The sequence below is a fragment of the Pleurodeles waltl genome, chromosome 9, assembly GCF_031143425.1.
Source record: "Pleurodeles waltl isolate 20211129_DDA chromosome 9, aPleWal1.hap1.20221129, whole genome shotgun sequence".
Taxonomy (NCBI): Eukaryota; Metazoa; Chordata; class Amphibia; order Caudata; family Salamandridae; genus Pleurodeles; species Pleurodeles waltl.
Window position 1 is genome coordinate 8,978,545 of NC_090448.1, and position 71,273 is coordinate 9,049,817.

The window sequence follows — 71,273 nt, forward strand, 5'->3', positions numbered from 1 at the left end:
TAATAAATCCTGGTGAAATCAGACAGAAACCTCAACATAACCAACTGAAGCACCTGTACCCATCTTTTTATCACAAAATACATTTACTAGGTGGGTGCAGCGCCCGAAACACCCCCTGAAGCTAGGCCTCGGGTGGCAGCTCTCTCACTGGCTCCTGAGGCCCTACTCAATGGGTTCCAAACCCTCCCAGGAACCTAGCAGCATGAAGTGGGGTGGAAGGGAAAAGAAAAACACCACAGGGTGCATGATGAGAAAACAAAAATAAAATGTGTGCATGGGTGGCGATGAGCTCATGACCAGTGCACACTCCTTTACCCCACAATATCGGTGCAGGTCACTTTTCATCCCTGTCAAACCTGGAGGATGCAAACTAGTGGTTTCTGCTTTGAGACCTTAGCTATCTCCATACCTTACCATATATCACTGCACAAAGCTGAACCCTTAAGCATTTACTTACTATCCTGTCTGGGGAAGCTGGAACAGTTTCTAATTGCAGGAAGCTTTGATTAAAGTATTTTACACACCTGTTAAGCTGTGAAACATTTGTGTAGGCCCCTTCCTATGGGGGACCAGGCGACCTCTGACCCTGGAGATTTGTGTATTTACACCTGTGTTGTGTCAGGGATGGATTGGCGAAGTATATTAAAGGGAAATTGAGAGACTACAGGTACCATAAGGCCATGCATGAAATCCACCAAAAAGAGGCCACACCCACATCGCCTCACTGGGGGGGCACACTTTTAGAATGAAAACCAGGAAGGTATAGAATTGCCCCGCTAAAAATGGCCGCTCTCAGACTGAGCTGCACAGGACGGTGCTTTAATCACCGGAGCAAGCTTCAAGCCCTTTGAATGCACTGATGGTAAAAAATGGGAGATTCATGGGTGAATACTACTGGGGCAAAACCGCTCTGAAGTCAGACTATGCCGGGATCTGTTGCTGACAAGCACCACCCCTTGCACCACCCCGCCATGAAGCACAGCAGACAAGCAGCAGGCATCGCCCTTGGTCCACCCCGCCATGAAGCACAGCAGACAAGCAGCAAGCACCGCCCCTTGGACCAACCCGCCATGAAGCACAGCAGACAAGCAGCAAGCACCGCCCCTTGGACCAACCCACCATGAAGCACCCTAGACAAGCAGCAAGCACCGCCCCTTGGACCAGCCCGCCATGAAGCACAGCAGAGAAGCAGCAAGCACAGTCCTTGGACCAGTCTGCCATGAAGCACAGCAGACAAGCAGCAAGCACCGCCCCTTGGACCACCCCGCCATGAAGCACAGCACACAAGCAGCAAGCACCGCCCCTTGGACCACCCCGCCATGAAGCACAGCAGACAAGCAGCAAGCACCGCCCCTTGGACCAACCCACCATGAAGCACCCTAGACAAGCAGCAAGCACCGCCCCTTGGACCAGCCCGCCATGAAGCACAGCAGAGAAGCAGCAAGCACAGTCCTTGGACCAGTCTGCCATGAAGCACAGCAGACAAGCAGCAAGCACCGCCCCTTGGACCACCCTGCCATGAAGCACAGCAGACAAGCGGCAAGCACCGCCCCTTGGACGACCCTGCCATTAAGCACAGCAGACAAGCGGCAAGCACCGCCCATTGGACCACCCCACCATTAAGCACAGCAGACAAGCGGCAAGCACCGCCCATTGGACCACCCCGCCATAAAGCACAGCAGACAAGCGGCAAGCACTGCCCATTGGACCACCCCGCCATGAAGCACAGCAGACAAGCAGCAAGCACCGCCCCTTGGACCAACCCACCATGAAGCACCCTAGACAAGCAGCAAGCACCGCCCCTTGGACCACCCCACCATGAAGCACAGCAGAAAAGCAGCAAGCACCGCCCCTTGGACCAGCCCGCATAGAAGCACCCTAGACAAGCAGCAAGCAGCCGCCCCTTGGACCAGCCCACCATGAAGCACAGCAGACAAGCAGCAAGCACCACCCCTTGGACCACCCCGCCATGAAGCACAGCAGACAAGCGGCAAGCACCGCCCCTTGGACCACCCCGCCATTAAGCACAGCAGACAAGCGGCAAGCACTGCCCATCGGACCACCCCGCCATAAAGCACAGCAGACAAGCGGCAAGCACCGCCCCTTGGACCAGCCCGCCAGGAAGCACATGGACCACCCCGCTATGGACCACAGCAGACAAGTAGCAAGCACCGGCCTTTGGACCACCCCTCCAGGAAGCACAGCAAACAAGCAGCAAGCACCACCCCTTGGACCACCCCACCATGAAGCACAGCAGAAAAGCAGCAAGCACCGCCCCTTGGACCAGCCCGCAATGAAGCACCCTAGACAAGCAGCAAGCAGCCACCCCTTGGACCAGCCCACCATGAAGCACAGCAGACAAGCGGCAAGCACCGCCCCTTGGACCACCCCGCCATGAAGCACAGCAGACAAGCGGCAAGCACCGCCCCTTGGACCAGCCTGCCATGAAGCACAGCAGACAAGCAGCAAGCACCACCCCTTGGACCACCCCGCCATTAAGCACTGCAGACAAGCGGCAAGCACCGCCCCTTGGACCACCCCACCATTAAGCACAGCAGACAAGTGGCAAGCACCGCCCATTGGACCACCCCGCCATAAAGCACAGCAGACAAGCGGCAAGCACCGCCCCTTGGACCACCCCGCCATGAAGCACAGCAGACAAGCAGCAAGCACCGCCCCTTGGACCAGCCTGCTATGAAGCACAGCAGACAAGCGGCAAGCACGCCCCTTGGACCACCCGCCATTAAGCACAGCAGACAAGCAGCAAGCACCACCCCTTGGACCACCCCGCCATGAAGCACAGCAGACAAGCAGCAAGCACCACCCCTTGGACCACCCCGCTATGAAGCACAGCAGAAAAGCTGCAAGCACCGCCCCTTGGACCAGCCCACCATGAAGCACAGCAGACAAGCAGCAAGCACCGCCCCTTGGACCACCCCGCCATGAAGCACAGCAGACAAGCAGCAAGCACCGCCCCTTGGACCACCCCGCTATGAAGCACAGCAGACAAGCAGCAAGCACCGCCCTGTGGACCAGCCCGCCATGAAGCACAGCAGATAAGCAGCAAGCACCGCCCGTGGACCACCCCGCTATGAAACACAGCAGACAAACAGCAAGCACCGCCCCTTGGACCACCCCGCTATGAAGCACAGCAGACAAGCAGCAAGCACCGCCCCGTGGACCAGCCCGCCATGAAGCACAGCAGACAAGCAGCAAGCAATGCAGCTGGGATGCCTGAATGCAATGGTCGGAGAAGGTGTATGACAACCAGACTGCAAGTGCAGGGGAGACCTCCAAGGGCGACATCTGCACTCTGAGGAAGAATAGGGCACAGACTGCAGGGCTCACTGCACAGTGAGAACCAGTGCGGGCTAAGCCCATGCTAATGCACAGTGGCGTAGATAGGTTTCCGTGGGTCCTAGTGCAAGCAAAGTAACTGTGCTACCTCACTAGGGTGAAATCTCAGTCTGTCAGCTGCCCCATGAAACTCCTCAACCTCCTTTGACAGAGTCTCCATCTGCCATATCAATACTCACTAATTTCTAATAAAAACAGAATTCAGCAAGCAAACTGTAAAGGATGATCTTTGACTTTATAATGCCTCATTTGTGATGTCCAAATCAAAAATATTCAGATAATCCATCATGATTTTTTTTACATTAATTTGTCTTGATGAGCTTTATCCATATAGAACTAGCCAACGCGTTTCATCCTACTGGACTTCCTCAGGACTTTGAAAATAGGCGTCTTCTAATTGCACCCATGATACGATGTTCGTAGCAACTCACTAATTTCTCATGCACACACTCCAGTGCTTCCATTCCCTGCTCTGCATTTCTGCAAGTTACAGCTATAACCCCAAAGAGCATCACCAAAGCCAATAGGTTTGGCCCTTGTAAAGTGCATGCACACAAAGACATAACATTCAGGGACCCCACACTCACACTGCTGCCCTCACATATGCACATCCCTCACTCTGCATTCACACAGGCACACCTTTCACCCTGTAGAACACTTACCCAGCACTCACAAAGACAATCTTAATCCCGCATTCACACAGGCACACCCCTCACAGTGCACTCACAAAAGACGGTGGCTGTCCTGAACTCACAGTAGGACACTGCTCATACACGGGCACACCCCTCACAATGCACTCACCACGCCCCTCACAATGCACTCACCACACCCCTCACAATGCACTCACCACGCCCCTCACAATGCACTCACAAAAGGTGATGGCTGTCCTGGATTCACACTAGGACACTGCTCATACACAGGCACACCCCTCACAATGCACTCACCACACCCCTCACAATGCACTCACCACGCCCCTCACAATGCACTCACAAAAGGTGATGGCTGTCCTGGATTCACACTAGGACACTGCTCATACACAGGCACACCCCTCACAATGCACTCACCACACCCCTCACAATGCACTCACCACGCCCCTCACAATGCACTCACAAAAGGTGATGGCTGTCCTGGATTCACACTAGGACACTGCTCATACACAGGCACGCCCCTCACAATGCACTCACCACACCCCTCACAATGCACTCACAAAAGACGGTGGCTGTCCTGGACTCACACTAGGACTGCTCATACTCAGGCACGCCCCTCACAATGCAGTCACCACAACCCTCACAATGCACTCACAAAAGACGGTGGCTGTCCTGGACTACACCCCTCACAGTGCACTCACCACGCCCCTCACAATGAAGGAGCAGAGTTGGGACAGATGGTGGCATAGAAGGCACAGGTTGAGTATCTGGTGCACCCGTCTGCTAGTACCATTCAAAGCTCTTGAAGTAAGCAGCTACACTGAAGCCTGAATGTCCACTGAGGTTATTGGATCTTCCCTCAGCCACGCTTGGACCAGCGCTGCAGGCTTTGTGAGTCTGACCTTTGTGGACTTCTGCAGGAATGAGTCTTGGCATCAAAAAGAAAATCCCACTTCTCTTCTTAAAAGAAAGGTTGTGGTTTTCTTACTAGTGCAAGCAGATACTGAAATGAATAAAGAAATAAAGAAACACAACAAAAGAAAAAATATCCCAACTAAGGCCCTGATTTAAGAAAAATGGCTGCACCCAGTGCCCCCACGGCAGCACCACTTTTCTTGTGCCCCTTAGCGCCCCCTAATGCGTCCAAGTGTGCGCCATGTCTTCGATACGGCGCACAATGGAAGTAGTTAGGGGAACTTTTGACGCTAGTTCGGAGCTTTGCAGGAATAGCGTAAAAAATTATCAAATATTTTAGATTTGTGTGTGTTATACATAACATGTTTATACTATGTATCTAGTATATGTATGGTGTAACATGATTTGCATGAACTGTAAGAATACTTTCTAGTGCTGAACGTACTTCTGTGGTAGGTACCAGGTGCGAGAGTATTGCTTGCGCTGCATACAGTGGGCTGATGGCGGTGCTGTTAAATTGTAATTATGGATACTGGGATGTTCAATGTCCCACGGCTGCTGGTAAACGGTCTCTACAAGCCTTGGGCTTGCTTTGTGCGCTGGGTGACTATCTGCAGCGCCTTTAAAATGCCACTTCCTTTAGAGCAGAATTTAAAAGTATGTTAACACAGATTTACATCCACAGATTGTAAAGTGTCGCAAAACCCACCCGTGGAATTCCATAAAATCCTGCATGAGCACATTTCCCCTTTTATTTTGAATATACCTCTGCTTCCCTAAAATGTATCTTCTGTGCATTTGCTTCTCTTAAATCTCAGGCCTGTCATTGAAGCAAACCATGTGCTTCTCACATCCCCCTCTAATGATCACTCCTAAGTCACTAATGCACCACAAAGAATCTAGCGCATGGAATGAGTTCCTTTAGCGTGCAGGACAGACTCCAGTACCCAGTGGACTGGCCAGGAACTGTGGGCTCCGAGTCATGTGTTTACTCGCCATAAAGCGCTTCAATGCCTCATCAGCGGTAATAAGCGCCAAATAGATGCAATTTCAGTTCAATTCAACAATCACCGTTTGGTTGCACTACAGTGGCCACACATTTTAGCATCTCTGTGTGCAAAGTTGAATAAAGTATCTTCGTGCTCTCGAAAAACAAACAAATGCTTCACTGTCTGTCTAGTTGGGTGGCAGGATGACAATTTTGCTGCATTTTCAACAAAGGGTTCTAGAGGTATAAGCAAATAAAAAAAAAAACTTTTAACTGTAACTTACAGTTAAACCATAACATTGGCATACAGTGGATTTCAATAAGTTCAGCTTTCAGATATTCCGCTCCGTTTCTTTTTGTTGCGCAAATACCTCTAAGTCCAACAACAGGGTCTGAGAAAAGAACCCGCGTCACGCCAAGCTTGGTGCAAATCCGTCCAGTGGCCTTTGCTGCAGCCGAGGACACACACTGCAGAGTTGTTGAGGAGTGACGGTCTGCATGTGGTGTGTGTACAGTGAGCATGTGATGACCTGGTGGTAGCAGAACACCATGGCCCTCACCATGAGCGGACTGGTGTGTTGGGTGGTATTGGTGTGCTGGGTGGTATTGGTGTGTTGGGTGGTATTGGTGTGTTGGGTGGTATTGGTGTGCTGGGTGGTATTGGTGTGCTGGGTGGTATTGGTGTGTTGGGTGGTATTGGTGTGTTGGGTGGTATTGGTGTGTTGGGTGGTATTGGTGTGCTGGGTGGTATTGGTGTGTTGGGTGGCATTGGTGTGTAGGGTGGCATTGGTGTGTTGGGTGGTATTGGTGTGTTGGGTGGTATTGGTGTGCTGGGTGGTATTGGTGTGTTGGGTGGTATTGGTGTGCTGGGTGGTATTGGTGTGTTGGGTGGTATTGGTGTGTTGGGTGGTATTGGTGTGCTTGGTGGTATTGGTGTGTTGGGTGGTATTGGTGTGCTGGGTGGTATTGGTGTGTTGGGTGGTATTGGTGTGCTGGGTGGTATTGGTGTGTAGGGTGGCATTGGTGTGTTGGGTGGTATTGGTGTGTTGGGTGGTATTGGTGTGCTGGGTGGTATTGGTGTGTTGGGTGGTATTGGTGTGCTGGGTGGTATTGGTGTGCTGGGTGGTATTGGTGTGTTGGGTGGTATTGGTGTGCTGGGTGGTATTGGTGTGTTGGGTGGTATTGGTGTGCTGGGTGGTATTGGTGTGTAGGGTGGCATTGGTGTGTTGGGTGGTATTGGTGTGTTGGGTGGTATTGGTGTGCTGGGTGGTATTGGTGTGTTGGGTGGTATTGGTGTGCTGGGTGGTATTTAACTCACTCTGTGAGTACTGCCTGCATTACATTTCTCACCCTTCATTAAATGTCAGCGGCTCACACCTACAGAAATGTATCAGAGGAAAGTGTAAAGCATTTACCGTATGAGGCATATTTTGATGGGTTAAGCACCGAAATCCAGATGCTATTGCCTCAAATCCTGGAATAGGTGCTCTGTATCCCACCCAATAAATGGACGCCCCCTGGTATCGCCATTTATCTGGTGCGATGGAAAGCCCCCAGATTTCAGGAAGCTCAGAATCAGGGCCCAGGCCTGTGTGAGCCTGAGCACCGACAGCACCGGGATCTTCTGAGCCTCCCTGGTTTGCACCGCACAAGGTGGAGGACGAGGACATCTTCCCAGGCAGGGGAGCGCTCTGATAACATCCCTCTGGCTGGAGACACTGACGTGGGGGCAGATGGAGACAGGGCGACCCTTTGAAGGACTCTGAGGCCTCATTACCAAAGGGCTGCGGATTACTTCTCCTGGGCACCCCCACTTGGTGGGAGTAAGGCTGGGTGGTGGGAGTGCAGTTTCTGCTGTTCAAGGTGAGGCTGTTTCCAGGCAGGTCCTGCCCTTCCCTGTGTCCCTGATTACTGCTTCAGGGATGTGGAGAACGGCCAGGTGAAGAGAAATCCCACCCCACGCGCCCATGTTTTGGCTACTAATGGATTCAGAATGGTGCTAACACTCACCGGTATCTCCCTCACTGAAGTCCTTGGAGAGGGGATGCTTGTCCAACTCCTGTTCACAAACCCCCTCCTCCTCCACACTTTAAATCACAGAGTCAGACAAGGTCAGCATGAGGTGCAGGACTTTTGGTTGTAGGTTTTTAACTGACACTACAGGGACATCCCTGAGAAGACACATTGAGAGAGTAATAGTTTTTTTACCTGATGCTACAGAGATATCCCTGAGAAGACACTTTGAGAGAATAATAGTTTTTTTACCTGATGCTACAGAGATATCCCCGAGACGACACATTGAGATATTAATAGTTTTTTTACCTGATGCTACAGAGATATCCCTCAAAAGACACATTGAGAGAATGATAGTTTTTTAACCTGATGCTACAGAGATATCCCTGAGAAGACACATTGAGAGAATAATCGTTTTTTTACCTGATGCTACAGAGATATCCCTGAGAAGACACATTGAGAGAATAATAGTTTTTTTTACCTGATGCTACAGAGATATCCCCGAGACGACACATTGAGATATTAATAGTTTTTTTACCTGATGCTACAGAGATATCCCTCAAAAGACACATTGAGAGAATGATAGTTTTTTTTTACCTGATGCTACAGAGATATCCCTGAGAAGACACATTGAGAGAATAATCGTTTTTTTACCTGATGCTACAGAGATATACCTGAGAAGACACATTGAGAGAATAATAGTTTTTTTTACCTGATGCTACAGAGATATCCCTGAGAAGACACATTGAGAGATTAATATTTTTTTTTAACCTGATGCTACAGAGATATCCCTGAGAAGACACATTGAGAGAATGATAGTTTTTTTACCTGATGCTACAGAGATATCCCTGAGAAGACACATTGAGAGAATAATAGTTTTTTTTACCTGATGCTACAGAGGTATCCCTGAGAAGACACATTGAGAGATTAATAGTTTTTTTACCTGATGCTACAGAGATATCCCTGAGAAGACACATTGAGAGAATAATAGCTTTTTACCTGATGCTACAGAGATATCCCTGAGAAGACACATTGAGAGAATGATATTTTTTTTTACCTGATTCTACAGAGATATCCCTGAGAAGACACATTGAGAGAATAATCGTTTTTTTACCTGATGCTACAGAGATATCCCTGAGAAGACACATTGAGAGAATAATCGTTTTTTTACCTGATGCTACAGAGATATCCCTGAGAAGACACATTGAGAGAATAATAGTTTTTTACCTGATGCTACAGAGATATCCCTGAGAAGACACATTGAGAGAATGATAGTTTTTTTTACCTGATGCTACAGAGATATCCCCGAGAAGACACATTGAGAGAATAATAGTTTTTTTACCTGATGCTACAGAGATATCCCTGAGAAGACACAATGAGAGATCAAGTGCTGAGTCTTTAACCAAGTTTGTGGATTCTTGCGCTTGGTTGGTAATGTTTCTTCTTAAGAAGACCTCCTAGGATAGGATAGGTCTCGATGTCTGGCTTCTCCTTTGGGAATACTGTGAGTATTATCTCTAGCACTGAGGATTTCTGGAATTGAATATCTTAAATGAGATCTAGGCCCATATTTATACTTTTTGACGCTAAACTGCGCTAACGCAGTTTAGCGTCAAAAAGTTTTGCGCCGTCTAACGCCATTCTGAAGCGCCATGCGGGCGCCGTATTTATGGAATGGCGTTAGACGGCGCAATCAGACCGGCGCTGCCTGGTTTGCGTGGGAAAAAACCACGTAGACCAGACAGTGCCGGCGTAGGGGGAAAATGGCGTATGGGCGTCTTAAAATGGGGCAAGTCAGGTTACGTCGAAAAAATCGTCTTAACCCGACTTGCGCCATTTTTTAACGACGCCCATCCCCCATCAACATGACTCCTATCATTGTAAAGATAGGAGTCATGCCCCCTTGCCCAATGGCCATGCCCAGGGGACTTCTGTCCCCTGGGCATGGTCATTGGGTATAGTGGCATGTAGGGGGGCACAAATCAGGCCCCCCTATGCCAAAAAAAATTATTAAAAAAAAAAAAAAAATACTTACCTGAACTTACCTGAATGTCCCTGGGGTGGGTCCCTCCAGCCTTGGGTGTCCTCCTGGGGTGGGCAAGGGTGGCAGGGGGGGTCCCTGGGGGCAGGGGAGGGCACTCTGGGCTCATTTTGAGCCCACTTGTCCCTTAACGCCATGCCTGACCCAGGCGTTAAAAAGCGGCGCAAATGCGCCGTTTTTAGCCACGCCCACTCCCGGGCGTCTCTTTTGCCCGGGAGTATAAATACCACGTAAAGGCCTGGGAGTCATTTTTTAGACGGGAACGCCTCCCTTGCATATCATTAACGCAAGGAAGGGGTTCACGCTAAAAAATGACGCACATTCCGGGAACTTTGGCGCTATTCGCCTCTAACGCCATAGTATAAATATGGCGTTAGTTGGCGTTAGTTTAGCGTCGAATTTGCGTCGAAAAAAACGACGCAAATTCGGCGCAAACGGAGTATAAATACGGCCCCTAATGTACAGCTTTCAACAGTGGATCCAAATCACAAATACATAGTTTGAAAATGTGAACACAACAATTTCTCTAGATGTGTTTCTGTGTCCATAATCACTTTGCTAAACTATGTTAACTCCAGTTGGCATGCCTACTCTTTGTTAAGCCTTTCACTAAAGGTTGACTCCTTCTAATTTTTGTTGTTTGCTTGCACAGTTACTTGTTATTTACTGTTACACATTTTGTGTTTAGTCTGTATCACCATTATTGATTTTCTTTCAATTTCCCTCAACGCTGTGCATTCAGTTTTCTCACAACTAACCCCTTTCAAATACAATTTGGTTTGAAAAAAAAAAATACTTGGCCTCTTGACTTGGGTTGTCCTTTTAAACGTGCATTGAAGATTACACACATTAAAATATCGGAAACCTCAGTGCTATGTGTTCTGTTTTTTAGGTGTCTGGTGAGCGAGCTCTCTTCTCCTTGAAAGTGGCACACTGTCTGAAGAGGAGTCGATGAAGATTGTCTGAAGAGCTCATCTGGGAGGCTCTTCGGTGAGTACACGGCTAGTGCAGTGGTTCCTAACCTGTGGTCCGGGGACGCCTGGGGGTTTGCAAAACCTGCTCCGGGGCTCCGTAGCTACTTAGAAAATTAAATAATATTAACAGATTAATAAAGTGTATGAATAAAGTGGCTAAATGCAAAATTTAAAATTTTAAAACGTACTTTGAATGTCAAGGAATGTGAAATTGAAGCCAAAAAATTAAATTTGTATCCTCAGATGATTAGAGGGAGCAGGTGCATTAAACAGAACATAGTATGGATGATGTGCAGCTTCAACTGAATTTCGAAAAGCTCCAACCTTCCTATTAAAATTAATTTCTTATTTTATATTTGTTTGCTAATATAATAAAATATGTTGTCATTTGTGTATGTGTTCAATGAATGCTCGTCTTTGTGTGTTTTGTTTCTTGTTTTGCATTTCAAATCATCAACAATGTTTAGACCGGTGTCCCCAGCTTGCAGTAATGACTCAGTTGGGGAACCCCGGATTCCAATAATGATTTAGAGGGGGTCCCCGGGTTTCATGTTTTTTTCATGTTTCAGGTTTTAAAGTGGGGGTCCACAACTGGACTATCAGGCCAGGGCAAGGCTTCCCTTTGGAAGATTTAGCAGAGGGCCAGGAGCACAATGCCGACTCTGAGGGACGTGAGTCAAAGTGCAGCAAAAATTGAAAGAACCTAGGGGCATATTTATACTCTGTTTGCGCCGGATTTGCGTCGTTTTTTTTTACGCAAATCTGACGCAAAGCTAACTCCATATTTATACTTTGGCGTTAGACGCGTCTAGCGCCAAAGTTCTTGGAGTTTGCATCATTTTTTAGCGTGGACACCTACCTTGCGTTAATTATATGCAAGGTAGGCGTTCCCGTCTAAAAAATGACTCCCAGGCCTGTGCGCCTTATTTAAACTCCCGTGCAAAAATGACGCATGGGAGTGGGCGGGTCAAAAAAAATGACGTCCAGCCGCGTTTGCGTCATTTTTTAACGCCTGCTCAGGGCAGGCGTTAAGGGACCTGTGGGCTCGAAGGAGCCCAGAGGTGCCCTACCATGCCCCCAGGGACACCCCCTGCCACCCTTGCCCACCCCAGGAGGACGCCCAAGGATGGAGGGACCCACCCCAGGGACATTAAGGTAAGTGCAGGTAAGTATATATTTTTTTATTTTTTTGTGGCATAGGGGGGCCTGATTTGTGCCCCCCTACATGCCACTATGCCCAATGACCATGCCCAGGGGACATAAGTCCCCTGGGCATGGCCATTGGGCAAGGGGGCATGACTCCTGTCTTTGCTAAGACAGGAGTCATGTCAATGGAGGGTGGGAGTAAAAAAAAATGGCGCAAATCGGGTTGAGGCAGATTTTTTGCCTCAGACCGACTTGCCCCATTTTTTGACGCCCAAGCTCCATTTTCCCCTACGCCGGCGCTGCCTGGTGTGGGTCATTTTTTTTGACGCACACCAGCCAGCTCCGCCGGCTAACGTCATTCCATAAATAAGGCGCCTGCATGGTGCTTTGGAATGGCGTTAGCCGGCGTTAAAATTTTTGACGCACAACTGCGTTGGCGCAGTTGTGCGTCAAAAAGTATAAATATGGCCCCTACTGTGTCCAACATGGCTGCGGAGATCTTGCAGTTCTTGCGAGAAATGCAGGATCACCACAGCTCGCGAGCCTTTGCAGTCTTGCTAGCACACATAGATTGCAAGGCAAAAAGGAAGCGACGCCTCAAAGATAAGAACCAGAATTGGCCATTCCTAAGCCAGGCGCAGCACGCTAACGACAGGTTGAGGGAGGATACAATGGAAGGTGAGCATAAGAGGCCTGACAGAAGATATGTATGAAAGTGGCATACCAAGTCCTGACGGAGGACGGGCATAACACAGCTCATGATGGAGGACACACGTGGACATAAGAAGGCGATACAGGTGATGGGCATGAAAAGTGCACAACAACACATGGAGTAAAGAAGTTCCTGCTGCAGCCTGGAAAAGGCATCTCAAACAGAGCCAAACCTAACTGTTCCCGGAAACTCAGATAGTGGACTCCATCCTCTGTCTGGGAAATGTGCATAAAGGTGGGATCCAGGTCACCTAACGTTATTCCAGTTCCTAGTTCTTCATGACGATAGAAGGGAGTACTCCGCCGAGTACCCGAAGGAATGCAGTGTGACCAGGGATGGTGCCTGCCTGGCAGCTAGTCTCTCACAGGTGAAGGGACATCAACTGAAGTCTGCAAGTCTGCTTGGCTGCTCTTAGAGGAAGGGCATCTGTCTGGTCCTTCTGGAGAAAACACTGTCCAGACAGGCCCAGCCCAGGATGTTCCAGGCGTGGGGAAAGTCTGAAAAAGCAGGTTTGACCCACATGTGGAAGAAGTCTCCCGGTCTCCCTAAATGGTTCTCACCATAAACTGCATAAAACCTACTACAAAAAGAAGCCACGGAGTGAGGTGTGACCTGGGATTGGATCGGAGGCCACAGATGACAAACCAGTATCCGGCGCATCTCTGACCTACGGAGGACGGAACTGCCAATGGTGAGAAGCTGCCAGAGGAAGCCGCTGCTCCAAGATCACCAAAGTCTCCTTGTTCCCAGCAACGCCGCAGCCGTGGCCCCAACAATTTCACAGTTGCCACCAGAATGGGGCTGTTTAATGCATCTGTCCCACAACCACCAGGACTCTGACTGCCTGAAGAGGTGACCACAGGGCTGCAAACAGTGTGTGGACAAGACACTGAAACGTGGGCTGAAGCATGTTGTGCGAACTTAGGGCCTGATCCAGATTTTGACAGACGGGTTATTCCGTCACAGCGGTGATGGATGTCCCGACCGCTGAAATACAAATTCCATTATTTCCCATGGGAATTACATTTCGGCAGACAAGACTAAGGGGGTCATTCTGACCCCCGTGGGCGGCGGGAGCCGCCCGCCTGGAGGGAGCCGCCATATGGCTGCTCCGCGGTCGAAAGACCGCGGAGGCCATTCTGGCTTTCCCGCTGAGCTGGCGGGCGACCGCCAGAAGGCCGCCCGCCAGCCCAGCGGGAAACCCCTCCCCACGAGGAAGCCGGCTCCGAATGGAGCCGGCGGAGTGGGTATGTGCGACGGGTGCAGTGGCACCCGTCGCGTATTTCAGTGTCTGCAAAGCAGACACTGAAATACAAAGTGGGGCCCTCTTACGGGGGCCCCTGCAGTGCCCATGCCATTGGCATGGGCACTGCAGGGGCCCCCAGGGGCCCCACGACACCCCTCACCGCCATCCTGTTCCTGGCGGTCGGAGCCGCCAGGAACAGGATGGCGGTGAGTGGGTCGGAATCCCCCATGGCGGCGCAGCAAGCTGCGCCGCCATGGGGGATTCCCAGGGCAGCGGAAAACCGGCGGGAGACCGCCGGTTTTCCTGGTCTGACCGCGGCCAAACCGCCGCGGTCAGAATGCCCTGCGGGGCACCGCCAGCCTGTTGGCGGTGCTCCCGCATCCCCGGCCCCGGCGGTCCTTGACCGCCGGGGTCGGAATGACCCCCTAAATCTCACTGATGGCAAAGACAACTGAACTTTTAGCACACATGCGTCTTCGGGGTGACTGCTTGACTGCATGTGTGCCTAGCCCGCAGGGTGCTCCCTTAGTAGAGGGTAGGGACATAAAGCATGTAGCGCCTCAACTCAAACAGGATTTTAGCCCTAGCTCCACATTTTATAGAAAAAATTAAAGGAGGCAGCGGGAGTGGCTAACAAAGGATAATTACTTACAACTAACTGTAGGAGGCTGACCTGGCTTGTAGTGGGTACCAAAAGTACTTACACCTTGTGTCAGGTCCAGTTATCCCTTATTAGTGGAATAGAGGTGTTTCTAGCAGCTTAGGCTGATAGAAGGTAGCTATGGCAAAGCAGCTTAGGCTGAACTAGGAGACATGCAAAGCTCCTACTATACCACTGGTGTCATATGCACAATATCATAAGAAAACACAATACACAGAAGTACTAAAAATAAAGGTACTTTATTTTTATGACAATATGCCACAAGTATCTCAGTGAGTACCCTCAGTCAGAAGGTAAGTACTATACACAAGTTATATGAACACAAACCAAAATCAGGTAAGTAAGAGTCAGAAAAGTAATGCAAACAGTGTAGAATTACAATAGGTTGCAATAGGCAAGCATAGGTATAGGGGCAACACAAACCATATACTCCAAAAGTGGAAAGCGAATCACGAATGGACCCAAGACCTATGTGAGCTTGTAGAGGGTCGCTGGGACTGTAAGAAAACAGTCAGGGTGTCCAAGATACCCCACCCCAAGACCCTGAAAAGTAGGAGTAAAGTACACCTACTACCCCAAAAGAGCACAATAGTCGTGATAGGGGGATTCTGCAAGAACAACACACACCAGCAGAGCACTGACAACGGATTTTCAAACCTGAGGACCTGCAAGGCAATGGGACCAAGTCCAATAGTCGCAACAGTGTCCAGGGGGGGCAGGAGCCCAGGAAATCCCGGATGAAGGTGCAAGGAAGCTGCCTCTGGATGGAAGAAGCTTGGAATTCTGCAAGAAAGAAGAGGACTGGGAACTTCTCCTTTGGAAGACAGATGTCTCACGTCGCGATGAAGCTTGCAGAGGGGTTCCCACGAGAAATACCGCAAACAAGCCTTGCTAGCTGCAAGGGTCACAGTAGAGGTTTTTGGGTGCTGCTGAGGACCAGGAAGGACCAGGATGTCACCACTTGGAGGAGGAGACAGAGGGGGAGCTCAGTAACTCAGAGAGCCCTCACAGAAGCAGGCAGCACCCGCAGAAGTACCCCAACAGGCACTTAGTGAACCAGAGTCCACGCGAAGTTACAAAAGGGGGTCCCACGACGTCAGAGGCCAACTCAAAGTGTTGTGCACTGCAGGACAGAGTGCTGGGGACCCAGGCTAGACTGTGCACGAAGGAAATCCTGGAAGAGTGCACAGGAGCCGGAGCAGCTGCAAATCACGCAGTACAAAGCTTTGCAGTCTAGCGTGAGGAGGCAAGGACTTATCTCCACCAAACTTGGACTGAAGAGTCACTGGACTGTGGGAGTCACTTGGACAGAGTTGCTATGTTCCAGGGACCATGCTCGTCAGGATGAGAGGTGACCCAGAAGACCGGTGATGCAGTCTTTTGGTGCCGGCGTTAGCAGGGGGAAGATTCCGTCGACCCACGAGAGATTTCTTCGGAGCTTCTGGTGCAGGGTGAAGGCAGGCTATCCCCAGAGCATGCACCACCTGGAAACAGTCGAGAAAGCCGGCAGGATTAGGCGCTACAATGTTGCTGGTAGTCGTCTTGCTACTTTGTTGCGGTTTTGCAGATGTCCTGGAGCAGTCAGCGGTAGATCCTTGGTAGAAGGTGAAGAGGGAGATGCAGAGGAACTCTGGTGAGCTCTTGCATTCGTTATCTGAAGAATTCCCCAAAGCAGACACCCTAAATAGCCAGAAAAGGAGGTTTGGCTACCAAGTTAGGAGGATTGACTACCAAGAGAGGAAAGAGCCTATCAGAAGGAGCCTCTGACATCACGTGCTGGCACTGGCCACTCAGACCAGTCCAGTGTGCCCCCAACACTTCTGTTTCCAAGAAGGCAGAGGTGTGGGACACAATGGAGGAGCTCTGGGCACCTCCCCTGGGAGGTACTGGTCAGGGGAGTGGTCACTCCCATTTCCTTTGTCCAGTTTCGTGCCAGAGCAGGGCTGGGGGATCCCTGAACCGGTGTAGACTGGCTTATGCAGAGATGGGCACCATCTGTGCCCATCAAAGCATTTCCTGAGGCTGGGGGAGGCTACTCCTTCCCAGCCCTTCACACCTATTTCCAAAGGGTGAGGGTGTAACACCCTCTCTCAGAGGAAATCCTTTGTTCTGCCTCCCTGGGCCAGGACTGCCTGGACCCCAGGAGGGCAGAAACCTGTCTGAGGGGTTGGCAGCAGCAGCAGCTGCAGTGGAGACCCCGGAAAGAGAGTTTGGCAGTACCCAGGTTCTGTGCTAGAGACCCGAGGGATCATGGAATTGTTACCCCAATACCAGAATGGTATTGGGGTAACAATTCCATGATCTTAGACATGTTACATGGCCATGTTCGGAGTTACCAATGTGACGCTATACATAGGTAGTGACCTATGTGTAGTGCACGCGTGTAATGGTGTCCCCGCACTCACAAAGTCCAGGGAATTTGCCCTGAATGATGTGGGGGCACCTTGGCTAGTGACAGGGTGCCCACACACTAAGTAACTTTGCACCCAACCTTCACCAGGTGAAGGTTAGACATATAGGTGACTTATAAGTTACTTATGTGCAGTGGTAAATGGCTGTGAAATAACTTGGATGTTATTTCACGGAGGCTGCTGTGGCAGGCCTGTGTAAGAATTGTCAGAGCTCCCTATGGGTGGCAAAAGAAATGCTGCAGCCCTTAGGGATCCCCTGGAACCCCAATACCCTGGGTTCCTCAGTACCATATACAAAGGAATTATATGGGTGTACCAGTATGCAAATGTGAATTGGTAAATTTAGTCACTAGCCTGCAGTGACAAATTTGGAAAGCAGAGAGAGCATAACCACTGAGGCAGGGTCCCAGTGACACATAGACTAAAACAACACATACACAGTGAAATATGGGGGTAACATGCCAGGCAAGATGGTACTTTCCTACACTAACACTCAGGTTTATACGGAAAAAAGGGGACGGGTGTGAGTGGTTTATGGAGGTACATGCTTCCCCCGCACAAGAGTGTAAGCCCATTGTTATTCATAAACTGCCTTTTTGATAGAGCCCAAAAGACCCAAAACAGTAGTAAACGTACTCCTACTCAGGCCCAGAGTAAGTCTAGCACCATGCATGGCCAAACACTGGTGCTGCAGCATCTGCCCATAGAAAATAACGGGGGCAGGATCTTTCCATTAAACTCAGTAGAAGATAAAGTCAAGGTAAATTAATTTATTTCAATTTTTCATAAATATATAAATGCATTTCTTGTTAAAAAATAATAAATAATGGAAACTATTTTACTTTAAACTGTTTAATAATCTTTTTTTAACTTAATATTGAGTGTAACTTATTCAAAAAATTATTGTTTTGAATGAATTCTATTCTTAACTTTTAATAATTACTACTAGATATTAAATACATATAAAATATTAATACAGACACATGTTTATATAATCTTTTCAACTAATTTGAATGTATTTAATCTATTTAAATCAAGTAAACATTTAATTCAATTTTAATTTGCTAGTGCTTTAGACTTTTTTACAAGGCCCTGCACAACAGAGGGCCAGCATACGTCAACAAACACCTGACCTTCCACCAACGGACCAGACGCCTCTGATCAGCTTACCTCTCCCTCGCGGATACACCATGGATCCATTGAGCCAACAGCTGAGGGCCCTCCATCTCACACATGACAGCCAAGGCTCACCTCTGGATGGTACCATCGCTCCAGGAATTCAGAAGAGAACTAAAAACCTGGATGATGGAATGATCACTCCTCCATACAAGAGCATACAGCTTCAGTGCCTCGAGTCCCTATTGGGTGATTTGCCGCATTCTATGAATGTTTGATTGATTGATTGATTTTGTTCTACTTTTAAAATACATATAATATATTAATTTGCAATAATGTGTAACATAAAAATATGTTTTACTATTTTTTGAAGTTTAATAAACTCTTAGAAACTTCCTTACACTTTATCAAAGGAAGTTCACATCCCAGCTGCGGGGGTCTCCACTAGGTGTGCAGAATGTAAAACATGTGTGTAAAGTTACTAGGGGTAACTTTATGGTCACATTTCATAATTATTCAGACTCTACCCCCTAGCTTGAGGAGGTGGGAACATGTAAGTCTACACTTTGAGATACCTTTACACTCAAAATTAGTAAATAGCTTAAAATAGTGACTTTACTACAAAGCGTAAGAGTAAATTTACATACACAGATTTACTCGTGAGTAATTGTGCCTTTTTGAATAGACCGCTGAAAGAATAATAATACCTATCATTTATGCCATAATATCAAACCCTTCAGCATCCACAGATATGTGAGCATAAGCCCTGTTCACCTGGCGCAGTGACACTGGTGGTCACGCATGGACATTCCACATAGGGTCATACCTGCAGCCCGGATAGTATTTGTATCTCTCTGACACACGCAGAAATTTGATTAGAAATTCCTTACTAAAAAGTTAATGGCGAGAGGGCCTGTTTCCTCTAATTACATGTGTTGTTCTACTTATTACATTTAAATATTTGTATTGAGAAATCAGATCACATTTCAAGGGTGTTGTAAAGCTTTAACAATTATTCCCAGGCCCATGTCTTGGAAATGCACATCTGTGGGAAGCTGTGAATTGTAAATACAATTATACAACAGCCAACGCCCAGCCCATCCCATATGCCAGACACGCAGCACATGGCTATCACCTATATTGACAAACGTGACTCTTTCAAAGGTAGAATGGTGAAAAGTCCCAGGGTGGGTGTGGTACCCATGCTTCAGGCATCCACACAAAACATACTTGTCACATTCAAAGATCAGCTCCACCCTGGGAGGGAAGCAGCTGTAGCGAGTAATAGCATCGTAGGAGCTCCCTGCAACCCATATCTAGTATTAACTCTAAACCCAGGCTGAAACCTACCCACCTCAAACTTAAACATAAAACCTAAAGTCTCACTGAAAGCTAACCCTAACTCAACCGTAACCCTAAGCCCTAAGCCCTATCCCCAACATCTCACTGAATCTAAGCCCTCACGCAACCGTAACCCAAAGCTCCATCCCCAACATCTCACTGAAACCTAACCCTAACTCAACCATACCCCTAAACCCTATCCCCAGCGTCTCACTGAATCCTAACCTTCACCCAACCATAACCCAAAACCCATCTCCAACATCTCACTGAAACCTAACCCTAGCTCAACTGTAACTCTAAGCCTTATCCTCAACGTCTCACTGAATCCTAACTCAAACATAACCCTAAGCCTTATCCCCAATGCCTCATTACACTAACCCTAACTCAACCATAAACCAAAGCCCCATCTCCAACATCTCACTGAAACCTAGCCCTAACTGAACCGTAACCCTAAGCCTTATCCCCAGTATTTCACTGAATCCTAACCCTAACCCAAAGCCCCATCCCCAACATCTCACTGAAACCTAACCCTAACTCAACCCTAGCCCCAAGCCCTATCCCCAGCATCTCACTGAATCATAACCCTAACCCAACCATAACCCAAAATCCCATCCCCAACATCTCAATGAAACCTAACCCTAACTCAACTGTAACCCTAAACCCTATCTCCAACGTCTCACTGAATCCTAATCTTCACCCAACCATAACCCAAAACCCATCTCCAACATCTCACTGAAACATAACCCTAGCTCAACTGTAACTCTAAGCCTTATCCCCAACCTCTCACTGAATCCTAACCCTAACCCAAACATAACCCTAAGCCTTATCCCCAATGTCTCATTACCTAACCCTAACTCAACCATAACCCAAAGCCCTATCTCCAACATCTCACTGAAACCTAGCCCTAACTGAACCGTAACCCTAAGCCTTATCCCCAGTATTTCGCTGAATCCTAAACCTAACCCAACCGTAACCCAAAGCCCCATCCCCAACATCTCACTGAAACCTAACCCTAACTCAACTGTAACTCTAAGCCTTATCCCCAACGTCTCACTGAATCCTAACCCTAACCCAAACATAACCCTAAGCCTTATCCCCAATGTCTCATTACCCTAGCCCTAACTGAACCATAACCCAAAGACCCATCTCCAACATCTCACTGAAACCTAGCCCTAACTGAACCCTAGCCCCAAGCCCTATCCCCAGCATCTCACTGAATCATAACCCTAACCCAACCTAACCCAAAATCCCACCCCCAACATCTCACAGAAACCTAACCCTAACTCAACTGTAACCCTAAACCCTTTCTCCAACGTCTCACTGAATCCTAATCTTCAACCAACCATAACCCAAAACCCATCTCCAACATCTCACTGAAACCTAACCCTAGCTCAATTGTAACTCTAAGCCTTATCCCCAACGTCTCACTGAATCCTAACCCTAACCCAAACATAACCCTAAACCTTATCCCCAATGTCTCATTACCCTAACCTTAACTCAACCATAACCCAAAACCCCATCCCCAACATCTCACTGAAACCTAACCCTAACTCAACCATAAACCTAAACCCTATCTCCAACATCTCACTGAAACCTAGCCCTAACTGAACTGTAATCCTAAACCTTATCCCCAGTATTTCACTGAATCCTAACCCTAACCCAACTGTAACCCAAAGCCCCATCCCCAACATCTCACTGAAACCTAACCCTAACTCAACCGAAGCCCCAAGCCCTATCCCCATCGTCTCACTGAATCATAACCCTAAACCAACCATTACCCAAAACCCCATCCCCAACATCTCACTGAAACCTAACCCTAACTCAACCATAAACCTAAGCCCTATCTCCAACATCTCACTGAAACCTAACCCTAAATTAACGGTAACCCTAAGCCTTATCCCCAACTTCTCACTAAATGCTAACCCTAACCCAACTGTAATCCAAAGCCCCAACCCCAACATCTCACTGAAACCTAATCCTAACTCAACCGGAACCCTAAACCCTATCCCAAACGTCTCACTGAATTGTAACCCTGACCCAACCATACCCCCAAAACCGAATCTCCCACATCTCACTGAAACATAACCCTAACTCAACTGTAACCCTTACCCTTATCCTCAATGTCTCACTGAATTCTAATCCTAACCCAAACGTAACCCTAAGCCTTATCCCCAATGTCTCATTGTATCCTAACCCTAACTCAGCCATAACCCTAAGCCCTATCCCCATCTCACTGAAACCTAATCCTAACTTAACCGTAACCCTAAGCCTTATCCTCAACGTATCACTGTATCCTAACCCATACATAAACCTAAGCCTCATCCCCAACATCTCACTGAAACCTAACCCTAACTGAACTCTAACCCTAAATCTAATCCCCAACGTCTCACTGTATCCTAACCTGAACCCAAACATAACCCTAAACCTTATCCCGAGCGTCTCACTGTATCCTAACCCTAAATCAAACATAACCCTAAACCCCAGTGGAAGCCAGACCCTAGTTCAAAGTTAATCCCCTAATGATTAATTAAAATGTAACCCAAACTCAAAAGCCCAACACTAATGTGTCATTGAAACATAATATTAACTCAACTCTGACCCTAAATGCCTAAATGAAACCTGATTGTAACTCAACGTTAAATCCATAATGTGTCCCTAACCCTAACTCTAACTCAATCTAACTCGAAGCCCATAACCCCAAATACTCAATGAAACTTAACCAAAGCCCCTAACCCCAACGTCTCAACTGAAAGCTAATCCCAACTCAAACCTAACCCTACACCCCTAACCCCAAAGTTTCAATAAAACCTAACCCTAACTCAACCCTAACCCTACACCCCTAAACCCAAAGTTTCAATGAAACCTAACCCTAACTCAACCCTAACCCTGCACCCCTAACCCCAACGTCTCAACTGAAAGCTAACCCCAACTCAAACCTAACCCTACACCCCTAACCCCAAAGTTTCAATGAAACCTAACCCTAACTCAAACCTAACCCTACACCCCTAACCCAAATGTTACACTGAAACCTAACCCCAACTCAAACCTAACTCTACACCCTAACCCCAATGTTTCAATGAAACCTAACCCCAACTCAAACCTAACCCTACACTCCTAACCCCAATGTTTCAATGAAACCTAACCCCAACTCAAACCTAACCCCTAACCCCAATGTTACACTGGAACCTAACCCCAACTCAAACCTAACGCTACACCCCTAACCCCAATGTTTCAATGAAACCTAACCCTAAATCAAACCTAACCCTACACCCCTAACCCTAATGTTTCAATGAAACCTAACCCTAACTCAAACCTAACCCTACACCCCTAACCCCAATGTTTCAATGAAACCTAACCCTAACTCAACCCTTACCCTGCACCCCTAACCCCAATGTTTCAACGAAACCTAACCCTAACTCAAACCTAACCCTACACTCCTAACCCCAATGTTTCAATGAAACCTAACCCCAACTCAAACCTAACCCCTAACCCCAATGTTACACTGGAACCTAACCCCAACTCAAACCTAACGCTACACCCCTAACCCCAATGTTTCAATGAAACCTAACCCTAAATCAAACCTAACCCTACGCCCCTAACCCCAATGTTACACTGAAACCTAACACTAACTCAAACCTAGCCCTACACCCCTAACCCCAAAATGTCAATGAAACCTAACCCTAACTCAAACCTAGCCCTACACCCCTAACCCCAATGTTTCAATGAAACCCAACACTAACTCAAACCTAACCCTACACCGTTATCCTCAATGTTTCAATGAAACCTAACCCTAACTCAAACCTAACCCTACACCCCTAACCCAATATTACACTGAAACCTAACTGGAACCTAACTCAAACCTAAACCTACACCCCTAACCCCAATGTTACACTGAAACCTAACCCTAACTCAAACCTAGCCCTACACCCCTAACCCCAATGTTTCAACGAAACCTAACCCTACACCCCTAACCCCAATGTTACAATGAAACCTAACCCCAACTCAACCCTAACCCTACACCCCTAACCCCAATGTTTCAATGAAATCTAACCCTAACTCAAACCTAACCCTACACCCCTAACCCCAATGTTACACTGAAACCTAACCCCAACTCAAACTTAACCCTACACCGCTAACCCCAAAGTTTCAATGAAACCTAACCCTAACTCAACCCTAACCCTACACCCCTAACCCCAATGTTACAATGAAACCTAACGCCAACTCAACCCTAACCCTACACCCCTAACCCCAATGTTTCAATGAAACCTAACCCTAACTCAAACCTAACCCTACACCCCTAACCCCAATGTTTCAATTAAACCTAACCTCAACTCAAACCTAACCCTACACCCCTAACCCCAATGTTACACTGAAACCTAACCCCAACTCAAACCTAACCCTACACCCCTAACCCCAATGTTACACTGAAACCTAACCCCAACTCAAACCTAGGCGAGTGGTGAAGACCTGGTTGAGCGATGGTGATCCCCAGATACACGCCAGAGCAGTGATGTCTTAGAATGGAGTACAGCGGAACATCAACATATTAAATGAACTAGAAATGCTGAAACACTGCAGGTTGACTTGCACATGGGAGGACACTCTGGACAAGTTTGTGGAGGGCGAAGGGGCAGCAGCAATGTCCATGGAAGAGGAAGAGTCTGGCCGGGGCAACTAAATCTGAGCACTGTCAACTAGTGGCAACTAATAGTGATGGGAATACAATAATGGCACACAATGAGCAGTGAGCATCACCGACACGGGGAGATTCACAGCCGAGATATAAAACAATACAGGAACTGGATCAGACAATGTGTGTGTGCTGATGTGTATTCTTCATACTGCATTTCACATTCCAGGTTCTAGTGCTTAGGAATGTGACATGTAGGGTGAAGGACTAATGAGTAAAGATTCTACCTCTGGCAGGGGATGCCTGAGGCTGCTGGAGACTTTGGCCAATACACCACCTCTCTTACAACCAGCAATGTATATTGTTTTGAATGCCTACAATACCACAATATTGGTGACAAGTTGGCCACAGTCCAGAATCTTTGTGGGTGCTGAGCGGTGGCATGCTGCCTATCTGGAGACAGCATTTTGAAGCGTAGTTGATGTGGAACGAAAGACCAGCTGATTTCAAGCAGAAGACCAGCCTATCAGGTCAGTAGCTGAGAAATTAAGCTAGGCGTATTTAGGGGTGGGTGAAGAATTCCGCTCTGCCTCCGGAGTTTGCGGAGTTTCCCCCACTCCATGCGAAGTGCCAAAAAACTTTGCAAAGTGATGCTGAGTGGAGTTTTTTCTGTAGCTCGCCAAGGTTAAGTTGGCGAGCGAGAGAAATCTCTAAGTTGGCAAGCGAGATTTCTGAACGTGAGCGGTCGAGATAGGCCACGACCGCTTGCGATGAGAAAGCTGCCGCTTGCGTCAAGGAAGCTGCTGCTCGAGTAGAAAATCCACCCAAGCGGCAAAAAGAACTTAGCGCCCTCTGGCGTTCCACGTGATGCTGTTCGTTGTGATCTCACAGCATGGGAGAAATTCCTGCGCTGGACCCAAACTCCGCCGCTCACAGAGCTCTGTGTAGCGTGGCAGAGATTGTTCAGCATTTCGCAGAGTTCCGCGCAGCAGAACTTCATGAACTCCGCCCAGGCCTAGGTGTATTGTGCTATGAACAACTAGGGCGAGAGTGAGTGTGAACTGGTGAATTTAAAACTCAGCGCCAGAGCCTGTGAACCGCGGGGCGAGATTACCCTCACAAACGCCCACATTTTCTGTCTAAGGATCAGCATGTGCAGTATTCTTTGCTGTGTGGGCCCCATTGGAATCCGGCGGGATCAATACGCACAGGGGAACCCCAACTGAAGTGTGCTGAGACAAGATACATCACACATGATACAATGTATGGACAATGTATCTCACACATCAGTGGCCATTTTGCTTTGGGGAGCGGGCCGAATAGAGAACTGTGACATGCACACATACATACAGCGTATCACAAGGGCGCAGCCATTTTAATGACTTTAATAGCGGCTCACGTACCCTGGTACTCACACATTAAACAAGATTAAAGAACACTCTTCTCGTCCACACAGCCTCAAAGGTTACAGAGGATACAGAGTTCAGAGGCCATGGAGGATATAGAGTTCAGAGGTCTTGGACGATACAGAGTTCAGCTCAGGAACAGAATCCCTGTTTCTGTGAACACAGTCTCAGAGTATACAGAAGGTACAGAGTTCAGAGGTTATGGAGGATACAGAGTTCAGAGGTCATGGAGGATACAGTGTTCAGAGGTCATGGCGGATACAGAGTTCAGAGGTCATGGCGGATACAGAGTTCAGCTCAGGAACAGAATCCCTGTTTCTGTGCACGCAATCTCAGAGTATACAGAGGGTACTGAGCTCAGAGGTCATGGAGGATACAAAGTTCAGAGGTCATGGCGGATACAGAGTTTAGAGGTCATGGCGGATACAGTTCAGCTCAGGAACAGAATCCCTGTTTCTGTGCGCGCAGTCTCAGAGTATACAGAGGGTACTGAGCTCAGAGGTCATGGAGGATACAAAGTTCAGAGGTCATGGAGGATACAGAGTTCAGCGCTTTACAGTTGAAGCCACGTGCTACAGACGGTGACAGGCAGACATTGGTACAAAGTGAAAACAGAGATTTCAACGCTCTACAGTTGAAGTCGCGTGTTACAAGCGGTGATACGCACACACTTTACAAAATGAAAAGCAGTGTTTAACCTGCATGTCTGGTTTGTAATGCACATACACTAACAGCCTCTCTGTTAGGCCTGCAATTATGTAGCGTGATACACACACTCTGAAATCTTAGCGCCTAGTCTTCATTCGAACGTCTGTGAGCCAGATTTCGACAGGTCACTTGGTGCATCCCTACCGAAGGTTGTGACTTATGACTTACGATATAACAGTGAGGTTGTAACCAATCAGATAGTAATTATAGTCAAAAGTGTTGATTCTGTTTTATTCAAGACATTAATTAGTTGTTGCCTTAAATTAATTATCTAGACATAATTGCATGAGTCAGGGTTTATCAAAATTTAGTTATCAATACACCAATACACAGAGTGTTAATGTTCCTTCATTTCTCCAGAAACTGGGTGACCCGTCCATTCCATGGAGAAATTGCTACAGGGCATCTTGGTGCTATTGGACGAAACAAGTACTGTCCCGAGAGGAAAAAATAGTTTTTTTGGAGTATAACCTAGACTTTGAGAGAGAATCTATTTATGAAGACTTACTACCAGTGGGGGCGGGTGACCTTTAAAAGTGGTGGGGCGTAATCCTTGGCTCGAATTCCAATGAGCTTCTTCTTGAAGAGTTCTTTCACACTTTCTTGCACGAAGTTTACCGTCTCACTTTGACTCACTCAGTCTCACTCGCTCTCACTAATTCATTCAGTCTCACTCATTCTGCTCTGTCCCACTCTCTCTCAATCCCACTCATTGTCACTCATTCTGAATTACTCAGTCTTACGGTGTCTCACACACAGTAACACTCAGTTACATTCACTGTCATTCTCCCTCACTAACATTCATTCTCACACATACTCGTTCTTACTTTCTTTCACTCACTCTGACTCCCTCCGACTCACTCCTTCACTGACTCTCTCTCACTTTAACTCACACACATAGGTGGTCATTATGACCCTGGCTGTCTTCCAAACGCCAGGGCTAATGTGGCTGTATCACCGCCAACAGGCTGGCAGTACATACCGCCACATTATGAGTGTGGCAGGTTGGCTGCTGCCAACCTGCCACATCTCCACCCATACCGCCATGGTGGTATGAACTGCTGGGCCGGAGATGTTCATCTCCAACCCGGCAGTCCACAGAAGACCGCCGGTGGTATTAGGAGCTGGCCCACCATGGTGGTTTCCGTGTCGGTTCCTTCCCTGTCACTGGTAGAAGGCTCCCCCCAGCAAGCACCTGATCTCTCCACTCCCCTACAGTCACAGCACCCTTCACCCCCTTACTCACATAGCACCCCCCCTCCCCGCATACATGCACACAGACACCCACTCACCTACACTTCCCGACACGCATCCACTCACACTCATCCATACAAGCATTCACTCACACGCATCCAGCCACACATTCACTTACGCAGACTGACACGCATTCAGGCACGCATACACACAAACATCCAAACATGCATCCTCACATACATACTCACGGACATGCAGACATGCACTCACTTCAACATTCATACATGCATTCACTCACACGCCTACAACCACGCCTACACCACAACGCTCACATTCGCATTCACATCCGCGCACACACATTCATACACACACTCAGACACTACACACTTAGACACGCACACAGAACACCCCCACCCTTCCACCTTTCTCCCCTGTTGGATGCATGACTTACCTTGTCCGGCGAGGAGGTCGTCCGGCAGGGAAGGGGCGCTGCCCCGCCAGCAGTGCCCCGCCAGCAGGACACCACCAGGCCTTGTTAATGGTCTTAATACGGCTGCTGGCGTCCTTCTGGCGGGGTGGTGCAGGTGGTAGCAACGCCAGAACGTCACCACCCGCCAGCATGTCTGCTGCCGGATATCCCCCCACAGTGTGGTGGAAATCCGGCAGGACCCATAATATGTCGGGAAGAAGACCTCCAGCACTGGTGGTCTTCTGGCGCCCGTGGCTTTGGCGGCCTCGTTCAGAGACCGCCAAAGTCATAATGATGGCATAGTCACATAGACACGCTCCAGTGCTGGGTTTCACCAGCTCTAAACAGTATCTCTGCTGGCCGATGCATGCACCTGTGTGAGCATCAAATGATGTCACTAGCTGCCTGTTTGTTGCTGGACCGGAAGTGTGTCTGCTTTTTATTTTTATTATATCTAGAGTGAAAACAATAAAAATAGACCACAAATCAAGGAGGGGTTAGTGTTTCTGTGGAGCACATAAAGGCGAGCCGCCACCGGTCCACGGACACCCATCCATCAACCCAATCCATCCACTCAATCATCCATCCTTTCACTTAGCCACTACCACTTTCATCTATCCATTCAACCATCCATCCAGCCTTACTTTCTCTCATCCAACCGCCCTTTCACTCTATCTATTCATCCTTTCCCTCCATCGATCCATCATTCTCCCTTAGGCTCATACATCTTTCAACCCTTTCACTCAGCCATCCCTCCTTACACCCATCTATCCACCCTTTGTCCCATCCACCCACCCATCCATCGACTCATCCATCCCTCCATTTACCTTTTTACACATCATCCATCCTTTCACTCACTCATCAATCCATCCATCCATCAAGTCACCCTTACAATCATCCATACTTCCTTTCATCCAGATATCCATCTGCTCTGCCTGTCACTCATCCATCCATTGTTTTACTCATCCATCTTTACATACATCCTTTCACTCATTCATCCTTTCACTCATCCATCCATACTTTCACTCAGTTCATCTACTCATCCATCCATTTACCTTTCCACTCATCCATCCTCCCTTTCAGTTATCCTTCCATCCATCCATCCTCTAACTCCTCATTCCATCCACCCTTTCACTTGTCCATCCATCCATCCATCCATCCTTTCACTTATACCCCCTCTCTCCCTTTTACTCTTCCATTATTCCAGCCATCCTTTCACTGATTTATGCATGCATCCATCCATTATTTCACTCCTCATTCCATACACCCTTTCACTCGCTCGTCCATCCATCCATCCATCCATCCTTTCACTTATACCCTCTCTCTCCCTTTTACTCTTCCATTATTCCAGCCATCCTTTCACTGATTCATGCTTGCATCCATCCATTATTTCATCCATCCTTCCTTTCACTCACTCACCCTCCCAAGTTAATTACGAGCCTTTGTCTGCCAGCTGCAGATAGAAGAGGCTCAGCAAGGACCCTAAAGCAGGGAGTGGGGAGAGGGAGGGGGTGGTGAAGATGCCCCTGATGCAGAAGCTTCACTGCACACTTACCCCTTAGTCCACTAGTGCTCTCTGCAGCTGGTTCCTTCCTTCTCTTGGGCCTCTACGGTTGTGCTCAGCTCCATAATGTTTTCCCAAAGTGAAAGCATGTGCGGTACTAAACTCTATAACTGCAAAGAGTGCAGCCCCTGCACCTCTCCTGCAGCCTGTTCTAAATTCTGTAACTGCAAAGAGTGCAGCCCCTGCACCTCTCCTGCAGCCTGTTCTAAACACTGTAACTGCAAAGAGTGCAGCCCCTGCACCTCCCCTACAGCCTGTACTAAACACTGTAACTGCAAAGATTGCAGCCCCTGCACCTCCCCTACAGCCTGCAGCAGCCCCTGCACCTCTCCTGCAGCCTGCACTAAACACTGTAACTGCAAAGATTGCAGCCCCTGCACCTCCCCTACAGCCTGCAGCAGCCCCTGCACCTCTCCTGCAGCCTGCACTAAACACTGTAACTGCAAAGACTGCAGCCCCTGCACCTCCCCTACAGCCTGCAGCAGCCCCTGCACCTCTCCTGCAGCCTGCACTAAACACTGTAACTGCAAAGGCTGCAGCCCCTGCACCTCCCCTACAGCCTGCAGCGGCCCCTGCACCTCTCCTGCAGCCTGCACTAAACACTGTAACTGCAAAGATTGCAGCACCTGCAGCTCCCCTACAGCCTGCAGCAGCCCCTGCACCTCTCCTGCAGCCTGCACTAAACACTGTAACTGCAAAGATTGAAGCCCCTGCACCTCCCCTACAGCCTGCAGCAGCCCCTGCACCTCTCCTGCAGCCTGCACTAAACACTGTAACTGCAAAGAGTGCAGCCCCTGCACCTCTCCTGCAGCCTGCACTAAACACTGTAACTGCAAAGAGAGCAGCCCCTGCACCTCTCCTGCAGCCTGCAGCAGCCCCTGCACCTCTCCTGCAGCCTGCACTAAACACTGTAACTGCAAAGAGAGCAGCCCCTGCACCTCTCCTGCAGCCTGCACTAAACACTGTAACTGCAAAGAGTGCCGCCCCTGCACCTCTCCTGCAGCCCCTGCACTAAACACGGTCACTGCAAAGAGTGCAGCCCCTGCACCTCTCCTGCAGCCTGCACTAAACACTGTAACTGCAAAGAATGCAGCCCCTGCACCTCTCCTGCAGCCTGCCCCCCTGTGCAATCAACAAATTGTTGCCACCCACTCAAATAAAAACAAATCAATTTCATTTGATTGATTTCGATCTTTTCAGAGATCAACACGATATACAGTCTTAAATAATTACTAAAAGAAATTTAGAAAATATAACGAGCTCTGCAATTTCATCCAGTTAGTACAGTGATAACAACGTTAAAAAATGTATACAAATTCTAACACACAAATTCATCAGTTGGTGACCGTGCTAATGCAATCAAATCATTCATTTTAGACACGCTGGCCCGTATTTATACTCCGTTTGCACCGAATTAGCGTCGTTTTTTTCGACGCAAATTCGGCGCAAAACTAACGCCATATTTATACTTTGGCGTTAGACGCGTCTAGCGCCAAAGTATGGGCAAATAGCGTCATTTTTTTGCGTGAACGCCTTCCTTGCGTTAATGAGATGCAAGGAAGGCGTTCCCGTCTAAAAAAATGACGGCGACGCAAATGCGTCGTATTTATACTCCCGGGCAAAAATCACGCCCGGGAGTGGTCGGGTCAAAAAAACCCGCATTTGCGCCACTTTTTAACGCCTGGGTCAGGGTAGGCGTTAAGGGGCCTGTGGGCTCAAAATGAGCCCACAGGTGCCCTCCCATGCCCCCAGGGACCCCCCCTGCCACCCTTGCCCACCCTAGGAGGACACCCAAGGATGGAGGGACCCATCCCAGGGACATTCAGGTAAGTTCAGGTAAGTATAATTTTTTTATTTTTTTATTTTTTTTTGGTGGCATAGGGGGGCCTTATTTGTGCCCCCCTACATGCCACTATGCCCAATGACCATGCCCAGGGGACATAAGTCCCCTGGGCATGGCCATTGGGCAAGGGGGCATGACTCCTGTCTTTACTAAGACAGAAGTCATTTAAATGGCGTCTGGGCGTCGAAAAAAATGGCGCAAATCGGGTTGAGGCGATTTTTTTGCCTCAACCTGACTTGCCCCATTTTAAGACGCCCTAACGCCATTTTCCCCCTACGCCGGCGCTGCCTGGTCTACGTGGTTTTTTTCCACGCACACCAGTCAGCGCCGGTCTGCTAGCGCCGGCTAACGCCATTCCATAAATACGGCGCCCGCATGGCGCTTCAGAATGGCGTTAGACGGCGCTAAATTTTTTTACGCTAAACTGCGTTAGCGCAGTTTAGCGTCAAAAAGTATAAATATGGGCCGCTGTATTTAAAATACAGAGGTTTTATAAAATGATTCCTTGCATCTGACACTAGCTTACTAGGACAAGCATATAGTCTATGCTCAATGTCTTGAGCCCCCCAAGCACCCGCCAGCATAGATCACATGATCCTCACTCGTCTCTTGACTCTCTCGAATGCTTAGTAAATTTGTTTAATGGTAAAATGCCCAAGCATAACATAATTATACATCACCAGGTGCTGTGATCTCTTGTAAACCTCAAATACTTTTGAAAAATCTTACATGCAAGGTTGTCAGTATGGGGCCTATACATGTTGAGGTGAGAACAGTGTACAATATCCAGTGTGAAGGTTAATCTAGGCGTCATACTATTCAATAACAGCTTCAATTGTGCCGGTGTCCGTGTTTGCAGGTGGGCGGTAGTACATTGGAAACTCTCTAATGCAATCACAAGTTAAATTAAAAGTATGCAAACTACTCCCTTCCCTGAAAGTTTCACCCAGGAGAGCTCTGAAAGAACCACCCGACGCATGCGGGGGTTGTGTGCCCACCTGACCACGTTTGCCAAAGATCTAGATGGGCGCTGAGTACGGATAGCGCGAGGCGTGACGCCTGCACGGGAGGGGCTGGCTCAGAGATGTTATCTTCCGGAGGAGCCCCCCTTGAACAAGTTTACAATTGACCACTTGCTATGGGGATGTATTTGAGTGCATAAGAGAGGATGGGGGGCATCTTGGTCTGGTAAAAATCGAGGAGGATTTTAAAATGTCTCCTTCCTGAGGAGCAATAAAATAAGGGGCATATTTATACTCTGTTTGCGCCGGAATTGCGTCGTTTTTTTTTACGCAAATCCGACGCAAAGCTAACTCCATATTTATACTTTGGCGTTAGACCCGTCTCGCGCCAAAGATCTTGAAGTTTGCGTAATTTTTTAGCGTGGACACCTACCTTGCGTTAATGATATGCAAGGTAGGCGTTCCCGTCTAAAAAATGACTCCAAGGCATGTGCGCCTTATTTAAACTCCTGTGCAAAAATGACGCACGGGAGTGGGCGGGTCAAAAAAAATGACGTCCAGCCGCTTTTGCGTCATTTTTTAACGCCTGGTCAGGGCAGGCGTTAAGGGACCTGTGGGCTCGGAAGGAGCCCAGAGGTGCCCTACCATGCCCCCAGGGACACCCCCTGCCACCCTTGCCCACCCCAGGAGGACGCCCAAGGATGGAGGGACCCATCCCAGGGAACTTAAGGTAAGTTCAGGTAAGTATATATATATTTTTTTTTTGTGGCATAGGGGGGCCTGATTTGTGGCCCCCTACATGCCACTATGCCCAATGACCATGCCCAGGGGACATAAGTCCCCTGGGCATGGCCATTGGGCAAGGGGGCATGACTCCTGTCTTTGCTAAGACAGGAGTCATGTCAATGGAGTGTGGGAGTCAAAAACAATGGCGCAAATCGGGTTGAGACAGATTTTTTGCCTCAGACCGACTTGCCCAATTTTTTTACGCCCAAGCTCCATTTTCCCCTACGCCGGCGCTGCCTGGTGTGGGTCATTTTTTTTTACGCACACCAGTCAGCTCCGCCGGCTAACGTCATTCCATAAATAAGGCGCCCGCATGGTGCTTTGGAATGGCGTTAGCCGGCGTTAAAATTTTTGACGCACAACTGCGTTGGCGCAGTTGTGCGTCAAAAAGTATAAATATGGCCCTAAATCTTTTTAAGGCACCTACATGAGCAATCGACCAATGTGAGAGAAGTGAGAGGTGGATCCTAAGGACCCTCCCTTAATACATGAATGTTCTCGCCACCTTGCAGCTTCTAATCAGAGGGGCGGTACTGTTTCTTCCCTCTAGACAGTAGCACCTTAGTTTTGGACCAAAACTTTTGGTAATATTTACTATCAAAAAATGATTCTCTGTATACTTGAGATGGGCATCCATATTACGCTGAGACCAATGGTGTAAGGTCAAAGATGGCCACGTCATCAGCGACATTAAAATATATACATTTTGAGTTGCAATTTTGGGGGGAAAGTTTTTTACTTTCAAGAAGCAATCGAGTGAATCACTAAGAAATAAAGAAAACAAAAGTCAAACTAAAATGCATCCCTTTTCAGGACATTTTGTGTGAATATCTTTGGGGTCAACCACTTGCCACCCCCCATAATGACTCTATACCAAGTGGATGTCTGCAGTGCAACCATTAGCCGTAATAAAGAGCTTGGAATCCCCATTCTCACTAATGTCCTCTACAAGGTGGGTCTATCAACCCTATTGAAAGCGGCTGAAAGGTCAACAAACTCACCACACACTTAACATTTACAATTTGCAATATTGCAATGATATCTGTCATTGAGTGTTTGGTTTGAACTTGGCCTGTACGTATCACTCACCTATAAAAAGCCGTATCCTTAAGATGATCCAAAACACTGGAGGCGAAGATCTTCCCCGTTGCGTCAAGAAGTGCAATTTGACGGTAATTGCGAGGCGATAGGCGGGAGCCTTTTTTGAAAAGCAGGATCACTACAGTTCCAGACCATGAACTTGGGATGTGTTCTGTTTCATAACAACAAGAGAACAGTGGAGTGAGAAGCTTACTCCAACCTTCGAGGTCATCCTGTAGCACTTTCAAGGTATCTTATTGGGCTTGCTTTCCTTATCGATGACTCAATCAGCTTCTCATAAGGGGCTCTTATGTGCTGAACTAGCCCGGGGGCACAGGCATGGTGGACTCCCCACAGTCAAACAAGACAACGTTAATCCCATACAGTTTGGAGAAATAATGTATCCAGGCTAACCTACAAAAAATGTACACTCTTCATGTCTCTCTCAGCCACCAAGTCCACCATCCACACACACAGACCCAACACAATGCCTCCTAAGCCTGCTGGAAGAGGAACACTATAATGAAAAACAAGACTATTGTGAGCCTCACACAGTTATCACAACTAACTTCACACCTGCTACAAGCTCAAAATATACTGATCACCCTTCTCCTAAACAAAATAACACCACCACTAACACACTTTTTCTAAACTGCCAGCTCATAAATGCTCTGTAACCCTCAAAAAACAAGCACCACATCTACGACCTGCTCACAGACACACAACCTGACTTACTATTCATTACGGAATCCTGGTTGGGAGATGACATGGCACCAGTGTTGCACGAAGCCCTTCCTCCGGGCTATCAAACCATCACACAAAACCGTATAGGCAAGAAAGGAGGTGGACTAGCTATTATATTCAAACAGGCATTGAACCTCAGTAAAACAGACAACATCTCCATAAAAGGTTGTGAAGCCCTCCTTACCAGATGCCACCCTACTCCAACTTCCTCCTGTAACTTTCTCCTCCTTTACAGACCTCCACCCAACAACTCTGCATTCCCAGACGCTTTTCTAGATACAGTCTCAAACCTCATTACATTATACTGACTGGCGCTAGGAATGGAGGAGGGGATACAGGAGATTTGCAAAGGATACCCATTATCTCAAAGCCCTTATGTGGAGTCTTTCGCTTTCTTGGAGCACTAAAAGGAATCACACTGGATCAAAATTCTACCAGAACTGTAGAAGGATCTTGAATATTGGGAAACAACACCAGTTTTATTTCAGAGGAAGTGAGAGATTGGAGTTGAGGAAGATTATGCAGAAGTTTTAAAATTCTTTGACGATTTAAGGGATCATTCCCATTCACAAAAAGTCTGATATCTGAAGGACGCGATACAGGTTTTTTTGTTGGATTTGTCGACATCGAACCTCCAATAGTGCAAATTACCAATGTTGTTTGTGCAGGGGGTCGGGCTTTTTATGAAGACTTTAAACTTACAAAATTAGGGGCCTGAGGATTTAATTTAACTAGCGCTTCTTTTCTGGGTGGATGGAGAAACGTGCTTGAATCTAGAAAAACCTCTGGGTTTACCATATTTATATTTCTGAGCCCACTTACTCCGTTTAGCGCTTCGAATGTAGCGGCGTCGGACTCAACACATTTTATTCTGCGAGACTTCTGCTTTGAGACTCTACTGTTGATTTTTCTCTTTCTTCTGGCAGGCTTCTTTATTTTTGCCTTGTTATTGTTGGCAGTCTGTTTACCAGTTTTTGTGTAAATGGAGGAGAGAACAGGAGATTTTTTGAAGGCCCTGCTCCATTAGAACAGGTAAATATCGGATGACGGGGAGGGGCACCTATCCCTGGGCTTGTCTCCAAGTCAGGTGAAGATTTTGAGAGCTGCCTGCAAGTGAGTACACAATTTCTGCCCTACCCCCATTACTTTTTTTCCCTTTGAGAGATCTCTTACTTGTTTGAGTTGCACTTGCTTTTTTGGATATCTTCTGTGTAGATTGTATTCTTTGACCATCAACGGACTGGCTTGAATGCACTCCTGCTCCAAAGTCAACCCTTCCGGCTGTAGGCAAGCCACTTTCATTCCTTTAAGACTCTAATACTGTGGCCTGAATTTACAGTGAATGATCTGCATTCGCTGTTGTTTTTTCTAGCAATGAAAGTATAGATTCCAGGACCCTGTGCAGAGAATGTAGAGACTCAGAGATAATTACCTGCTTATTAGCAGGCTGAGATGATGTCAATGAAGGAAAATCCGGGGATTGGGATAAACTGACTCCAAGTCCTGATACATTGTTTGGGGTACTACTGAATAGTTGAAGAGTCTCTTCTGGTGCTTTGCTCCCGTCGGGGTCGGTGTAGGAGGCTGGACTGGCTTGTAGTGAGTACCAAGGGGTACTTACACCTTGCACCAGGCCCAGGTATCCCTTATTAGTGTAGAGGGGGGTCTAGCAGCTTAGGCTGATAGAAAAGGTAGCTTAGCAGAGCAGCTTAGGCTGAACTAGGAGACGAGTGAAACTCCTACAGTACCACTAGTGTCATATGCACAATATCATAAGAAAACACAATACACAGATATACTAAAAATAAAGGTACTTTATTTTTATGACAATATGCCAAAAGTATCTCAGTGAGTACCCTCAGTATAAGGATAGCAAATATACACAAGATATATGTACACAATACCAAAATATGCAGTAATAGCAATAGAAAACAGTGCAAACAATGTATAGTCACAATAGAATGCAATGGGAGCACATAGGGATAGGGGCAACACAAACCATATACTCTAGAAGTGGAATGCGAACCACGAATGGACCCCAAACCTATGTGAGCTCGTAGAGGGTCGCTGGGACTGTAAGAAAACAGTGAGGGTTGGAAAAATAGCCCACCCCAAGACCCTGAAAAGTGGGTGCAAAGTGCACCTAAGTTCCCCAAAGAGCACAGAAGTCGTGATAGGGGAATCCTGCAAGAAACAACAACACCAGCAATGCAACAACGATGGATTTCCTGACGAGAGTACCTGTGGAACAAGGGGACCAAGTCCAAGAGTCACGATCAAGTCGGGAGTGGGCAGATGCCCAGGAAATGCCAGCTGTGGGTGCAAAGAAGCTGCCACCGGATGGTAGAAGCTGAGGATTCTGCAAGAACGACAAGGGCTAGAAACTTCCCCTTTGGAGGATGGATGTCCCACGTCGTGAAGAGTCGTGCAGAAGTGTTTTCGTGCAGAAAGACCGCAAACAAGCCTTGCTAGCTGCAAGGGTTGCGGTTAGGGTTTTTGGATGCTGCTGTGGCCCAGGAGGGACCAGGATGTCGCCAATTGCGTGAGGAGACAGAGGGGGCACCCATCAAGAGAAGGAGCCCACTCAGGAGCAAGCAGCACCCGCAGAAGTGCCAGAACAGGCACTACAAAGTGGAGTGAACCGGAGCTCACCTGAAGTTGCACAAGAGGGTCCCACAAAGCCGGAGGACAACTCAGGAGGTCGTGCAATGCAGGTTAGAGTGCTGGGGACCCAGGCTTGGCTGTGCACAAAGGAAATCCTCGGTGAGTGCACAGGAGCCGGAGTAGCTGCAAAACACGCGGTTCCCAGCAATGCAGTCTAGCGTGGGGTGGCAAGGACTTACCTCCACCAAACTTGGACTGAAGAGTCACTGGACTGTGGGAGTCACTTGGAGAGAGTTGCTGAGTTCAAGGGACCTCGCTCGTCGTGCTGAGAGGAGACCCAGAGGACCAGTGATGCAGTTCTTTGGTGCCTGCGGTTGCAGGGGGAAGATTCCGTTGACCCACTGGAGATTTCTTCTGAGCTTCTAGTGCAGAGAGGAGGCAGACTACCCCCACAGCATGCACCACCAGGAAAACAGTCGAGAAGGCGGCAGGATCAGCGTTACAAGGTCGCAGTAGTCGTCTTTGCTACTTTGTTGCAGTTTTGCAGGCTTCCAGCGCGGTCAGCAGTCGATTCCTTGGCAGAAGGTGAAGAGAGAGATGCAGAGGAACTCTGATGAGCTCTTGCATTCGTTATCTAAGGAATTCCCCAAAGCAGAGACCCTAAATAGCCAGAAAAGGAGGTTTGGCTATTTAGGAGAGAGGATAGGCTAGCAACACCTGAAGGAGCCTATCAGAAGGAGTCTCTGACGTCACCTGCTGGCCCTGGCCACTCAGAGCAGTCCAGTGTGCCAGCAGCACCTCTGTTTCCAAGATGGCAGAGGTCTGGAGCACACTGGAGGAGCTCTGGGCACCTCCCAGGGGAGGTGCAGGTCAGGGGAGTGGTCACTCCCCTTTCCTTTGTCCAGTTTCGCGCCAGACCAGGGCTGAGGGATCCCTGAACCGGTGTACACTGGCTTATGCAGAGATGGGCACCATCTGTGCCCATCAAAGCATTTCCAGAGGCTGGGGGAAGCCACTCCTCCCCAGCCCTGACACCTTATTCCAAAGGGAGAGGGTGTAACACCCTCTCTCTGAGGAAGACCTTTGTTCTGCCTTCCTGGGCCAAGCCTGGCTGGACCCCAGGAGGGCAGAAACCTGTCTGAGGGGTTGGCAGCAGCAGCAGCTGCAGTGAAACCCCGGGAAAGGCAGTTTGGCAGTACCCGGGTCTGTGCTAGAGACCCGGGGAATCATGGGATTGTCTCCCAAATACCAGGATGGCATGGGGGGGCAATTCCATGATCTTAGACATGTTACATGGCCATATTCGGAGTTACCATTGTGAAGCTATACATAGGTAGTGACCTATGTATAGTGCACGCGTGTAATGGTGTCCCCGCACTCACAAAGTCCGGGGAATTGGCCCTGAACAATGTGGGGGCACCTTGGCTAGTGCCAGGGTGCCCTTACACTAAGTAACTTAGCACCCAACCTTTAGCAGGTAAATGTTAGACATATAGGTGACTTATAAGTTACTTAAGTGCAGTGTAAAATGGCTGTGAAATAACGTGGACGTTATTTCACTCAGGCTGCAGTGGCAGGCCAGTGTAAGAATTGTCAGAGCTCCCTATGGGTGGCAAAAGAAATGCTGCAGCCCATAGGGATCTCCTGGAACCCCAATACCCTGGGTACCTCAGTACCATATACTAGGGAATTATAAGGGTGTTCCAGTATGCCAATGTAAATTGGTTAAATTGGTCACTAGCCTGTTAGTGACAATTTGGAAAGAAATGAGAGAGCAAAACCACTGAGGTTCTGGTTAGCAGAGCCTCAATGAGACAGTTAGGCATCACACAGGGAACACATACCAATAGGTCACAAACTTATGAGCACTGGGGTCCTGACTAGCAGGATCCCAGTGACACATAACAAACATGCTGAAAACATAGGGTTTTCACTATGAGCACTGGGCCCTGGATAGCAGGATCCCAGTGAGACAGTGAAAACACCCTGACATACACTCACAAACAGGCCAAAAGTGGGGGTAACAAGGCTAGAAAGAGGCTACTTTCTCACAGTTGGGAGCTGAGTTCAAGAGTCTCTTCTGGTGGTTTGCTCTCGCTGGGGGAGGGAGCTGAGTTCAAGAGTCTCTTTTGGTGGTTTGCTCCCACGGGGGGAGGGAGCTGAGTTCAAGAGTCTGTTCTGGTGGTTTGCTCTCGCCAGGGGAGGACGCTGAGTTGAAGAGTCTTTTCTCGTTGTTTGCTCCCACCGGGGTAGGGAGCTGAGTTCAAGAGTCTCTTCTGGTGGATTGCTCCCACGGGGGAGCGGGCTGAGTTCAAGAGTCTCTTCTGGTGGTTTGCTTCCACCGGGCGAGGGAGCTGAGTTCAAGAGTCTCTTCTGGTGGTTTGCTCCCACCAGGGGAGGGAGCTGAGATCAAGAGTATTTTCTGGTGGTTTGCTCCCGCGGGGAGGGAGCTGAGTTCAAGAGTCTCTTCTGGTGGTTTGCTTCCACCGGGCGAGGGAGCTGAGTTCAAGAGTCTCTTTTGGTGGTTTGCTCCCACCGGGGGAGGGAGCTGTGTTCAAGAGTCTGTTCTGGTGGTTTGCTCTCGCCAGGGGAGGACACTGAGTTGAAGAGTCTTTTCTCGTTGTTTGCTTCCACCGGGGTAGGGAGCTGAATTCAAGAGTCTCTTCTGGTGGTTTGCTCCCACGGGGGAGCGGGCTGAGTTCAAGAGTCTCTTCTGGTGGTTTGCTCCCACCAGGGGAGGGAGCTGAGATCAAGAGTCTTTTCTGGTGGTTTGCTCCCGCGGGGAGGGAGCTGAGTTCAAGAGTCTCTTCTGGTGGTTTGCTCCCACCGGGGGAGGGAGCTGAGTTCAAGAGTCTCTTCTGGTGGTTTGCTCCCGCGAGGGAGGGAGCTGAGTTCAAGAGTCACTTCTGGTGGTTTGCTCCCACCAGGGGAGGGAGCTGAGATCAAGAGTCTCTTCTGGTGGTTTGCTCCCACCAGGGGAGGGAGCTGAGATCAAGAGTCTTTTCTGGTGGTTTGCTCCCACCAGGGGAGGGAGCTGAGATCAAGAGTCTTTTCTGGTGGTTTGCTCCCGCGGGGAGGGAGCTGAGTTCAAGAGTCTCTTCTGGTGGTTTGCTCCCGCGGGGAGGGAGCTGAATTCAAGAGTCTCTTCTGGTGGTTTGCTCCCACCGGGGGAGGGAGCTGAGTTCAAGAGTCTCTTCTGGTGGTTTGCTCCCGCGAGGGAGGGAGCTGCCTCAGGCTTGTATCAGGAAGTTTATGTGGGATATGGATTGTAGAGGCCTGGAGAACTGTCCGCTGACTGTATATTTCAATTGGCAAACCAGTTCTGTCAGTTTCTATTTTTTCTTCGCTTTTGGCTCATGTTTGATACTTCCAGTTTTTATGTTATCACTTGGCTCTACACCAGTCATTGCAACACATCCTTTTACTGTCGGGCCATTTCCATTTCTTAAAGAAGAGATCGTATGGAAACATGTTGGGATCGCTGTTGGCCCTCCGAGGGCCCCAATATGTGCAGATTTCTGCTTGCTTCTCCTTACTGATTGCACTGTTCCCAGCTTCTTCATTCTTATTGTACCAATTCTTAGCTTTTTCATTGTTATAATGGCCGAGCTTTTCCCTTTATTCAATTGGGTCTAATCGCAACCTTCAGTCACTACAGTAAAGTGGTCAGAAGTCGTTGTTGGCTGTAGGAAACTTTCAAGATCTAAGAACCATGTGCTATGCCTCTGGAGATTAATTTAAGTTAATAGGCACTCAAAGCCTGATGGTGAGTGGAGGCCAGTGGTGAATAATCCAGAGTAAGTGGGGACCAAGGGTGGGGGAGCACACATGCACCACAAACCTAGCTGGGCTGCTTCCTCGCTCAGCCGGCTCTACCCTCAAGACTGAGCACTAACTGCTCCTCTAACACCCCAGTGGTCAAGGCAAAAATGTTACTGATGTATGCCAACCCACACTAGCCACGAGGTGACACCCAGGCCCATATTTATACTTTTTGACGCAAATCAGCGGTAGTGCAGATTTGCGGAAAAAAGTTTACTGCCCGCTAACGCCACTGCAACGCACCAGTCGGGCGCCTTATTTATGGAATGGCGTTATCCAGCGCTGCGGCCTGGTTAGGGTAAAAATAAATGAGGGTAACCGGGCAGCGGAGGCAAAGGGAAGACTGGAGGTTGCACGCCAAGGAATGGTGCAAGTCAGGTTAGAGTCAAAAACATTGGCTCTAACCTGTCTAGCGCCATTTTCTGGCACACAACCCCCATTGAAATGACTCCTGTCTTAGCAAAGACAGGAGTCATGCCTCCCTGCCCATTGGCCATGCCCAAGGGACGTCTGTCCCTGAGCATGGCCATTGGGCACAGTGGCATGTAGGGGGGCCCAAGTTAGGCCCCCTGTGCCACTTAAAAAAAGAAAGAAAATTATACTTACCTGCACTCACCATGGATGGGTCCCCCCATCCATGGGTGTCCTCCAGGGGTTGGCTAGGGTAGCAGGGGGTGTCCCTGGGTGCAGGAAAAGGCCACTGTGGACTGCTTCCATGGTCTCCCACCATGGAAATGAGCCCACAGGTCCCTTAACGCCTGCCCTGACCCAGGCATTAAAAAACTACACAAATCCGGCTGGGTGACTCGTTTTAAGGCCCGCCTCCTCCTGTGCGTCATTTTGACGCCGGAGGATAAATAAGGCGCATATGCCTTAGAGTCATTCTTTGCACGGGAACGCCCACCTTGCACGTCATTAGCACAAGGTAGGTTTTCACGTACAAAAAATGACGCACACTCCATAACTTTGGCGCTGGACGGGTCTTGCGACAAAGTATAAATATGGAGTTAGGTTTGTGCCAAATTTGCGCCAAAATAAATGACGCAAATCCTCTGCAAACAGAGTATAAATATGGGCCTCAGTCCAAAGAAAGCACCGCACTCCACCTTTCTTCTCCTCAGGCTCCCCTTCCCACCTTTCTTTGGGATTCACTTTTAGGATTCTCTTTATGCCACGACGTTGACATCCTGGCACGATGTTAACTCCCAGAATGCACACAGGTCTCCTCCTAGACTTCTCAACAAGCTTCGAGGAGGTCAAAAGGCAGACTAGGTGAAGCCGCAGGAACAGCTGCAAACTCCATAGGAGCTGAAGGGAATGGGCTCCCAGGACCTCAGACCATGCAAAACACAGCAAGTAGCCCCCATCTAACAACACAGGGGACTGCAGGCTCTGATGAGGGGGGGCAAGCTGTACTGCAGTTTTAGGAAGAGAAGATTCATTGGCCACTGCGATGACTGCGCGCAGCCTGCCTGCTTCGTCGCAACCCCTCGGTAGTCCAGCAGTGCGAACCAGGGCCGGCTCTGCACTAGCAGAGTGGCACCTTGTTACAAGTAGACTCGCCGTGAAGCCGCTCGTTGTGAAGCCTTGCAACAGCAGCAAAACTGCAGCGTGTCCATGCACAACGAAGATTCCTGGCAGGCCGCTGTACAAAATCTACTATCCCTTCAGACCCGCAGCTCTGAGCCCGCTGCTGCCGCAGGGCAGCCACGAGGCAACCGCGAAACAGCTGCTCATCCTCCACCTCCTTCTCTGACATTCACCTCCTTCTTGTACTGCGGCACATCTCACAATGAGTCTGTGTACGTTTGGTCTGCCTTCACTCTCTCTTCTCTGGCCCACTCCCTCCTTGTACTCATTGCCTCAGCCATTGAAGTGAATGGAGTTTTGTAACTCCTCCCAGGACCACTGTTCATGTCCCCAAAATCAACCGGATTCGTGGTTTTATAATTCAACACTGTAGGAAAGTAGCCTCTTTCTAGCTTGCTTACCCCCAAGGCCTGTTTGCCAGTGTGTTTGGCTGTGTCTACTGGGATACTGCTAACCAGGACCCCAGTAGTTATGCTCTCTCCCTTAAATTTAGTTGTTGGCAACTGTTGTCACTCTGTATTTCACCCACAATTGGCATACTGGTGCCCCCTTATGAGTCCCTAGTATATGGTATCTAGGTACCCAGGGCATTTGGGGTTCCAGGGGATCCCTATGGGCGTCAGCATATATTTTGCCACTCAAAGGGAGCCCAAGCAAAGGGCTCTGCAGGATTGCCATTACAGCCTGGGTGAAAAGGTGCATGCACCCTTTCACTGCCACGTTTCACTGCACCAGGTCACTTCTAAGTCACCCATATGGCAGCCCTTCCAGCCCAAAGGGCAGGGTGCCAAGTACCTGTGTGTGAGAGCACCCCTGCACTAGCAGAGGTGCCCCTACGAACTCCATGCCCAAAATCTCAGACTTCGTGAGTGCAGAGACACCATTTTACCCGTGTACTGGACATAGGTCACTACCTAAGTCCAGCTACATAATAATAACTCAGAACATAGGCATGTTTGGTATCAAACATGTTGGAATCATACCCCAATGCCTTTCCAGGCATTGGGTGTATGATTCCATACATTCTGGGGGCCCCTTAGAGGACCCCCACTATTGCCATTATGGCCTTCTGAGGTTTTCCAGGCAGCCGAAGCGCTGCCACCTCCCAGAGAGGTTTCTGCCCTCCTGCTGCTTGAACGGCTCAAGCCCAGGAAGGCAGAACAAAGCATTTCCTTTGGGAGAGGGGTGTTACACCCTCTATGTTGGAAATGGCCCTTTTTGCAGGGTTATCCCCAAACGTTTTGCCTTCTTCCTCCTATTTGTTCAGGTCTGTTTTTGCTGGGTTATTGTCTCTGTGCACTTTACCACAGCTAATCAGTGCTAAAGTGCAAGTGCTCCCTGTAGAAATTTTACAGCTGATTGGTTTAGCCATGATTGGCATATCTGATTTACTGGTAAGTCCCTAGTAAAGTGCACTAGAGGTGCCCCGGGCCTGTAAATCAAATGCTACTATTGGGCCTGCAGCACTGGTTGTGCCACCCACATTAGTAGCTCTGTAAACATGGCTCAGACCTGCCACTGCAGTGTCCGTGTGTGCAGTTTCAAACTGCCAATTCGACTTGGCAACTGTACCCACTTGCCAGGCCTCAACCTTCCCTTTTACTACATGTAAGGCACCCCTAAGGTCGGCCCTAGGTAGCCCCAACTTTAAAGGCAGAAAGGGGTATGAGAAGAAGACCGAAAACTCCAGACTTTTAGAATCTTTCTGGAATCAGGAGGAACCTCTGCCCAGGAGAAGAGCTGAAGAGCTGGAGGAGGAGTATTGTCCCTTTGCTGTGTTACTTTGCTGGACTGGCCTGCATTGCTGCTTCTGCCTGAAAAGAGTGCAAAGGTTGAACTTTGTTGGGTGTCCTGCTTGAGAAAGTTCGCCAAGGGCTTGGAGTAGAGCTTGCCTCCTTTTGGAAGACTCAGGGACACCAAAGACTTCTGTTTCCTTGACCTGCAGCAGTGGGAACTGTGTGTTTTGTGCGGTTCAAGAGGAGAAACCACTGTGATGCCGCCAACAATGCCGCTGGTCTGCACCGTGGCCTGCCGATGCCACACAGAGCCGCACTTCGCATCACGACCCTGGTCTTACCGATGCCGTCATCGGACGACTTCACTGAGCCACTGCTCTCACCTCGACCTGTGGGCCCGCACTCCGGCATCGCCTGCTCACACCACAGCCTGGGCATCCCCAACGCCGTCGCTCCTGCTAACACCGGCGCTGCTGCCTGCAATGTGGCCTGTGGACACCGCTCGTGAGGTACACGAAGCACCTTCCCATCCTGCACTGCAGCCCCGGTCCACCGACGCTGGCATCATCGACTCCAGTGTGGTCACCAGGCATCCTGCCCGCACCGTGGCCAGTGGACACCACTTGTGAGGGTCACACAGTACCGACCTGCACCGCTGGCTTGGGCATACCGATCAAAGCGCTTCAGCAACGACGACACCGCTACCTGCCCCATGACCTGGTGACACAGCACATCCCACCACCCTCGCTTCACACCGCAGCCCTGGTCTCACTGACACCGATGGATGCCGTCACAGAGCCACTGCCTGCACCGTGGCCTTTGGGCACTGAGGCCCATATTTATACTTTTTGACCCAAAACTCCGGCAACGCAGTTTTGCGTAAAAAAAATTTGCGCCGGCTAACGCCATGCTGAAGCGCCATGCGGGCGCCGTATTTATTGAATGACGTTAGCCGGCGCTAGCCGCCGGCGCCGTCTGGTGTGCGTTAAAAAAAACGACGTACACCAGGCAGCGCCGGCGTAGGGGGATATGGAGCTTGGGCATCAAGAAATGGGGCAAGTCAGGTTGAGGCAATTTTTGCGCCATTTTTTTCCACTCCCAACCCCCATAGAAATGACTCCTGTCTTAGCAAAGATAGGAGTCATGCCCCCTTGCCCAATGGCCATGCCCAGGGGACTTCTGTCCCCTGGGCATGGTCATTGGGCATAGTGGCATGTAGGGGGGCACAAATCAGGCCCCCCTATGCCACAAAAAAATAAAAAATAAAAACTTACCTGAACTTACCTTAATGTCCCTGGGATGGGTCCCTCCAGCCTTGGGTGTCCTCCTGGGGTGGGCATGGGTGACAGGGGGTGTCCCTGGGGGCATGGGAGGGCACCTCTGGGCTCCTTCAGAGCCCACAGGTCCCTTAACGCCTGCCTTTTGCAGGCGCTAAAAAACGGCGCAAAAGCGGCTGTACGTCATTTTTTTTGACCTGCCCACTCCCGGGCGTGATTTTTGCCCGGGAGTATAAATCCCACGCACATGCCTCGGAGTCGATTTTTTCGACGGGAACGCCTACCTTGCATATAATTAACGCAAAGTAGGTGTCCACGCTAAAAAATGACGCTAACTCCATGGACTTTGGCGCTAGACGCGTCTAACGCCAAAGTATAAATATGGAGTTAGTTTTGCGTAAAAACTGCGTTAAAAAAAACGACGCAATTTCGGCGCAAACAGAGTATAAATATGCCCCTCAATGTCACATCGTCCCGCTTCGCACTGCAGCCCTGACACCATCCACACCAGCGCTCCTGACTTCATCAGCCCGGAGTTCGATCCACAATGTGTGTGACTTCAAGGGCCCGATGACCCATGCATGGACTCCGGAACTGACACCGCAACGCCAGCAACGCCGCTCTCTGGAGCTCACTGAGAGGATTACGATGCCTTGCGGGTCTTCCCGACACTGTAGCTTGCCCGCGATGCTGTGGCCGGTCTGAACTGTTGGTTTTGTTGATCACGATGCCGTGATACCCCCAGGTGGAGCTATCGACTTTAAGGAACTTTATTTTTGAGTAAATCTTGCAGAATGCATATTTTTATTACTGTGTGTTGGATTTTTATTGTATTTGGTCTTTTTTTATATAGATAAATATTGGCTATCTTTGTAACACTGGTGTGGTGTCTTTTTGTAGTGTTTTCATTTATTACTGTGTGTTATGTGCAAATGCTTTACACATTGCTTCTGAGATAAGCCTGACTGCACGTACCAAGCTACCAAGGGAGTGAGCAGGGGCTATCGGAGCGGGTATCTCCCTAATCCTGACTAGAGTGAGGGTCCCTACTTGGAAAGGGTGCAAACCAACCCCCAAATAGAGACCCCATTTCTAACACTCTCCCTTTGGAAATAGGTGTTACAGGCTTGGGAGGGGTAGCCCCCCAAGCCACTGGAAATGCTTTGAAGGGCACATTTGTTGCCCTGCTTGCATAAACCAGTCTACACCAGTTCAAGGACCCCCAGTCCCTGCTCTGGTGCGAAACTGGACAAAGGAAACAGGAGTGATCACTCCCCTGTCCATCACCACCCCAGGGGTGGTGCTCACAACTCCTCCAGAGGGTCCCTGGATTTTGCCATCTTGGATTCAAGGTTGTCAGGGAGCTCTGGGAGCATCTGAGTGGCCAGTGCAGCAGGAAACGTCAGAGCCCCCTCCTGATAGGTGGCCATCCAGCTAGGTGACCAATCCCCCTTTCAGGGCTATTTAGGGTCTCTCTTTTGGGTGGTTCCTCAGATTCGTATTGCAAGACTCCAGCAGGAATCCTCTGCACCCTCCACTTCAACTTCTGACCGAAGAAACTGCATCTGGACTCTTCAGGACCCCACAAGCTGCAACATAAAAGCAAGACGCCTTCTGCAACATTGTATCTCTGGCTCTTTCCAGCAACTGCACCATTTCCCCGGTCGTGCATCCTCTGAGGACAGCCCGTCTTCAGCCTGCATCAGAAGAAAGAAGGAATCTCCATTGGAGTGAATGAGTCACTCCCCTGCTTCTGCAGGCACCAACTGCGATGATGAATGGCTGCATGGATCCCCTCTACTGCTGAGTTGTGTGGATCCTGCATCACGGTTGGTGGACTGAAGTGGTTGTGACGGTCCTCTCTTCCAGCTATCCAACTCGGGCATAGGTAAGTCCTTGTCTGCCCATGCAGGACAGTACTCCCACGCACTGTGTCTTTTGCAGTTGCCAAGGCTTTTTGGAATCCTTCCTCCAAGATCTTCAGGCATCTTGAAGCTCCATCCCCCAGCACTCTTTCCTGTGACGCTTGTTCCCTCCTGTGATGTCACTGCTGTAGCTCACTCCCTCTCCTGTGATGTCACTGCTGTAGCTTGTGCCCTCCTGTGATGTGACTGCTGTAACGCTCTCCCTCGCCTGTGATGTCACTGCTGTAGCTTGTTCCCTCCTGTGATGTCACTGCTGTAGCACTCCCTCTCACATGATGCCACTGCTGTAGCACTCCATCTCTCCTGTGATGTCACTGCAGTAGCTTGTACCCTCCTATGATGTCATTGCTGTAGCACTCCCTCTCCTGTGATTTCACGGCTGTAGCGTACTGCCTATTCTGTGATGTCACTGCTGTAGCGCACTCCCTCTCCTGTGATGTCACGGCTGTAGCGCACTGCCTATTCTGTGATGTCACTGCTGTAGCGCACTCCCTCTCCTGTGATGTCACGGCTGTAGCGCACTGCCTATTCTGTGATGTCACTGCTGTAACGCACTCCCTCTCCTGTGATGTCACTGCTGTAGCGCACTCCCTCTCCTGTGATGTCACAGCTGTAGCGCACTGCCTATTCTGTGATGTCACTGCTGTAGCGCACTGCCTATTCTGTGATGTCACTGCTGTAACACACTCCCTCTCCTGTGATGTCACTGCCGTAGCACTCCCTCTCCTGTGATGTCATTGCTGTAGCACTCCTTCTCCTGTGATGTCACTGCCGTAGCACTCCCTCTCCTATGATGTCATTGCTGTAGCACTCCCTCTCCTGTGATGTCACTGCTGTAGCGCACTGCCTATTCTGTGATGTCACTGCTGTAGTGCACTTCCTCTCCTGCTTGTTCCTGCAGGTCGAAGAAAACCTCCTGCAGTAGGACATCTGCAAAGTTCTCTAGAGTTCCCCCAGAGATTCAGCACACTGCCTCAGAGCAGTCATGTTTTTTTCAGCCGCTATCAGTTTATTTTCCCTGTTCTTGCCTCTCCCCGAGGGTGGCAGGGCAACACCCCTTGTGCCCATGAACACCAGTTGCCCCTGGCATCAGTATTTACTTAAGTAACCGTTCCCTGCTCCCCCCTTTTGCTGTTTCTATATTTCTCTGTACTGCAAACTGTCCTTACTTCTCTCCTGTTTCTTGATTTTTTTTTTACAAATATAGGTTTACAAGTTTCCTAAAATGACAACACTCTTGGCGTTGCTGCATTCAATTAATGCCTGGTCAGCACAAACATTAATGCTGTGGAATTTCCAAAGGGAGGGCCACCTGGCAGCTGCTTGGCATCCCAGGTTCCCACACTCAGTCTTCCCATCCCAAGCCTTAGTCATGGAAGGAGAGGTCCCTTCGCCTGGGCGGGCACGCCCGGCAGAGAGCACTCCGCGCAAAGAGCTCTGGGAAGCCATGAGAACAGTGGTTCTTAACCTTTTGACTTCTGTGGACCCGCATTTAATCTTTCCTGGAACTTAGGGACCCCCACTGGATCATTACTGAATTTTGGGAATTTTCGATGACTTGAACCACAAAACACTACACAAAAAATACAGAAACAAGCATTCATCAAACAAATGCATAGATGATGAAACAGTTTATTTAATTCACACACAAATATTTAAAAAAATACAATTTTAATTTGAGAAAGCTGTAGCGTTACCACAATCAGTTGCGGCAACTCTTCGGCCACACTACATTCTGTTTGATGAACTTGAGCTGCTCCAGCGTGGCAATCTGAGGTTAGTAACCAACTTCCAATTCCTTCAGTTTACAGCAAAGTGTTCAGTTTTAAATTTTGCTTCTTAATTTATATGCACTTCATTAATCTGTTCAAATTATTGTTTCTAAGTAGTTTTAGACCCCCTGAGTAGGCTTCGTGAACTTCCAGGGATGCACTGACCACAGATTAAGAAACACTGCATTAGACGACCTCCCATTGGATCCATTCCAAAACTCACATTCCGATGCAAAAAACATAGCGCCATATTTATTAAAAAGTAATGCAGCGCAATGCGGCAAGGCCACATCCTGTGCTGCGTGACAGGGAGGGAGCCCAGATGTGCCATATATACTAAGTCATGATGCATTCCTGTCTTCTTACCGTGGCTCACTGAGTGCTGCCTACCACCAATGCAGGCACCCCTGCGCCACGGTGCAAGGGTGCTTGTGTTACAGGCAGAATTGTTTTTGTGCAAGAAGATCTATCTTCCTGCACACAAAAAATCCCCAGAGGCATTTTCCTCTTTATACGTGTGCTGCGGATGCATCATGCATGAGTGCAGGAAGTAATGAGGGGCCAGATTTATCAAAACCTTGCGTTGCCCTGGCAGAGGTCAAGGGCTTATATCATATTTACTGTGCCACGTAGAGCCGTCTTGCGTGGCTCTGTGTGGCTTAGCAAGTCTGGAGTAACGCAAGGCAGAGGAAGTTGCAGCCTTGCATTACTCTGCATTGGGACCACGTTCTATTAGTGGGGTGTGAGTATTGCCACACATTCACCCATGGATTTACGCACATTCCCAGATTTACTAAGACTTGTAGACCATGAAATGAATAAGAATTCTACGATCTCCCTACAGAGGCATAGCAAGGAGAAATATCTTTACTTCTCCTCAAGCCACATGTGAATACTGGTGGGCCACCTGAGCGTCTCATCCTCAATGCTGGTTCAATGAGTACCATTCAGGTGGGACAACACTACTGTGCCTGACACTTTGTAGCAGGAAGGCTGGGGCAGTGAGCACCATTGAGAAACCACCTCAAGGTTATCATCGGTGTTAGAAATTGGGTTTTTGGTTGGCAGTCAGGTTACCCCCAGTCCAAGCAAGAACCCTCACTCTAGTCAGGGTAAGTCACACACAATCCAAAATTATCCTGTGCCCACCCTCTGGTAGCTTGGCACGAGCAGTCAGGCTTAACTTAGAAGGCAATGTGTAAAGTATTTGTGCAATAAATCATACAATAGCATAATATAGCACCACAAAAATACACCACACAGTGTTTAGAAAAATATATAATATTTATCTGGATAATTGCAGGTCAAAACGAATAAAGGTGCAATGTGAAATTGTAGAGATATCACTGAAAGTGATATAAAGGGGCTGATTCTAATTCTGGCGGGCGGCGGAGGCCGCCCGCCAGAATTCCGCCCCCATAATACCGCTCCGCGGTCAGAAGACCGCGGAGGGTATTATGAGTTTTTCCCTGGGCTGGCGGGCGGTCTCCAAAAGACCGCCCGCCAGCCCAGGGAAAAACTCCCTTCCCACGAGGATGCCGGCTCGTAATCGAGCCGGCGGAGTGGGAAGGTGCGAAGGGTGCAGTAGCACCCGTCACGTATTTCAGTATCTGCAAGGCAGACACTGAAATACCTTGCGGGGCCCTCTTACGGGGGCCCCTGCCGTGCCACCGGCCGCCAGGGTCAGAATGACCCCCAAAGTGTCTTAAGTCTTTAAAAAGCAAACAAAGGGGGTCATTCTGACCCTGGCGGCCGGTGGCCGCCAGGGCCACCGACCACGGGAGCACCGCCAACAGGCTGGCGGTGCTCCCACGAGCATTCTGACCGCGGCGGTTCAGCCGCGGTCAGAAGCGGAAAGTCAGCAGTCTCCCGCCGACTTTCCGCTGCTCGTTTGAATCCTCCATGGCTGCGGAGCGCGCTCCGCAGCCATGAGGATTCTGACCCCCCCTACCGCCATCCTGTTCATGGCGGGAAAGCCGCCATGAACAGGATGGCGGTAGGGGGGGTCGCGGGGCCCCTGGGGGCCCCTGCCGTGCCCATGCCAATGGCATGGGCACGGCAGGGGCCCCCGTAAGAGGGCCCCGCAAGGTATTTCAGTGTCTGCCTTGCAGACACTGAAATACGCGACGGGTGCTACTGCACCCGTCGCACCTTCCCACTCCGCCGGCTCGATTACGAGCCGGCATCCTCGTGGGAAGGGAGTTTTTCCCTGGGCTGGCGGGCGGTCAGGGTCGCTGCTCAGGGCTTCTCTAGGCACTGAGAAGGGAGCAGAGTCGCTGCCTCAGAGGCAGGGCTGCTCTAGGCACTGAGAAGGGAGCAGAGTTGGCTCAGAGGCAGGGATGCTCAAGGCACTGAGAAGGGGGCAGAGTCGCTGGCTCGGAGGCAGGGCAGAGTCGCTGGCTCAGAGGCAGGGCTGCTCTAGGCGCTGAGAAGGGAGCAGAGTCGCTGGCTCAGAGGCAGGGATGCTCAAGGCGCTGAGAAGGGGGCAGAGTCGCTGGCTCAGAGGCTGGGCTGCTCTAGGCGCTGAGAAGGGGGCAGAGTCGCTGGCTCAGAGGCAGGGCTGCTCTAGGCACTGAGAAGGGAGCAGAGTCGCTGGCTCAGAGGCAGGGCTGCTCTAGGCACTGAGAAGGGAGCAGAGTCGCTGGCTCAGAGGCAGGGCTGCTCTAGGCACTGAGAAGGGAGCAGAGTCGCTGGCTCAGAGGCAGGGCTGCTCTAGGCACTGAGAAGGGGGCAGAGTCGCTGGCTCAGAGGCAGGGCTGCTCTAGGCACTGAGAAGGGGGCAGAGTCGTTGGCTCAGAGGCAGGGCTGCTCTAGGCACTGAGAAGGGGGCAGAGTCGCTGGCTCAGAGGCAGGGATGCTCTAGGCACTGAGAAGGGGGCAGAGTCGCTGGCTCAGAGGCAGGGATGCTCTAGGCACTGAGAAGGGGGCAGAGTCGCTGGCTCAGAGGCAGGGATGCTCTAGGCACTGAGAAGGTGGCAGAGTCGCTGGCTCAGAGGCAGGGATGCTCTAGGCACTGAGAAGGGAGTAGAGTCGCTGGCTCAGAGGCAGGGCTGCTCTAGGCACTGAGAAGGGAGCAGAGTCGCTGGCTCAGAGGCAGGGCTGCTCTAGGCACTGAGAAGGGAGCAGAGTCGCTGCTCAGGGCTGCTCTAGGCACTGAGAAGGGAGCAGAGTCGCTGGCTCAGAGGCAGGACTGCTCTAGGCACTGAGAAGGGAGCAGAGTCGCTGGCTCATAGGCAGGGCTGCTCTAGGCACTGAGAAGGGAGCAGAGTCGCTGGCTCGGAGGCAGGGCTGCTCTAGGCACTGAGAAGGGAGCAGAGTCGCTGGCTCAGAGGCAGGGCAGAGTCGCTGGCTCAGAGGCAGGGCTGCTCTAGGCACTGAGAAGGGAGCAGAGTCGCTGGCTCGGAGGCAGGGCTGCTCTAGGCACTGAGAAGGGAGCAGAGTCGCTGGCTCGGAGGCAGGGCTGCTCTAGGCACTGAGAAGGGGGCAGTGTCGCTGGCTCGGAGGCTGGGCTGCTCTAGGAGCTGAGAAGGGGGCAGAGTCGCTGGCTCGGAGGCAGGGCTGCTCTAGGCGCTGAGAAGGGGGCAGAGTCGCTGGCTCGGAGGCTGGGCTGCTCTAGGCGCTGAGAAGGGGGCAGAGTCGCTGGCTCGGAGGCAGGGCTGCTCTAGGCCCTGAGAAGGGAGCAGAGTCGCTGGCTCGGAGGCAGGGCTGCTCTAGGCACTGAGAAGGGGGCAGAGTCGCTGGCTCGGAGGCAGGGCTGCTCTAGGCGCTGAGAAGGGAGCAGAGTCGCTGGCTCGGAGGCTGGGCTGCTCTAGGCGCTGAGAAGGGAGCAGAGTCGCTGGCTCGGAGGCTGGGCTGCTCTAGGCACTGAGAAGGGAGCAGAGTCGCTGGCTCGGAGGCTGGGCTGCTCTAGGCACTGAGAAGGATGCAGAGTCGCTGGCTCAGAGGCAGGGCTGCTCTAGGCACTGAGAAGGGAGCAGAGTCGCTGCTCAGGGCTGCTCTAGGCACTGAGAAGGGAGCAGAGTCGCTGGCTCAGAGGCAGGACTGCTCTAGGCACTGAGAAGGGAGCAGAGTCGCTGGCTCAGAGGCAGGGATGCTCTAGGCACTGAGAAGGGAGCAGAGTCGCTGGCTCGGAGGCAGGGATGCTCTAGGCACTGAGAAGGGAGCAGAGTCGCTGGCTCAGAGGCAGGGCAGAGTCGCTGGCTCAGAGGCAGGGCTGCTCTAGGCACTGAGAAGGGAGCAGAGTCGCTGGCTCAGAGGCAGGGCTGCTCTAGGCACTGAGAAGGGAGCAGAGTCGCTGGCTCGGAGGCAGGGCTGCTCTAGGCACTGAGAAGGGGGCAGAGTCGCTGGCTCGGAGGCTGGGCTGCTCTAGGAGCTGAGAAGGGGGCAGAGTCGCTGGCTCGGAGGCAGGGCTGCTCTAGGCGCTGAGAAGGGGGCAGAGTCGCTGGCTCGGAGGCTGGGCTGCTCTAGGCGCTGAGAAGGGGGCAGAGTCGCTGGCTCGGAGGCAGGGCTGCTCTAGGCGCTGAGAAGGGAGCAGAGTCGCTGGCGCGGAGGCAGGGCTGCTCTAGGCGCTGAGAAGGGGGCAGAGTCGCTGGCTCGGAGGCAGGGCTTCTCTAGGCGCTGAGAAGGGAGCAGAGTCGCTGGCTCGGAGGCTGGGCTGCTCTAGGCGCTGAGAAGGGAGCAGAGTCGCTGGCTCGGAGGCTGGGCTGCTCTAGGCGCTGAGAAGGGAGCAGAGTCGCTGGCTCGGAGGCTGGGCTGCTCTAGGCGCTGAGAAGGGAGCAGAGTCGCTGGCTCGGAGGCTGGGCTGCTCTAGGCGCTGAGAAGGAGGCAGAGTCGCTGGCTCGGAGGCTGGGCTGCCCTAGGCGCTGAGAAGGGAGCAGAGTCGCTGGCTCGAAGGCTGGGCTGCTCTAGGCACTGAGAAGGGGGCAGAGTCGCCGGCTCGGAGGCAGGGCTGCTCTAGGCACTGAGAAGGGGGCAGAGTCGCCGGCTCAGAGGCAGGGCTTCTCTAGGCACTGAGAAGAGAGCAGACTCACCGGCTCAGAGGCAGGGATGCTCTAGGCACTGAGAAGGGAGCAGAGTCGCCGGCTCAGAGGCTGGGCTGCTCTAGGCACTGAGAAGGGAGTAGAGTCGCTGGCTCAGAGGCAGGGCTGCTCTAGGCGCTGAGAAGGGGGCCGAGTCGCTGGCTCGGAGGCAGGGCTGCTCTAGGCGCTGAGAAGGGGGCCGAGTCGCTGGCTCGGAGGCAGGGCTGCTCTAGGCGCTGAGAAGGGGGCCGAGTCGCTGGCTCGGAGGCAGGGCTGCTCTAAGCACTGAGAAGGGGGCCGAGTCGCTGGCTCGTAGGCAGGGCTGCTCTAGGCACTGGGAAGGGGGCCGAGTCGTTGGCTCGGAGGCAGGGATGCTCTAGGCACTGAGAAGGGGGCAGAGTCGCTGGCTCGGAGGCAGGGCTGCTCTAGGCACTGAGAAGGGGGCCGAGTCGCCGGCTCGGAGGCAGGGCTGCTCTAGGCACTGAGAAGGGGGCAGACTCGCCGGCTCAGAGGCAGGGCTTCTCTAGGCACTGAGAAGGGAGCAGAGTCGCTGGCTCGGAGGCTGGGCTGCTCTAGGCGCTGAGAAGGGAGCAGAGTCGCTGGCTCGGAGGCTGGGCTGCTCTAGGCGCTGAGAAGGGAGCAGAGTCGCTGGCTCGGAGGCTGGGCTGCTCTAGGCGCTGAGAAGGGAGCAGAGTCGCTGGCTCGGAGGCTGGGCTGCTCTAGGCGCTGAGAAGGAGGCAGAGTCGCTGGCTCGGAGGCTGGGCTGCCCTAGGTGCTGAGAAGGGAGCAGAGTCGCTGGCTCGAAGGCTGGGCTGCTCTAGGCACTGAGAAGGGGGCAGAGTCGCCGGCTCGGAGGCAGGGCTGCTCTAGGCACTGAGAAGGGGGCAGAGTCGCCGGCTCAGAGGCAGGGCTTCTCTAGGCACTGAGAAGGGAGCAGACTCGCCGGCTCAGAGGCAGGGATGCTCTAGGCACTGAGAAGGGAGCAGAGTCGCCGGCTCAGAGGCTGGGCTGCTCTAGGCACTGAGAAGGGAGTAGAGTCGCTAGCTCAGAGGCAGGGCTGCTCTAGGCGCTGAGAAGGGGGCCGAGTCGCTGGCTCGGAGGCAGGGCTGCTCTAGGCGCTGAGAAGGGGGCCGAGTCGCTGGCTCGGAGGCAGGGCTGCTCTAGGTGCTGAGAAGGGGGCCGAGTCGCTGGCTCGGAGGCAGGGCTGCTCTAAGCAGTGAGAAGGGGGCCAAGTCGCTGGCTCGTAGGCAGGGCTGCTCTAGGCACTGGGAAGGGGGCCGAGTCGCTGGCTCGGAGGCAGGGATGCTCTAGGCACTGAGAAGGGGGCAGAGTCGCTGGCTCGGAGGCAGGGCTGCTCTAGGCACTGAGAAGGGGGCCGAGTCGCCGGCTCGGAGGCAGGGCTGCTCTAGGCACTGAGAAGGGGGCAGACTCGCCGGCTCAGAGGCAGGGCTTCTCTAGGCACTGAGAAGGGAGCAGACTCGCCGGCTCAGAGGCAGGGCTGCTCTAGGCACTGAGAAGGGGGCAGAGTCGCCGGCTCGGAGGCAGGGATGCTCTAGGCACTGAGAAGGGGGCAGAGTCGCCGGCTCGGAGGCAGGGATGCTCTATGCACTGAGATGGGGGCAGAGTCGCCGGCTCGAGGCAGGGCTGCTCTAGGCACTGAGATGGGGGCAGAGTCGCCGGCTCAGAGGGGAGCAGAGTCGCTGGCTCAGAGGCTGGGCTGCTCTAGGCACTGAGAAGGGAGCAGAGTCGCTGGCTCAGAGGCAGGGCTGCTCTAGGCACTGAGAAGGGAGCAGAGTCGCTGGCTCAGAGGCAGGGCTGCTCTAGGCACTGAGAAGGGAGCAGAGTCGCTGGCTCAGAGGCTGGGCTGCTCTAGGCGCTGAGAAGGGGGCAGAGTCGCTGGCTCAGAGGGGAGCAGAGTCGCTGGCTCAGAGGCAGGGCTGCTCTAGGCACTGAGAACGGAGCAGAGTCGCTGGCTCAGAGGCTTGGCTGCTCTAGGCACTGAGAAGGGAGCAGAGTCGCTGGCTCAGAGGCAGGGATGCTCTAGGCACTGAGAAGGGGGCAGAGTCGCTGGCTCAGAGGCTGGGCTGCTCTAGGCACTGAGAAGGGAGCAGAGTCGCTGGCTCAGAGGCAGGGCTGCTCTAGGCACTGAGAAGGGAGCAGAGTCGCTGGCTCAGAGGCAGGGCTGCTCTAGGCACTGAGAAGGGAGCAGAGTCGCTGCTCAGGGCTGCTCTAGGCACTGAGAAGGGAGCAGAGTCGCTGGCTCAGAGGCTGGGCTGCTCTAGGCACTGAGAAGGGAGCAGAGTCGCTGGCTCAGAGGCAGGGCTACTCTAGGCGCTGAAAAGGGGGCAGAGTCGCTGGCTCAGAGGGGAGCAGAGTCGCTGGCTCAGAGGCAGGGCTCCTCTAGGCGCTGAGAAGGGGGCAGAGTCGCTGGCTCAGAGGCAGGGCTGCTCTAGGCACTGAGAAGGGAGCAGAGTCGCTGGCTCAGAGGCAGGGCTGCTCTAGGCACTGAGAAGGGGGAAGAGTCACTGGCTCAGAGGCAGGGATGCTTTAGGCACTGAGAAGGTGGCAGAGTCGCTGGCTCAGAGGCAGGGCTGCTCTAGGCACTGAGAAGGGAGAAGGGAGCAGAGTCGCTGGCTCAGAGGCTGGGCTGCTCTAGGCACTGAGAAGGGAGCAGAGTCGCTGGCTCAGAGGCAGGGCTGCTCTAGGTGCTGAGAAGGGGGCAGAGTCGCTGGCTCAGAGGGGAGCAGAGTCGCTGGCTCAGAGGCAGGGCTGCTCTAGGCGCTGAGAAGGGGGCAGAGTCGCTGGCTCAGAGGCAGGGCTGCTCTAGGAGCTGAGAAGGGGGCAGAGTCGCTGGCTCAGATGCAGGGATGCTCTAGGCACTGAGAAGGTGGCAGAGTCGCTGGCTCAGAGGCAGGGATGCTCTAGGCACTGAGAAGGGAGCCGAGTCGCTGGCTCAGAGGCAGGGCTGCTCCAGGCACTGAGAAGGGGGCAGAGTCGCTGGCTCAGAGGCAGGGCTGCTCTAGGCACTGAGAAGGGGGCAGAGTCGCTGGCTCAGAGGCAGGGCTGCTCTAGGCACTGAGAAGGGAGCAGAGTCGCTGGCTCAGAGGCAGGGCTGCTCTAGGCACTGAGAAGGGAGCAGAGTCGCTGCTCAGGGCTGCTCTAGGCACTGAGAAGGGAGCAGAGTCGCTGGCTCAGAGGCAGGGCTGCTCTAGACAATGAGAAGGGAGCAGAGTCTCTGGCTCGGAGGCAGGGCTGCTCCAGGCACTGAGAAGGGGGCAGAGTCGCTGGCTCAGAGGCAGGGCTGCTCTAGACACTGAGAAGGGAGCAGAGTCTCTGGCTCGGAGGCAGGGCTGCTCTAGGCACTGAGAAGGGAGCAGAGTCGCTGGCTCGGAGGCAGGGCTGCTCTAGGCACTGAGAAGGTGGCAGAGTCGCCGGCTCAGAGGCAGTGATGCTCTAGGCACTGAGAAGGGGGCAGAGTCCCCGGCTCGGAGGCAGGGCTGCTCTAGGCACTGAGAAGGGGGCAGAGTCGCCGGCTCGGAGGCAGGGCTGCTCTAGGCACTGAGAAGGGGGCAGAGTCGCCGGCTCAGAGGCAGGGCTGCTCTAGGCACTGAGAAGGGAGCAGAGTCGCCGGCTCAGAGGCTGGGCTGCTCTAGGCACTGAGAAGGGAGCAGAGTCGCCGGCTCAGAGGCAGGGCTGGTCTAGGCACTGAGAAGGGAGCAGAGTCGCTGGATCAGAGGCTGGGCTGCTCTAGGCACTGAGAAGGGAGCAGAGTCGCTGGCTCAGAGGCAGGGCTACTCTAGGCGCTGAAAAGGGGGCAGAGTCGCTGGCTCAGAGGGGAGCAGAGTCGCTGGCTCAGAGGCAGGGCTGCTCTAGGCGCTGAGAAGGGGCAGAGTCGCTGGCTCAGAGGCAGGGCTGCTCTAGGCACTGAGAAGGGAGCAGAGTCGCAGGCTCAGAGGCAGGGCTGCTCTAGGCACTGAGAAGGGGGCAGAGTCACTGGCTCAGAGGCAGGGATGCTCTAGGCACTGAGAAGGTGGCAGAGTCGCTGGCTCAGAGGCAGGGCTGCTCTAGGCACTGAGAAGGGAGAAGGGAGCAGAGTCGCTGGCTCAGAGGCTGGGCTGCTCTAGGCACTGAGAAGGGAGCAGAGTCGCTGGCTCAGAGGCAGGGCTGCTCTAGGCGCTGAGAAGGGGGCAGAGTCGCTGGCTCAGAAGGGAGCAGAGTCGCTGGCTCAGAGGCAGGGCTGCTCTAGGCGCTGAGAAGGGGGCAGAGTCGCTGGCTCAGAGGCAGGGCTGCTCTAGGCACTGAGAAGGGGGCAGAGTCGCTGGCTCAGAGGCAGGGATGCTCTAGGCACTGAGAAGGGAGTAGAGTCGCTGGCTCAGAGGCAGGGCTGCTCCAGGCACTGAGAAGGGGGCAGAGACGCTGGCTCAGAGGCAGGGCTGCTCTAGGCACTGAGAAGGGGGCAGAGTCGCTGGCTCAGAGGCAGGGCTGCTCTAGGCACTGAGAAGGGAGCAGAGTCGCTGGCTCAGAGGCAGGGCTGCTCTAGGCACTGAGAAGGGAGCAGAGTGGCTGCTCAGGGCTGCTCTAGGCACTGAGAAGGGAGCAGAGTCGCTGGCTCAGACGCAGCGCTGCTCTAGACACTGAGAAGGGAGCAGAGTCTCTGGCTCGGAGGCAGGGCTGCTCCAAGCACTAAGAAGGGGGCAGAGTCGCTGGCTCAGAGGCAGGGCTGCTCTAGACACTGAGAAGGGAGCAGAGTCTCTGGCTCGGAGGCAGGGCTGCTCTAGGCACTGAGAAGGGAGCAGAGTCACCGGCTCGGAGGCTGGGCTGCTCTAGGCACTGAGAAGGGAGCAGAGTCGCCGGCTCGGAGGCTGGGCTGCTCTAGGCACTGAGAAGGGAGCAGAGTCGCCGGCTCGGAGGCAGGGCTGCTCTAGGCACTGAGAAGGGAGCAGAGTCGCTGGCTCGGAGGCAGGGCTGCTCTAGGCACTGAGAAGGGAGCAGAGTCGCCGGCTCGGAGGCAGGGCTGCTCTAGGCACTGAGAAGGGGGCAGAGTCGCTGGTTCGGAGGCTGGGCTGCTCTTGAAACTGAGAAGGGGGCAGAGTCGCTGGCTCGGAGGCAGGGCTGCTCTAGGCACTGAGAAGGGGGCAGAGTCGCTGGCTCGGAGGAAGGGCTGCTCTAGGCACTGAGAAGGGGGCAGAGTCGCTGGCTCGGAGGCAGGGCTGCTCTAGGAGCTGAGAAGGGGGCAGAGTCGCTGGCTCGGAGGCTGGGCTGCTCTAGGTGCTGAGAAGGGGGCAGTCGCTGGATCGGAGGCAGGGCTGCTCTAGGCACTGAGAAGGGAGCAAAGTCGATGGCTCAGAGGCAGGGCTGCTCTAGGCGCTGAGAAGGGGGCAGAGTCGCTGGCTCGGAGGCAGGGCTGCTCTAGGTGCTGAGAAGGGAGCAGAGTCGCTGGCTCAGAGGCTGGGCTGGTCTAGGCGCTGAGAAGGGAGCAGAGTCGCTGGCTCAGAGGCAGGGCTGCTCTAGGCGCTGAGAAGGGAGCAGAGTCGCTGGCTCGGAGGCTGGGCTGCTCTAGGCGCTGAGAAGGGGGCAGAGTCGCTGGCTCGGAGGCTGGGCTGCTCTAGGCGCTGAGAAGGGGGCAGAGTCGCTGGCTCGGAGGCAGGGCTGCTCTAGGCGCTGAGAAGGGGGCCGAGCCGCTGGCTCGGAGGCAGGGCTGCTCTAGGCGCTGAGAAGGGAGCAGAGTCGCTGCTCAGGGCTGCTCTAGGCACTGAGAAGGGAGCAGAGTCGCTGGCTCAGACGCAGCGCTGCTCTAGACACTGAGAAGGGAGCAGAGTCTCTGGCTCGGAGGCAGGGCTGCTCCAAGCACTAAGAAGGGGGCAGAGTCGCTGGCTCAGAGGCAGGGCTGCTCTAGACACTGAGAAGGGAGCAGAGTCTCTGGCTCGGAGGCAGGGCTGCTCTAGGCACTGAGAAGGGAGCAGAGTCGCCGGCTCGGAGGCTGGGCTGCTCTAGGCACTGAGAAGGGAGCAGAGTCGCCGGCTCGGAGGCTGGGCTGCTCTAGGCACTGAGAAGGGAGCAGAGTCGCCGGCTCGGAGGCAGGGCTGCTCTAGGCACTGAGAAGGGGGCAGAGTCGCTGGCTCAGAGGCAGGGATGCTCTAGGCACTGAGAAGGGAGTAGAGTCGCTGGCTCAGAGGCAGGGCTGCTCCAGGCACTGAGAAGGGGGCAGAGACGCTGGCTCAGAGGCAGGGCTGCTCTAGGCACTGAGAAGGGGGCAGAGTCGCTGGCTCAGAGGCAGGGCTGCTCTAGGCACTGAGAAGGGAGCAGAGTCGCTGGCTCAGAGGCAGGGCTGCTCTAGGCACTGAGAAGGGAGCAGAGTGGCTGCTCAGGGCTGCTCTAGGCACTGAGAAGGGAGCAGAGTCGCTGGCTCAGACGCAGCGCTGCTCTAGACACTGAGAAGGGAGCAGAGTCTCTGGCTCGGAGGCAGGGCTGCTCCAAGCACTAAGAAGGGGGCAGAGTCGCTGGCTCAGAGGCAGGGCTGCTCTAGACACTGAGAAGGGAGCAGAGTCTCTGGCTCGGAGGCAGGGCTGCTCTAGGCACTGAGAAGGGAGCAGAGTCGCCGGCTCGGAGGCTGGGCTGCTCTAGGCACTGAGAAGGGAGCAGAGTCGCCGGCTCGGAGGCTGGGCTGCTCTAGGCACTGAGAAGGGAGCAGAGTCGCCGGCTCGGAGGCAGGGCTGCTCTAGGCACTGAGAAGGGAGCAGAGTCGCTGGCTCGGAGGCAGGGCTGCTCTAGGCACTGAGAAGGGAGCAGAGTCGCCGGCTCGGAGGCAGGGCTGCTCTAGGCACTGAGAAGGGGGCAGAGTCGCTGGTTCGGAGGCTGGGCTGCTCTTGAAACTGAGAAGGGGGCAGAGTCGCTGGCTCGGAGGCAGGGCTGCTCTAGGCACTGAGAAGGGGGCAGAGTCGCTGGCTCGGAGGAAGGGCTGCTCTAGGCACTGAGAAGGGGGCAGAGTCGCTGGCTCGGAGGCAGGGCTGCTCTAGGAGCTGAGAAGGGGGCAGAGTCGCTGGCTCGGAGGCTGGGCTGCTCTAGGTGCTGAGAAGGGGGCAGTCGCTGGATCGGAGGCAGGGCTGCTCTAGGCACTGAGAAGGGAGCAAAGTCGATGGCTCAGAGGCAGGGCTGCTCTAGGCGCTGAGAAGGGGGCAGAGTCGCTGGCTCGGAGGCAGGGCTGCTCTAGGTGCTGAGAAGGGAGCAGAGTCGCTGGCTCAGAGGCTGGGCTGGTCTAGGCGCTGAGAAGGGAGCAGAGTCGCTGGCTCAGAGGCAGGGCTGCTCTAGGCGCTGAGAAGGGAGCAGAGTCGCTGGCTCGGAGGCTGGGCTGCTCTAGGCGCTGAGAAGGGGGCAGAGTCGCTGGCTCGGAGGCTGGGCTGCTCTAGGCGCTGAGAAGGGGGCAGAGTCGCTGGCTCGGAGGCAGGGCTGCTCTAGGCGCTGAGAAGGGGGCCGAGCCGCTGGCTCGGAGGCAGGGCTGCTCTAGGCGCTGAGAAGGGAGCAGAGTCGCTGCTCAGGGCTGCTCTAGGCACTGAGAAGGGAGCAGAGTCGCTGGCTCAGACGCAGCGCTGCTCTAGACACTGAGAAGGGAGCAGAGTCTCTGGCTCGGAGGCAGGGCTGCTCCAAGCACTAAGAAGGGGGCAGAGTCGCTGGCTCAGAGGCAGGGCTGCTCTAGACACTGAGAAGGGAGCAGAGTCTCTGGCTCGGAGGCAGGGCTGCTCTAGGCACTGAGAAGGGAGCAGAGTCGCCGGCTCGGAGGCTGGGCTGCTCTAGGCACTGAGAAGGGAGCAGAGTCGCCGGCTCGGAGGCTGGGCTGCTCTAGGCACTGAGAAGGGAGCAGAGTCGCCGGCTCGGAGGCAGGGCTGCTCTAGGCACTGAGAAGGGGGCAGAGTCGCTAGCTCGGAGGCAGGGCTGCTCTAGGCACTGAGAAGGGGGCAGAGTCGCTGGCTCGGAGGCAGGGCTGCTCTAGGCACTGAGAAGGGGGCAGAGTCGCTGGCTCGGAGGCAGGGCTGCTCTAGGAGCTGAGAAGGGGGCAGAGTCGCTGGCTCGGAGGCTGGGCTGCTCTAGGCGCTGAGAAGGGGGCAGTCGCTGGATCGGAGGCAGGGCTGCTCTAGGCACTGAGAAGGGAGCAAAGTCGATGGCTCGGAGGCAGGGCTGCTCTAGGCGCTGAGAAGGGGGCAGAGTCGCTGGCTCGGAGGCAGGGCTGCTCTAGGTGCTGAGAAGGGAGCAGAGTCGCTGGCTCAGAGGCTGGGCTGGTCTAGGCGCTGAGAAGGGAGCAGAGTCGCTGGCTCAGAGGCAGGGCTGCTCTAGGCGCTGAGAAGGGAGCAGAGCCGCTGGCTCGGAGGCTGGGCTGCTCTAGGCGCTGAGAAGGGGGCAGAGTCGCTGGCTCGGAGGCTGGGCTGCTCTAGGCGCTGAGAAGGGGGCAGAGTCGCTGGCTCGGAGGCAGGGCTGCTCTAGGCGCTGAGAAGGGGGCCGAGCCGCTGGCTCGGAGGCAGGGCTGCTCTAGGCGCTGAGAAGGGGGCCGAGTCGCTGGCTCGGAGGCAGGGCTGCTCTAAGCGCTGAGAAGGGGGCAGAGTCGCTGGCTCGGAGGCAGGGCTGCTCTAGGCGCTGAGAAGGTGGCAGAGACGCCGGCTCAGAGGCAGGGCTGCTCTAGGCACTGAGAAGGGGGCAGAGTCGCCGGCTCGGAGGCAGGGCTGCTCTAGGCACTGAGAAGGGGGCAGAGTCGCCGGCTCGGAGGCAGGGCTGCTCTAGGCACTGAGAAGGGGGCAGAGTCGCCGGCTCAGAGGCAGGGCTGCTCTAGGCACTGAGAAGGGAGCAGTCGCTGGCTCAGAGGCTGGGCTGCTCTAGGCACTGAGAAGGGAGCAGAGTCGCCGGCTCAGAGGCAGGGCTGCTCTAGGCACTGAGAAGGGAGCAGAGTCGCAGGCTCAGAGGCAGGGCTGCTCTAGGCATTGAGAACGGAGCAGAGTTGCTGGCTCAGAGGCTGGGCTGCTCTAGGCACTGAGAAGGGAGCAGAGTCGCTGGCTCAGAGGCAGGGCTTCTCTAGGCACTGAGAAGGGGGCAGAGTCGCTGGCTCACAGGGGAGCAGAGTCGCTGGCTCAGAGGCTGGGCTGCTCTAGGCACTGAGAAGGGAGCAGAGTCGCTGGCTCAGAGGCAGGGCTGCTCTAGGCACTGAGAAGGGAGCAGAGTCGCAGGCTCAGAGGCAGGGCTGCTCTAGGAGCTGAGAAGGGGGCAGAGTCGCTGGCTCGGAGGCTGGGCTGCTCTAGGCGCTGAGAAGGGGGCAGTCGCTGGATCGGAGGCAGGGCTGCTCTAGGCACTGAGAAGGGAGCAAAGTCGATGGCTCGGAGGCAGGGCTGCTCTAGGCGCTGAGAAGGGGGCAGAGTCGCTGGCTCGGAGGCAGGGCTGCTCTAGGTGCTGAGAAGGGAGCAGAGTCGCTGGCTCAGAGGCTGGGCTGGTCTAGGCGCTGAGAAGGGAGCAGAGTCGCTGGCTCAGAGGCAGGGCTGCTCTAGGCGCTGAGAAGGGAGCAGAGCCGCTGGCTCGGAGGCTGGGCTGCTCTAGGCGCTGAGAAGGGGGCAGAGTCGCTGGCTCGGAGGCTGGGCTGCTCTAGGCGCTGAGAAGGGGGCAGAGTCGCTGGCTCGGAGGCAGGGCTGCTCTAGGCGCTGAGAAGGGGGCCGAGCCGCTGGCTCGGAGGCAGGGCTGCTCTAGGCGCTGAGAAGGGGGCCGAGTCGCTGGCTCGGAGGCAGGGCTGCTCTAAGCGCTGAGAAGGGGGCAGAGTCGCTGGCTCGGAGGCAGGGCTGCTCTAGGCGCTGAGAAGGTGGCAGAGACGCCGGCTCAGAGGCAGGGCTGCTCTAGGCACTGAGAAGGGGGCAGAGTCGCCGGCTCGGAGGCAGGGCTGCTCTAGGCACTGAGAAGGGGGCAGAGTCGCCGGCTCGGAGGCAGGGCTGCTCTAGGCACTGAGAAGGGGGCAGAGTCGCCGGCTCAGAGGCAGGGCTGCTCTAGGCACTGAGAAGGGAGCAGTCGCTGGCTCAGAGGCTGGGCTGCTCTAGGCACTGAGAAGGGAGCAGAGTCGCCGGCTCAGAGGCAGGGCTGCTCTAGGCACTGAGAAGGGAGCAGAGTCGCAGGCTCAGAGGCAGGGCTGCTCTAGGCATTGAGAACGGAGCAGAGTTGCTGGCTCAGAGGCTGGGCTGCTCTAGGCACTGAGAAGGGAGCAGAGTCGCTGGCTCAGAGGCAGGGCTTCTCTAGGCACTGAGAAGGGGGCAGAGTCGCTGGCTCACAGGGGAGCAGAGTCGCTGGCTCAGAGGCTGGGCTGCTCTAGGCACTGAGAAGGGAGCAGAGTCGCTGGCTCAGAGGCAGGGCTGCTCTAGGCACTGAGAAGGGAGCAGAGTCGCAGGCTCAGAGGCAGGGCTGCTCTAGGCACTGAGAAGGGAGCAGAGTCGCTGGCTCAGAGGCTGGGCTGCTCTAGGCGCTGAGAAGGGGGCAGAGTCGCTGGCTCAGAGGGGAGCAGAGTCGGTGGCTCAGAGGCAGGGCTGCTCTAGGCACTGAGAACGGAGCAGAGTCGCTGGCTCAGAGGCTGGGCTGCTCTAGGCACTGAGAAGGGAGCAGAGTCGCTGGCTCAGAGGCAGGGATGCTCAAGGCACTGAGAAGGGGGCAGAGTCGCTGGCTCAGAGGCTGGGCTGCTCTAGGCACTGAGAAGGGAGCAGAGTCGCTGGCTCAGAGGCAGGGCTGCTCTAGGCACTGAGAAGGGAGCAGAGTCGCTGGATCAGAGGAAGGGCTGCTCTAGGCACTGAGAAGGGAGCAGAGTCGCTGCTCAGGGCTGCTCTAGGCACTGAGAAGGGAGCAGAGTCGCTGGCTCAGAGGCAGGACTGCTCTAGGCACTGAGAAGGGAGCAGAGTCGCTGGCTCAGAGGCTGGGCTGCTCTAGGCACTGAGAAGGGAGCAGAGTCGCTGGCTCAGAGGCAGGGCTGCTCTAGGCGCTGAGAAGGGGGCAGAGTCGCTGGCTCAGAGGGGAGCAGAGTCGCTGGCGCAGGGGCAGGGCTGCTCTAGGAGCTGAGAAGGGGGCAGAGTCGCTGGCTCAGAGGCCGGGCTTCTCTAGGCACTGAGAAGGGGGCAGAGTCGCTGGCTCAGAGGCAGGGCTGCTCTAGGCACTGAGAAGGGGGCAGAGTCACTGGCTCAGAGGCAGGGATGCTCTAGGCACTGAGAAGGGAGCAGAGTCGCTGGCTCAGAGGCTGGGCTGCTCTAGGCACTGAGAAGGGAGCAGAGTCGCTGGCTCAGAGGCAGGGCTGCTCTAGGCATTGAGAAGGGGACAGAGGCGCTGGCTCAGAGGGGGCCAGAGTCGCTGGCTCAGAGGCAGGGCTGCTCTAGGCACTGAGAAGGGGGCAGAGTCGCTGGCTCAGAGGCAGGGATGCTCTAGGCACTGAGAAGGGGGCAGAGTCGCTGGCTCAGAGGCAGGGATGCTCTAGGCACTGAGAAGGGGGCAGAGTCGCTGGCTCAGAGGCAGGGATGCTCTAGGCACTGAGAAGGTGGCAGAGTCGCTGGCTCAGAGGCAGGGATGCTCTAGGCACTGAGAAGGGAGTAGAGTCGCTGGCTCAGAGGCAGGGATGCTCTAGGCACTGAGAAGGGGGCAGAGTCGCTGGCTCAGAGGCAGGGATGCTCTAGGCACTGAGAAGGTGGCAGAGTCGCTGGCTCAGAGGCAGGGATGCTCTAGGCACTGAGAAGGGAGTAGAGTCGCTGGCTCAGAGGCAGGGCTGCTCCAGGCACTGAGAAGGGGGCAGAGTCGCTGGCTCAGAGGCAGGGCTGCTCTAGGCACTGAGAAGGGGGCAGAGTCGCTGGCTCAGAGGCAGGGCTGCTCTAGGCACTGAGAAGGAAGCAGAGTCGCTGGCTCAGAGGCAGGGCTGCTCTAGGCACTGAGAAGGGAGCAGAGTCGCTGCTCAGGGCTGCTCTAGGCACTGAGAAGGGAGCAGAGTCGCTGGCTCAGAGGCTGGGCTGCTCTAGGCACTGAGAAGGGAGCAGAGTCGCTGGCTCAGAGGCAGGGCCTCTCTAGGCGCTGAGAAGGGGGCAGAGTCGCTGGCTCAGAGGGGAGCAGAGTCGCTGGCTCAGAGGCAGGGCTGCTCTAGGCACTGAGAAGGGGGCAGAGTCGCTGGCTCGGAGGCAGAGCTGCTCTAGCCACTGAGAAGGGAGCAGAGTCGCTGGCTCATAGCAAGGGCTGCTCTAGGCACTGAGAAGGGAGCAGAGTCGCTGGCTCGGAGGCAGGGCTGCTCTAGGCACTGAGAAGGGGGCAGAGTCGCCGGCTCGGAGGCAGGGCTGCTCTAGGCACTGAGAAGGGGGCAGAGTCGCCGGCTCGGAGGCAGGGCTGCTCTAGGCACTGAGAAGGGGGCAGAGTCGCCGGCTCAGAGGCAGGGCTGCTCTAGGCACTGAGAAGGGAGCAGTCGCTGGCTCAGAGGCTGGGCTGCTCTAGGCACTGAGAAGGGAGCAGAGTCGCCGGCTCAGAGGCAGGGCTGCTCTAGGCACTGAGAAGGGAGCAGAGTCGCAGGCTCAGAGGCAGGGCTGCTCTAGGCATTGAGAACGGAGCAGAGTTGCTGGCTCAGAGGCTGGGCTGCTCTAGGCACTGAGAAGGGAGCAGAGTCGCTGGCTCAGAGGCAGGGCTTCTCTAGGCACTGAGAAGGGGGCAGAGTCGCTGGCTCACAGGGGAGCAGAGTCGCTGGCTCAGAGGCTGGGCTGCTCTAGGCACTGAGAAGGGAGCAGAGTCGCTGGCTCAGAGGCAGGGCTGCTCTAGGCACTGAGAAGGGAGCAGAGTCGCAGGCTCAGAGGCAGGGCTGCTCTAGGCACTGAGAAGGGAGCAGAGTCGCTGGCTCAGAGGCTGGGCTGCTCTAGGCGCTGAGAAGGGGGCAGAGTCGCTGGCTCAGAGGGGAGCAGAGTCGGTGGCTCAGAGGCAGGGCTGCTCTAGGCACTGAGAACGGAGCAGAGTCGCTGGCTCAGAGGCTGGGCTGCTCTAGGCACTGAGAAGGGAGCAGAGTCGCTGGCTCAGAGGCAGGGATGCTCAAGGCACTGAGAAGGGGGCAGAGTCGCTGGCTCAGAGGCTGGGCTGCTCTAGGCACTGAGAAGGGAGCAGAGTCGCTGGCTCAGAGGCAGGGCTGCTCTAGGCACTGAGAAGGGAGCAGAGTCGCTGGCTCAGAGGAAGGGCTGCTCTAGGCACTGAGAAGGGAGCAGAGTCGCTGCTCAGGGCTGCTCTAGGCACTGAGAAGGGAGCAGAGTCGCTGGCTCAGAGGCAGGACTGCTCTAGGCACTGAGAAGGGAGCAGAGTCGCTGGCTCAGAGGCTGGGCTGCTCTAGGCACTGAGAAGGGAGCAGAGTCGCTGGCTCAGAGGCAGGGCTGCTCTAGGCGCTGAGAAGGGGGCAGAGTCGCTGGCTCAGAGGGGAGCAGAGTCGCTGGCGCAGGGGCAGGGCTGCTCTAGGAGCTGAGAAGGGGGCAGAGTCGCTGGCTCAGAGGCCGGGCTTCTCTAGGCACTGAGAAGGGGGCAGAGTCGCTGGCTCAGAGGCAGGGCTGCTCTAGGCACTGAGAAGGGGGCAGAGTCACTGGCTCAGAGGCAGGGATGCTCTAGGCACTGAGAAGGGAGCAGAGTCGCTGGCTCAGAGGCTGGGCTGCTCTAGGCACTGAGAAGGGAGCAGAGTCGCTGGCTCAGAGGCAGGGCTGCTCTAGGCATTGAGAAGGGGACAGAGGCGCTGGCTCAGAGGGGGCCAGAGTCGCTGGCTCAGAGGCAGGGCTGCTCTAGGCACTGAGAAGGGGGCAGAGTCGCTGGCTCAGAGGCAGGGATGCTCTAGGCACTGAGAAGGGGGCAGAGTCGCTGGCTCAGAGGCAGGGATGCTCTAGGCACTGAGAAGGGGGCAGAGTCGCTGGCTCAGAGGCAGGGATGCTCTAGGCACTGAGAAGGTGGCAGAGTCGCTGGCTCAGAGGCAGGGATGCTCTAGGCACTGAGAAGGGAGTAGAGTCGCTGGCTCAGAGGCAGGGATGCTCTAGGCACTGAGAAGGGGGCAGAGTCGCTGGCTCAGAGGCAGGGATGCTCTAGGCACTGAGAAGGTGGCAGAGTCGCTGGCTCAGAGGCAGGGATGCTCTAGGCACTGAGAAGGGAGTAGAGTCGCTGGCTCAGAGGCAGGGCTGCTCCAGGCACTGAGAAGGGGGCAGAGTCGCTGGCTCAGAGGCAGGGCTGCTCTAGGCACTGAGAAGGGGGCAGAGTCGCTGGCTCAGAGGCAGGGCTGCTCTAGGCACTGAGAAGGAAGCAGAGTCGCTGGCTCAGAGGCAGGGCTGCTCTAGGCACTGAGAAGGGAGCAGAGTCGCTGCTCAGGGCTGCTCTAGGCACTGAGAAGGGAGCAGAGTCGCTGGCTCAGAGGCTGGGCTGCTCTAGGCACTGAGAAGGGAGCAGAGTCGCTGGCTCAGAGGCAGGGCCTCTCTAGGCGCTGAGAAGGGGGCAGAGTCGCTGGCTCAGAGGGGAGCAGAGTCGCTGGCTCAGAGGCAGGGCTGCTCTAGGCACTGAGAAGGGGGCAGAGTCGCTGGCTCGGAGGCAGAGCTGCTCTAGCCACTGAGAAGGGAGCAGAGTCGCTGGCTCATAGCAAGGGCTGCTCTAGGCACTGAGAAGGGAGCAGAGTCGCTGGCTCGGAGGCAGGGCTGCTCTAGGCACTGAGAAGAGAGCAGAGTCGCTGGCTCAGAGGCAGGGCTGCTCTAGGCGCTGAGAAGGGAGCAGAGTCGCTGCTCAGAGGCAGGGCTGCTCTAGGCGCTGAGAAGGGAGCAGAGTCGCTGGCTCAGAGGCAGGGCTGCTCTAGGTGCTGAGAAGGGGGCAGAGCTGCTGGCTCAGAGGCAGGGCTGCTCTAGGCGCTGAGAAGGGGGCAGAGTCGCTGGCTCAGAGGCAGGGCTGCTCTAGGCGCTGAGAAGGGAGCAGAGTCGCTGGCTCAGAGGCAGGGCTGCTCTAGGCACTGAGAAGGGAGCAGAGTCGCTTGCTCAGAGGCAGGGCTGCTCTAGGCACTGAGAAGGGAGCAGAGTCGCTGCTCAGGGCTGCTCTAGGCACTGAGAAGGGAGCAGAGTCGCTGGCTCAGAGGCAGGGCTGCTCTAGGCACTGAGAAGGGAGCAGAGTCGCTGGCTCAGAGGCTGGGCTGCTCTAGGCACTGAGAAGGGAGCAGAGTCGCTGGCTCAGAGGCAGGGCTGCTCTAGGCGCTGAGAAGGGGGCATAGTCGCTGGCTCAGAGGGGAGCAGAGGCGCTGGCTCAGAGGCAGGGCGGCTCTAGGCGCTGAGAAGGGGCAGAGTCGCTGGCTCAGAGGCAGGGCTGCTCTAGGCACTGAGAAGGGGGCAGAGTCGCTGGCTCAGAGGCAGGGCTGCTCTAGGCACTGAGAAGGGGGCAGAGTCGCTGGCTCAGAGGCAGGGATGCTCTAGGCACTGAGAAGGTGGCAGAGTCGCTGGCTCAGAGGCAGGGATGCTCTAGGCACTGAGAAGGGAGTAGAGTCACTGGCTCAGAGGCAGGGATGCTCTAGGCACTGAGAAGGGGGCAGAGTCGCTGGCTCAGAGGCAGGATGCTCTAGGCACTGAGAAGGTGGCAGAGTCGCTGGCTCAGAGGCAGGGATGCTCTAGGCACTGAGAAGGGAGAAGAGTTGCTGGCTCGGAGGCAGGGCTGCCCTAGGCGTTGAGAAGGGAGCAGAGTCGCTGGCTCGGAGGCAGGGCTGCTCTAGGCACTGAGAAGGGGGCAGAGTCGCTGGCTCATAGGCAGGGCTGCTCTAGGCACTGAGAAGGGAGCAGAGTCGCTTGCTCAGAGGCAGGGCTGCTCTAGGCACTGAGAAGGGAGCAGAGTCGCTTGCTCAGAGGCAGGGCTGCTCTAGGCACTGAGAAGGGAGCAGAGTCGCTGCTCAGGGCTGCTCTAGGCACTGAGAAGGGAGCAGAGTCGCTGGCTCGGAGGCAGGGCTGCTCTAGGCACTGAGAAGGGAGCAGAGTCGCTGGCTCAGAGGCAGGGCTGCTCTAGGCGCTGAGAAGGGGACAGAGTCGCTGGCTCAGAGGGGAGCAGAGTCGCTGGCTCAGAAGCAGGGCTGCTCTAGGCGCTGAGAAGGGGGCAGAGTCGCTGGCTCAGAGGCAGGGCTGCTCTAGGCACTGAGAAGGGAGCAGAATCGCTGGCTCAGAGGCAGGGCTGCTCTAGGCGCTGAGAAGGGGGCAGAGTCGCTGGCTCAGAGGGGAGCAGAGTCGCTGGCTCAGAGGCAGGGCTGCTATAGACGCTGAGAAGGGGGCAGAGTCGCTGGCTCAGAGGCAGGGCTGCTCTAGGCACTGAGAAGGGGGCAGAGTCGCCGGCTCGGAGGCAGGGCTGCTCTAGGCACTGAGAAGGGGGCAGAGTCGCCGGCTCGGAGGCAGGGCTGCTCTAGGCACTGAGAAGGGGGCAGAGTCGCCGGCTCAGAGGCAGGGCTGCTCTAGGCACTGAGAAGGGAGCAGTCGCTGGCTCAGAGGCTGGGCTGCTCTAGGCACTGAGAAGGGAGCAGAGTCGCCGGCTCAGAGGCAGGGCTGCTCTAGGCACTGAGAAGGGAGCAGAGTCGCAGGC